The sequence below is a fragment of the Haliotis cracherodii genome, unplaced genomic scaffold (assembly GCF_022045235.1).
Source record: "Haliotis cracherodii isolate W230 unplaced genomic scaffold, xgHalCrac1.p SCAF_24, whole genome shotgun sequence".
NCBI classification, from domain to species: domain Eukaryota; kingdom Metazoa; phylum Mollusca; class Gastropoda; order Lepetellida; family Haliotidae; genus Haliotis; species Haliotis cracherodii.
In genome coordinates, this window is record NW_027266280.1 from 5,135,223 (window position 1) to 5,207,311 (window position 72,089).

The window sequence follows — 72,089 nt, forward strand, 5'->3', positions numbered from 1 at the left end:
GAGCCGCAAGAGATTGCAAACCTGGACAAAAGAAAATAGCGCTGTATGGATGACACAAAGCATATACAACAAACATTGTTTACAGACAAAGTAAACAAAAGCATGAAAATGACTGTTTTACGTTTTATAGCTGATGTACTCGAGCAGTATTTAAAAAAGATGTTAGGAGAGTAGCGCTACTTTGCAGGGTATGATCCTTTGCAGTTGCATGAGGTGAGGTGATATTGGGTTTAACGTCGAGTCTAAGATTATTGCACTTATATAGCGACGTGCATGCATGTGTGTGTGTGTGTGTGTGTTTGTGTGTGTGTGTGTGTCTGCTTGTACTATTCCGGACTAATGCCGATTTATAGTGCTAGCTCACTGAGATACCATGCCACAGTTTAACATGGATACCCCACTCAGACACAGTATACTGACTCTGAGCCAACCAGTTGTTTTAGCCCCTTAATGTCGAGCGTCAGACAGGGTAACAACAAGTACCATCTTTTAACTTCTTTTGGGGTAGCTTGACGCGCCGAAGACCCGGGTTCGATTCCCCACATTGGTATTATGTGAAAAGGCTTTTCTGGTGTCCCCCCACCGTGATAGAGCTGCAATATTGCTAAAAAGCGGCGAAAACATCGCTCACTCAACCATTTATAAACTGCACTCGTTAACTATAATTACAGACTAATATAACATCTTCTGGCTCGCGAGCCATGCTCATTTACGCGAGTCGGCTCAGTCGTGCCGATACTGCCAGACGCCATGTTTGTTTATGTTACGAGTATGCAAATTAGCTATGACGTATGATGACAACGTGATTGATAATGGCCCGTGTTTAGGAAAAATGAGGGTATTTACAAATTATAGAGGTATTCACTTCGCCTGGTAACATTATTTATAATAATTCTAAACCTTTTGCTATTGCGAATAATAATATACCATTATTGAAAAAAGACTGCTGGTGACGACAAAATGATATCATCTTGTTCTAAAGTGGTGATATTGTTACAAACCATGAGTAGCATGTAATGTTGTGCAGAGTTACCTTCCTTGGTCGTACCAGGATTAGGTTTCTAGGTTTGTCAGCATTAAACTCATGCTACTGTTCTTCATCCAAGTGGTAAAAGTGTGAGACCTGCATTACTTCAGGATTTCATCCTGCATTAAGCTGACACACATGCCACTGAAACACTGTTCAAATCGGCGTTCAACCAAACTCACTCCCTCACAAGATGTAGTAACCAAACTCTTACCTCCGAATGAACCGCCTCCAACTAAGAACAAATAGAAACAATTTTCCAATTACACGTTTCCTGAATTTAAAACAGGTGTCATACATAATTTGTTACAGAAGTCAAGAAACGTGGCCAACTGGGAGATATGTTGTATTAATACAGTGTTATATTTTAATGAATACAAATAAGTTCATGCCATATTCGACGGTATTGGGGATCTGACAAATAGCTACTTGTAGAAACTATATCACTTACCGTATGAGGAACCGCCGCCAGCTAAAAGTAAAGCCAAAAAAACAACAGTTTTAATACGAATTATCCGACTGCCACTGGCAATGAAACAATATATTTGCCCAATCAGAATTTTCGGCCAGAATCAACTGTTTTCAAGCATCATTTGTCACGGATCACCTATTCGCATGTGTTTAAATACGGAAATATATCTGTTTCCCGAAAGCCACGTGAAGTTTTCCCCATTATAATTAAAATAATTTTGGTCATCAGTTAGTCATTATTTGCTACGGGATTCACCTTTGGAAATGACATGGCGTAACGCATTACGTGTTGAGCCTCAATTCAGGACCAGAAAACGTGTAAACAATTATCAGTTTCCTCTCACATAATGACACAAAATATTCTTTACACAACTTCAACCTCAGCTGACTTGAGGATTGAGCACCAGTCAGCCTCAATCAATGACCACTGAGTCATCAGTCACAAAGAAATCTTAGTGTTAACTTTAGCAAAGTCGAAGTGCGAAAATCACTTTGTGGAGAGTCTAGTTGGCACAGGACGCCTAAGATGGTCATGCAATCATATAGTATTTAATGTTCTACAGCTGACGTCTAAGACGGTCATGTAATCATATAGTAGTTAATGTTCTACAGCTGACGTCTGAGAGGGTCATGTAATCATATAGTAGTTAATGGTCTACAGCTGATGTCTAAGAGGGTCATGCAATCATACAGTAGTTAATGTTCTACAGCTGACGTCTGAGAGGGTCATGTAATCATACAGTAGTTAATGTTCTACAGCTGACTTCTGAGAGGGTCATGTAATCATACAGTAGTTAATGTTCTACAGCTGACGTCTAAGACGGTCATGTAATCATATAGTAGTTAATGTTCTACAGCTGATGTCTAAGAGGGTCATGCAATCATACAGTAGTTAATGTTCTACAGCTGACTTCTGAGAGGGTCATGTAATCACATAGTAGTTAATGTTCTACAGCTGACGTCTGAGAGGGTCGTGCAATCATTACAGCTGATGTCTAAGCGGGTCATGCAATCATATAGTAGCTAATGTTCTACAGCTGACGTTTAAGAGGGTCATGCAATCATATAGTAGCTAATGTTCTACAGCTGACGTTTAAGAGGGTCATGCAATCATATAGTAGTTAGTGTTCTACAGCTGACGTTTAAGAGGGTCATGCAATCATATAGTAGCTAATGTTCTACAGCTGACGTCTAAGAGGGTCATGCAATCATATAGTAGTCAATGTTCTACAGCTGACGTCTAAGAGGGTCATGCAATCATATAGTAGTTAATGTTCTACAGCTGACTTCTAAGGGAGTCATGCAATTATATAGTAGTTACTGTTCTACAACTGACGTCAAAGAGGGTCATGCAATCATATAGTAGTTAATGTTCTACAGCTGACATCTAAGAGGGTCATGCAATCATAATAGTAGTTAATGTTCTACAGGTGACGTCTAAGAGGGTCATGCAATCATATAGTAGCTAATGTTCTACAGCTGACGTCTAAGACGGTCATGCAATCATATAGTAGTTTCTGTTCTACAGATGACGTCTAAGAGGGTCATGCAATCATACAGTAGTCAATGTTCTACAGCTGACGTCTAAGAGGGTCATGTAATCATATAGTAGTTACTGTTCTACAGCTGAGGTCTTGGAGGCCATGCAGCCATGAAGTGGCTAATAATCTGGAAGTAGGATGGTAAACGAATTCGTGTTTGTGCCTCTCGACATGCGTAGCCTTATATCACCACAAAGACAAAACTGTAATAAAAATCTAATCTTACTAATCAGGTACGGGTCGGGTCGGTCAGGCACATCCAAATTTTCAAGTTGAGCAAACGTTCGAATTCTTCCCCCAATCAGATGTCTGCTCTGATCCTCAACTGAAAGAAAAACGTCACATTACAGTGGAGAGCCCATGCTACAATAGATACCAAGAAACCTAAGCTGGGCGTTTGAGGGTTGACTTGGCTGGTTGCGCGTCAACATACCGCGGTGACATGGGTCGGTGTTAACAATATTAATCACAGAATTGTCTGGTCCAGACTCGATTATTTACAGGTTCCACTCATATAGTATATATAGAGAATCTCACAAGAGTGTCTTTTGATATCAAATATATCAACACTCGTTGATAAAAGTGGAAAAAATCCTCGGCAAGCCTCGGAGTTTTCCCACTTTTATCAACTCGTGATGATATATTTGATATCAAAAGACACGAAGGTGAGATTTTATTTATCATCCAACATCATTCTTCCAACTTTTTCAGTTTGTAGACAGTAATAAGCAGTGTCATAAGTGTTAAAAGTACTGCTAACAGCTTCAGCAGCAGAGCCATTAGTGATGTCATTTCATTGTGACGTCATGGTAACAATGACGTCACAATGGTCTGCAAAGCATTGTGATGCAATTTCATTGCAGCGATATCTACAGTGTAGATATCGTTTGATCTCACCCGAGCGATATCTCCTGTGGGAGACAGTTTTGGATGATAAATATTATTGCGGTTAAACAACAAAGAAACAAAGTCACGATACGTGTACAAGTAAACATTACTGTGACTGAAATTATATTCTAAACAATATATATTATTGAGGTACAATAGGTATTTAAACGAAGTAGCAATATCACCCCTTAGGTTATGATAAAGGATATCTTCTTTGTGTATTCTATAATATTAATCAGCAAATGTACTTAGCATATCGTACAGAATTGTTCTCTGTGTATGTACTTTGAGTGCCTAAGGTAAAGTTGGAACAGACGAAGACAGACATAATCAGTATACATGCACTGTAGCAAACTGCGTTACATCATAAAGGCAACGATTGCGCTATGGCTATACACTGTAGCAAACTGTGCTACATCATAAAGGCAACGATTGCACTATGGCTATACGTTGTAGCAAACTGTGCTACATCATAAAGGCAACGACTGCGCTATGGCTATTCACTGTAGCAAACTGTGTTACATCATAAAAGCAACGATTGCGCGATGGCTATACACTGTAGCAAACTGTGTTACATCATAAAAGCAACGATTGCGCTATGGCTATACACTGTAGCAAACTGTGCTACATCATAAAGGCAACGATTGCACTATGGCTATACGTTGTAGCAAACTGTGCTACATCATAAAGGCAACGACTGCGCTATGGCTATTCACTGTAGCAAACTGTGTTACATCATAAAAGCAACGATTGCGCGATGGCTATACACTGTAGCAAACTGTGTTACATCATAAAAGCAACGATTGCGCTATGGCTATACACTGTAGCAAACTGTGTTACATCATAAAGGTAACGGTTGCGCTATGGCCATACACTGTAGCAAACTGTGTTACATCATAAAGGCAACGACCTCGCTATGGCTATACACTGTAGCAAACTGTGTTACATCATAAAGGCAACGACCTCGCTATGGCTATACACTGTAGCAAACTGTGTTACATCATAAAGGCAACGACCTCGCTATGGCTATTCACTGTAGCAAACTGTGTTACATCATAAAGGCAACGACCTCGCTATGGCTATTCACTGTAGCAAACTGTGTTACATCATAAAGGCAACGACCTCGCTATGGCTATACACTGTAGCAAACTGTGTTACATCATAAAGGCAACGACCTCGCTATGGCTATTCACTGTAGCAAACTGTGTTACATCATAAAGGCAACGACCTCGCTATGGCTATACACTGTAGCAAACTGTGTTACATCATAAAGGCAACGACCTCGCTATGGCTATACACTGTAGCAAACTGTGTTACATCATAAAGGCAACGATTGCGCTATGGCTATACATTGTAGGAAACTGTGTTACACCATAAAGGCAACGATTGCGCTATGGCTATTCACTGTAGCAAACTGTGTTACATCATAAAGGCAATGACCTCGCTATGGCTATACACTGTAGCAAACTGTGTTACATCATAAAGGCAACGATTGCGCTATGGCTTCTATATACTGTAGCAAACTGTGCTACATCATAAAGGCAACGACTGCGCTATGGCTATTCACTGTAGCAAACTGTGTTACATCATAAAGGCAACGATTGCGCTATGGATATACACTGTAGCAAACTGTGTTACACCATAAAAGCAACGATTGCGCTATGGATATACACTGTAGCAAACTGTGTTACACCATAAAAGCAACGATTGCACTATGGCTATACACTGTAGCAAACTGTGTTACATCATAAAAGCAACGATTGTGCGATTGCTATACACTGTAGCAAACTGTGTTACATCATAAAGGCAACGATTGTGCTATGGCTATACATTGTAGCAAACTGTGTTACATCATAAAGGCAACGACCTCGCTATGGCTTCTATACACTGTAGCAAACTGTGTTACATCATAAAGGCAACGATTGCGCCATGGCTATACACTGTAGCAAACTGTGTTACATCATAAAGGCAACGATTGCGCCATGGCTATACACTGTAGCTCACTTTACTGACCTTGGTAGAGTCTTCCGGTTGGACTTTGGACAACTTGGCGGTAATCCGGGGCTGCAGTAGATAGGATTATGAAGGAATCGTGAGTATGCGTAGTAATTAGTCACAGCGTATAAATATTTTCGTGCTTATAGCATTATTTAGTCGAAGGTGAGACGCGTACTTGTCTGCAGACCTGCATGAGTTATGTCGTCAGCGATTCATTATATACAGCGCGAAAAAAGTTAAGCACCACTCCTTTATGGTCACAGATTTTTATACATTAAAGTACGGTTATAACGAACTCAAAGGGACTACTAATTTTAGTTCGTTTTAACCGTAGTTCGTTATAAGCATATATACAGCATAACTACAGCAAATAGTCGTGACCAAAAAAGTAGTTCGTTATATCAATCAGTTCGTTATAAGCGTGTTCGTTATAACCGTAGTTGACTGTATTCCTACATGTATTTCCCAACTTCCATGTAGCTTTGGGAAATATCTAAATATCTACGTCTGACATCATGAATGTCTAATATGCCACCGATTCCTGCTGAAACGTTCATATAAGAACACGGTATGTTCCTCAAGGTGATGTCACAAAATATGTCATTACATTATTGATTTCGGCTGCTGTATTTCAATATGATACGATTTAAGAAAATTATTATTGTATGGAAATATTTTGTTTGCTATTTTCCAGATAGATATTATTCGGCTGGATTATATGACCCTTCACTGGACGTGTTTCTTTCTGCATTCTGCAATCTTGGCGATTTTGCTTTCGTGGAAGCATATGACATTGTCCATTTTGGAATGGTGTCATACTTATTAAGGTGTGTTTTCTGTATTACTTACTGCCATCAGGAATAGTGAAAATACGAGTTCTTCCTAGGCCGGAGCTTCTACGACCGCCAAGGAGGCTGGACCCTTTTAAAAGTAAATATATAGTTTTACCTGCTGGAAAAGAACTTATTTAGAATACAAATGAAATTGTTTACACCTTCAGGAGCCAGATGGGAGGCCTTATATCTCCCTTTACTTTGATGAGTTATCCTGTCTGGCGCTCGGCATTAAGGGGCTGAAACAAGGACTTGTCGGCTCGGAGCCAGTATACTGTGTCTGGGTGGGGTATTCATGTTAAACTGCGGCATGGTATCTCAGTGAGCTAGCACTATAAATGGGCATCAGTCCGGACTAGTACAAGCAGCCACACAAACACACACGTACATGCACGTCGCTATATAAATGCAATAATCTTGGACGCGACGTTAAACCCCATTTCACCTCACCTCACCTTTACTTTGATGACGTTTTGACCGAGAAAAATCCTGAAATAGCGCAGGCGTTTAGGAGTATTCACCAGAACGAGATGGTAAACGAAATGGACAATCCGAGGAATCTCTCGTTGAACCAATCTCATTAAAATCAGATCTTTGTTTTGCTAGCGCTAAACAAGGATCTGAGGACATCCCATTAGGGGTCACGTCAGAACGACCTGTCATCCGACCAATCAGAGCGTCGCTTACCAGATCATGAAAGTGACAGTAGGAAGTGATTTCTAATCATGCAACCTCGAAGACTTTAACACGAGGTATTCCGAACAAGGTTACGGGTTTAACGACTGAATCCATACAGTCTAGACCATCTATTAGCCATTACAGAATGTTCTTTTGTTCAGGTTTCAAATTTTTAATCGAGAATTTGTCAAAATATGTTTCGGAGCGTAGCCGCTAATTTGAAATTAGTGCCGTAAAGCACGAGAAAGCTGCCTTCTGATTGGCTAATTCGACCCTTGTCAAAGTGGTCGGTCAAAGTTCGCGCAAAGTCGGTCTGACATGACCTGTGATGGGATGTCCTCAGATCTTTGTTTAGCGGAAGCGAGAACTAAGATCTAAATTTTAATGAGATTATCGTTGAACATGATTCCATCTTCGCCTGGCTCGAATGCGATCCTTAATGAAATGACTGGTCGTCAATACATGACGGATATGTACACAATGCTTCCCTCTATCACCCGTGCATACGTACTACTGACTGTAGTGTAGTCTCGCAATCTTGAGTCAATAAACCAAGATACGACCAGGTTCGAGCTAGAGTGAAACTATGGCGTTCTTACACCAATGAGCTCAATGACTTGGTTGATTGCACGTCTTCTTACCCCGACGGCGTGTATCATTTCTCACAACATCGATCACTAGATTGTGTTACTCGATTGCTAAAGGTCGCTTTTAAGAACATACAAACGCAACAAAAATCATAAACTGAACAAAAGCCTACCTCTGTTGTACATCCCGCTGGTGAGGCATGGCAACAGACATAAGGTGATCACAAGGGCTGTCCGCATGATGAACAATCTGAATAGGAAACATGCATATAAGTTCTCCTTATTTCGGTATTAGCCCAGTAGAGACAATAGTTCCAGTAAGCTTTACAGCCGAAAGTTAGGTATTTGTAGCACATAGAAAAACATGTTGTTTTTTTTAATTTTGTTAGAGTTTGTCGGTGTACACGTGAGCATGTGTTTAGTATAGTTATTACATAAAACATAAGAGTCAGCCAACCCTTGCTGCCAGGTGACGTTTTCAGGTTTTTTTCCCACGGGTTGACAGCAATTGTTATAATATAACGTTGCAGCCAAGACTTAAAAGTTAATTGTCTTGTGTGGAGTCTTAGAGGTCGTGACCTGATCAACCGCGATAAGCATCCCACTAAGAATTTCAGATATAGAGTTGGACGGATGAGTGTGAGAAAGAAGGCAGAGAGTTTTAAGATATGAAAGACATGTTTCTAAGAAACTGTAAACATATTGTTTTAAGGGACATGCGTTTTTTAATCTCTCCAAGTTACTGTCTAAGTTACTATCCTGCAACTTTCCTGCAATCGTCTTGCAACTGTGCTGCAACTGTGTTGCAACTGTGGTACAACTGTGCTGCAACTGTTCATTACGACTTATTCTTAGAGTGTATAACATATTATTCAATCATTGTGTGGATTTTCACTGAATTTATGGAAATATGTTACATGGAATTGGCGAGTGAGTGAGCATGGTTTTACGCCGCTTTTAGCAATATTCCAGCAATATCACGGCGGGGACACCAGAAATGGGCTTCACACATTGTACCCATGTCGGGAAGCGAACCCGGGTCTTCGGCGTGACGAGCGAACGCTTTGACACCAAAGACATCATTAAAGTGTTGGATTGAGTTGAAATTTTGATATCCTCTATCTCCAATAATTAGAAATGTTAAGAGTTCACAACCTTCACTGTTTAATACTATGCCGACTGATCGTTAGCAAATATTGAGGTTCAACAGCATTCTGCGCATTTTGTTCTTTGTTATATCTGAGTTTAACATGAAACTCAATGCAAGCTAAGCTAACAGGCTAGGCATAGCCACATAAAGGCGCACTAATTATATTGACAGAAATATTCGTCAAAGATTTAAGCGATATCATCTTTCCAGTAAGTCGATTAAGGCAAACCAAAACTTTATTATAAATGTTGAATGAGCAAATACCCCTTGAAATATCTCATAACCATTTATCTTGTCAGTCTAGAGAACCTCCTCTATAATCGTTCTCAAAGTAGCAACAGGAGAGGGCTAAGACGACAGCTAGTGACATATTTCACCAACCATTAACATATTATATAAAACCCGTGTCCATTCCGGGTTAGAATAGGTTCCTAGCAAACTCTGCTTGCAGTAAGAGGCAGCCTGCACAGATGAGGTGGCCACACTCAGAACTGGTTGATTGCGTGCCAAAGTACCCCCAGAAGGTTGCTCATGATATCAGTTATCATCTTGTCTGGCCCTATAATTGGCTATCTGACTCTATAATTTACGGGTAGCCGTCTTATATAAATATAATTGTACTGAGGGTGGCTGTAAACAATAAACAAACATTTAGACTTAGAGAATATCTGACATCAGGGATATGGAAAGATATTATGTTTCAACAAATATATAATCCCACGGGTAAAGTAACCCATTGCTTGTAACAGCAAGTAAACTTTTCCAAGAATTTAAAAAAATCACGCTGCTGTGAAATAATTAGGGACACGCTCAGAATACATGATGGCACAGTGCGTACATGATAATCAACACATGTGACCATCTCAACAAGCAACAGAAAGAAATCAATTTGAAGTAATAGGGTCATCTCATATCTGTATATTTATACGAAACTGAACAAGCCAAAATACAGTTCCCATAGCCTTAGACATATGTAGAGTTACACGTTTAAAAATATATATCGGGAAAAACATCGCGATGCAAATCGAAACAAGAATACAATCATGCATCACATTACGTAAAGTAATATGTTCGTTTGTCCAACTTCGTTCTAAGTTGGATATGTTAAAACACGAGATATCAGCGCCAACAGTTACATGACACATAATCCAATATTGCATGTACAAAAGATGGTACAAAAGAGAATTTTGTTTCAATATCAAAATGTATCTCAATACCTTACCTGGTGAAGTATGAAATGCAAATAGAATGGTCAGATTTAAAGCGTGTTTCCTTATATAGTGACAGATTGTCAGGCAATAAAAACTTTAACACGGACGTACCTGTAACGGTAAGTACACGATATGTCACGGTGATTGACGGAGAATGATTAGAGACATCCCAAAGTCAACAGTGATCACTTGTTACACTGTCATATGTTATTTGTTCTTATTTATCCCATCATGACAATTATATACCATGTTATTATTAACGATCGATTGTAAGGTTATACCTCTTGACATGCTGCCGTTGTCTGTCTTTTTCTCATATTTCAAAGGATTGAGTTCTTTTATAGACAAGTTTTACAAACAGGGAAGGTGAAGGCATTTGTAGCTTGACAGGCAGTCTTACCTTGAGACATCACGCTGATCGTTTACAAATGCCTTGTGTATGAAGTGTGTTACAAGGTGATTTCCAATTGAAAGGCAAAGGGTAACCTAGAAATCGGTTTTACAGAACTAAATTGTGAAACCCGTTAATGACCAAACTAGATCAATGAATATTCAACGGATTGTTTTGAAACACTAAGTTTTCGGTTCTCAGTCACAAAGGCTGCAATGGATCAAATCAGCAGCGGTAGTAAGAGGCCTTAGGATTAATGTAAGTGCACTCACGAAAGTTCAACATTTTGTCACTGTCGAATGTCTTGAAAAAGTCTCCGTTCATAAATCCAGAACAGTATTGGAAGCTTGCAGGAATTCGATACTTCCAAATAGGTATCAAGACTGCACCTTGCAGTAGGCCTCGAATCGCCCTCTTGTCGACGTTATGTAAATAAAAGCGACAGAATTCTTTCCATATTCAATAGAAATTGTGCCAAAAGCATAGGTCGAATGTACGATGCCGACTATATCACGAGCATGTGTTTATGAATCACGATAATATATAGTGATGATACCAGGTGTTCCATCATAAACCCAATTCAAGTTTAGCTGTTCATCTGAAACACGGGAACATATGGTTCAAGTCAAAATAGGTTATTGCATCGGACATACTTTTTGTCACTGATGCGTCAGATTTGGAAATGTCGTCCACATGTCTACCATAAAACCTATTGAAAGCTTTTCTAAGGCCTTGAATGTTATAACCTTGATCAAACAACTTCTAAGTCGTATGCCCTCTTTGAAATCTTGGTAGAAAGTGTATGCTCGATTGTATCTGAAAAAAATGTGAAATGTAAACACCAACGGCTGAACTGCTGGACTGCTGGACTATTGTTCGACATAGAGGGAAAGTTGACTATTGAAAACCTGAAGTCATCCCTCTTGTCAAACAATCTCATAAAGATGTTTTGTCACTCTGAATCTTTACGCATAGATCTAAATATGAACCAGATGAGGCGGTCTAACTAGTCTCCTTTATTTCCTGTTCATGTGCGTACATCAGTGGAAGGGAATTGGCTGTTGGATGGTTATTGAACGATATCAGATCATCGATATCAGATCATCAGCACAGCCAGCCCTTCCAGCAACTGCCCCTCCCAACACTGCTCGAATGATGAAGCTTGGCATGTTCATGCAAACGTCCAGAGGCATATTACCTCGCAGCCACCGAGTGCTGTTCAAATCTGGATGCTTGATCTTTTACTGGCAGTTTCAATCTTTACTGCCATTGCTAATTACATCAAATATATTTACAACAGGCTCTACAACCACCCATAGCACTTAATGAACACATTATATTGAAACACAGTTTTAGTTTCACAAACACAAAAGCCAATACGTGTATACATTGAATCCCCAAAAAAACAACGTCAAGTTATTGGGCCTACAATATATGAATGCGTCAATGTTGAAAGTCTCGAAATTCGGTATGTTCTTAAAGAAACCCAAACCGCACTTGTCAAGTAGATAACACGCAAGTCAGTTCTTGAATCACCCTTATCTCGCTCTTATATAGGAAAATACGGCCTAGAAACTCTTACATCCCGAAATTTCTCGAACGATCAAAATCTGTTTCGGCGGTTTCTCGATACTTTTTTCATGCAACCTGTGTGCATCGCGGATGGAGTTGCTGCCGGTAGGGCAAGATATGCTTAACCTTTTTCGCGAGCACCTGGTGTCATCACTGATTTGCAGTGATCCATTCATATAATTTTGACCCCTGTTTCCGAGATAATCGGGACTGGTTATTTTCTAGCGTTAGGTTTTTCCTTCAGATGCCTATCCAACTATTATTATATAATATTGTTTGTTTGTTTATTTGTTGTTGCAATCAGCAATATTCCAGTTATACGGCGGCGGTCTGTAAATAATCGAGTCTGGACCCGACCATCCAGTGATTGACATCATGAGCATCGATCCACGAAATTGGGAAACGATGTCAGGCATCAACCAAGTCAGCGAGCCTGACCATCCGAACCCGTTATTGTATACTAAGAAAGTAACTGTGCTTCATATAAAGTGGTATAATTGTTATATCATTTAAAATGAAAACACATTATTTGATCATTCGTCTGGTCTATGTTTTATCCTAACAAATATATTGACTGGAGACAGAGGGACACGCCCTAAAAGCGGGATAGTGTAACAACTCATTTAACAATGTCAATATCGGGTGTGACGACCATTTGCCTTGATACAGGCGAGGCAGCGGTGGTGCATTGAAGACCCAAGATGATTGAAACAGCCCAGGTGATGTCGTTCCAAATGTCATTAAAGATTTGCCCAACTGAGTACCGGCTGGTTCTGGTCCTAACGTAGGCGTCACTCCATCTCATCCCAGGCATGTTCGAGGTGGCGAGAGACGACCTGAGACGACCGGCCCCTGGGAATTAATGACTGTTGCCCCTGTAGATGACGCCTCCAAAGAGATGATATTGTGTTTCGATGAACATTAAAATGTCTGTCAACTTCGTTTTGCGTCATTCCTGTTTGCAGCATACCCACGACGCATATACGTTGACTTTTAGCGTTGCGTAAGCGTTATATTATTCACAGTTAAACAAAATCATTTGTATGAGCACCTGAAAGCGAAGTTATCATTGTGTGCTGTTCACGTTAAAAAACCACGTGTGTGAGTATCATGCTCCCAAGAAACACGGAAACATCCAAATTTTGCGCAGTGCATTAACATGGACGTGCAAATTGTGAAACACGACCTTAAAGTCGAGTAGATGTATTGAACAATGTATTATTTGATTTAAGATTTAATGTATTTTATTGAACCAGTTTTCCGTTAATAAATGTACGGGAAGACTATTGCTCGTGTTTTATGTCAACATGATGCGCGAGTCTAATACATACTTTGACTTTTACAGAGAGATCCTCAACTCCTTACTCCTTGGCGCTTTGATTGATAGGGTGATCACACTTGATGTCTTTGTTGACGTGGATCATTGCTCAGGATACTGATCACTGCTGAAAATTAATCACAATGACGACGAATCTATGAGTCGAACCGACCTCTGCTAATATTACATTTTACACGAAGCGTTATTGCTTATAGTTAGGTTAAAGGTTGCACACAATACACATTTTTTACACATCAAAAAATTATATCAATGATTGTGTTACTTGGGGGAACATATAGAATTAAGCCTCCAATATGTTAATCTTTTGACACTGTCCCCTACTTATTTCAATCAATATGCTACTCATGCTGTACAAGGAGCGGTCGGGTAGCCTAGTGGTTAAAGCGTACGCGTTCACTCGTCACGCCGAAGACCCGGGTTCGATTCCCGACATAGGTACAATGTGTGAAGCCCATTTCTGGTGTCACCCGCTGAGATATTGCTGGAATATTGCTTAAAGCGGCGTAAAACCATACTCACTCACTCATTTTGTACAAGAGTATTCAACCACTGTTTCCTTCACAAATGCTGTTACATTTCGCTTCTTGCTGAGATGTTATTATGTCCGCCACCGATGAAATCTGGTAAAAACTAAACTGACACTTGTAACATTGCACTCGTGTGGCATATTACTGAAATTACAAAACCTACAATTCCTGGTAACAATACATCGTGTGGTATTTTACTGGCATTACTAACCATACACACTCGGGTAACATTACTTGTGTGGTATATTATTTACCTTACTAAATATACAAAAACTGGTAAAATAACTGGTAACATTATACCGTGTGGTGTATTACTGACATTACAAAACCTACAATAACTGGTAACATTGTAACGTGTGGTGTATTACTGACATTACAAAACCTACAATAACTGGTAATATTGTAACGTGTGGTGTATTACTGACATTACAAAACCTACAATAACTGGTAACATTGTAACGTGTGGTGTATTACTGACATTACAAAACCTACAATAACTGGTAACATTGTAACGTGTGGTGTATTACTGACATTACAAAACCTACAATAACTGGTAACATTGTAACGTGTGGTGTATTACTGACATTACAAAACCTACAATAACTGGTAACATTGTAACGTGTGGTGTATTACTGACATTACAAAACCTACAATAACTGGTAACATTGTAACGTGTGGTGTATTACTGACATTACAAAACCTACAATAACTGGTAACATTGTAACGTGTGGTGTATTACTGACATTACAAAACCTACAATAACTGGTAACATTGTAACGTGTGGTGTATTACTGACATTACACAACCCACACTAACTGGTAACATTGTAACGTGTGGTGTATTACTGACATTACAAAACATAAAATAACTGGTAACATTATATCGTGAGGTGTATTACTGACATTACAAAACCCACAATAACTGGTAACATTATATCGTGTGGTGTATTACTGACATTACAAAACCTACAATAACTGGTAACATTATATCGTGAGGTGTATTACTGACATTACACAACCCACACTAACTGGTAACATTGTAACGTGTGGTGTATTATTGACATTACAAAACATAAAATAACTGGTAACATTATATCGTGTGGTGTATTACTGACATTACACAACCCACACTAACTGGTAACATTGTAACGTGTGGTGTATTACTGACATTACAAAACCTACAATAACTGGTAACATTATATCGTGTGGTGTATTACTGACATTACAAAACCTACAATAACTGGTAACATAATAACGTGTGGTGTATTACTGACATTACAAAACCTACAATAACTGGTAACATTATACCGTGTGGTGTATTACTGACATTACAAAACCTACAATAACTGGTAACATTGTAACGTGTGGTGTATTACTGACATTACAAAACCTACAATAACTGGTAACATTGTAACGTGTGGTGTATTACTGACATTACACAACCCACACTAACTGGTAACATTGTAACGTGTGGTGTATTATTGACATTACCAAACATAGAATAACTGGTAACATTGTACCGTGTGGTCTATTACTGACATTACAAAACATAAAATAACTGGTAACATTATACCGTGTTGTATATTACTGACATTACTAAATGTACACTCCCTGGTAACATTACACAATACTACAATCTCTGAACCTCTGCAATTAATGCTATAAAAAAGACCAGGACAATTTGTCACAATATCAATTAGTCAAAGGTCACATATATTGATGGACCCCTTCTAGAAATTTTAACAATCATCAAATATAAGTCACCCTAAGGAGAGGTTGTCCTTAATCTGATTGATGAAAGACATGAAAGACATATGTTGTAGACAGTAGCAGACAACGTGGCACCTACGCTGCTGCCAGCACCACATGACTCCAAGTGGCAGAGCATACAAACACCTTCAAATGACAGTGATAGTTTTGACACAACAGCTGACGTAACTTGAGGACTAATTACAAACCTCCAAACCATCACATGGCAGTCCTTGTATAATATAACGTTAACGTCATAGGCGTAACTTGTCTCGATGATCAACAGAAACATGATATTGGGCGGAAAAGGCAAAACAGCGTGATGACACCAGGTCCCTCCCTACCGGTAGCACCCGCCAATGCCCTTTGTCTGACTCCGTATTTCTGTTCCCCTGCCATGCGACGGGGGCCTGTACCCAAACCAAACAATCAAGTGATGGACACGACTTCCCATTGATTGACTGTTGATTCCAAAAACGATATGTTAAATTTTCAATTCTTCTGTTATGTCAAGGCGCAGATTATGCTGCATAATAAGTAACATAATAGCTACGCGATAAATCGCAAAGAACCATGAAGAACGAAGCGTGGTTTGTTTCAAGATAAAACATTGTTCTGTCATGATGTCATTTCTGGAGATTCGAATATGCGCTCGCAACTTGATAACGTCATATATTGGACGACGTTATTTTTGAGAGGGAAGTGTTTAGTAAGTTGTTCGCCATACATCTAGCTAGCACATTAACGCAGTGGCCGAACGGTCGCATCCAAAGGCGGGAGAGACATAATATATGCGGGAAATACAAAACTTAACCCACCTGTCAATACAATGGACTTCTCCGACATTTCCGAGGTCGGATTATATTCAGGGAGTCATCATTATTAATATTTGGTTAAATATGTGCATGTATATTTTGCCAACATCCTTAAAGAGGCTGTACATAATGTTGATATCTCATGTAAAAAATACACGACTCGTGGTCGTTTAGTTCTTAAAAAATGGTACAGTTACGAGAACAAAGGTCGAGGCGAAGCATATGATATCATATCGCGCATTCGTCACTTTTCTCTTTCCTTCCAAGACCCACGAACTAACGGCACGGTGTCTTTGTAATTCATTAATAATGCACTGACAAGTGCATTATTGTCACATAATTATACTACACGTTGCTCGACTGACGAACGCCCAACAGATCAGAGCCTTTAGCTGTGCTCTAAAGATGCCATGAATCCACTCTCACTCACTCACTCACCCACCCACCCACCCACCCACCCGACCACTCACTAACTCACTCACTCACTCACTCACTCACCCACCCACCCACCCATCCACCCGACCACTCACTCACTCACTCACTCACTCACTCACTCACTCACTCACTCACCCACCCGACCACTCACTCACTCACTCACTCACGCACTCACGCACTCACTCACTCACTCACTCACTTTTCAGTGTGGGTCAACCAATCCGTTGTTTGACGTTCTCGTAGATTTAAAGCAGCACCCTGGTCACACCATAGCTGAACATTCACGTCCAGTTTTAAAAGGGTACACATCTGAATATATCAAAGTGTTCTTGGTATAAAATTATTGTGTTTGCGCATGACAATTGTAACACAGGAATGTCAGTTAAAATGACTGACGTCACAACGTCATAACAGGGCGTTACATGACGTAACTCTGTGAAACTGTATATTCCTGTAGCGGCCAAGGCAGCATTCGACACTGATCGCGATTACGAATATTTTAAATCCAGTCACTATGACGCTTTAGTTCGATTCCCAAACTTGTTGCTATTCCGATCGAACAGATCGCGATTACCCAAGATTATGAAATGACCAGGTCGCGATTATGATTCGAAGTTTTTCCGATCTTGTTGCTATTCCGATCAAACTATCCTCGATTGTACAGGATCCTTATACAACCAGGTCGCGGTTTCGAACGTGGCGGTAGGGTAGCTTAGTAGTTAAAGCGTTCGCCCGGGTTCTATTCCCTACGTAGGTACACTTCAATCCCTTCAAATCTTTCAGCGGTATTATTAGGTGGGTTTGATAAGACAGGGTCTGGTGAATACGTGTGGTCGGTAGCGTAATGGTTAAAGCGTTCACTCGTCACGCCGAAGACCCGGGTTCGATTCCCGAAATCGGTACAATGTGTGAAGCCCATTTCTGAGCCCTGACATATTGCTGAACTATTGCTTAAAGCGGCGTTAAACATACTCACTCTCCATGATTCAAACACTGAGGTAATGATGCGCTCCTATCGCTGATCACTGCACTGTCAAGTCATTTCAGTAACGGAAATAGATACGGTATGTGTACAAGTATAGATGTTGATTCGTTCTCTTCTTTAATTACGTATGTTATGCTCTAGATGGTAACTGATCGTAGTTGATATAAATACGGTCATGTCATCTGTAAATATATCCATCTGTAGCAACAGTCTGCGAATAGGGATGTACTGAGGTCCCGAACCAATCATTTACAATTCCCTGTCAGGGCTTCAAGACAAACACTTTTGTTCTCGAAAAAGATCCAAACTCGTTTCGAAACGCACAACACATTACTTTTCAAACATGCAACATGTCCAGTGAACTATGCATTTTATTTGGTAAAACCTCTGGATGAATAAGGTTTTTTCGTGTCAAGGCTTCAAGAGAAACACTTTTGTTCTCGAAAAGGATTCAAACTTGTTTGGGTACGCACAACACATTACTTTTCAAATCATGCAACATGTCCAGTGAACTCTGTATTTTATTTGGTAAAACCTCTGGATAAGTAAATTTTTTATCCGCATTTTCGGAGACATACAATTTTGAAATGAAATCTCGCGCTACCGCGAAGAGTGAATACATGTCAGTGTAAGTGGATTAAGACAGTGGGTGGCGGCATGTGGGGTCAGAGAGTGTGTGGTGGCACAGACAGGACCACGCTCCTTTTGACTCTCTTTATCCCGGTGTTTCCTCAGGGTATATCTGTGTATATCCCCAGTGTATATATGCGTATATCCAGGCTCACTATAGATAATGCAAGTCGTTAACGCACCGTTAACATCATGATGGATGGCTGTAGATGTGTGAACGTAACAGGGAGTGGTTGTGGTGGTTTGGACTGAGTATGACGCGGAGAGGTCAGTGACAGCAGCCATGTTCGATTGCCACAAAGGTGGACACGATTTAGGTTATAGATACACATAATTAATCACGATTTAATACCAGTGGATGTCAAAGTAGTCAGACACCTTTTCGATTATTTCTAGTTAAAGCATGTGACGGTGTCATACCAAACGACAAGATGCATACAGCAGAAAAACAAGCCCCGGTCTGCTCGGAAACTGTCTAGTGTGTAGGGATATCCATGCTATCCTAGTAGACTGACACTATTAAGCAGGCATTGCTCCGAGCTAGTACAAGCAACGACACACTGTATACGTATTTCATATATGAGTCAAATAAACTTGAGCGACGTTAAACCCATTTCACCTCACCTCTGGGAGTCGTGCTTTCTTGCTTTACTTGTCATGGGCAGTGTGAAAAAAAATAACAAAAAACAACTTGACTTAAACATATTTATCTCCTCTATTATCTGATGTAAATAATCATGTCATTAACATTCATATGTGGTTCAGACCGCCTCCGTGGTCTAGTGGTAGAGCGTCCGCCCGGAGAGCGGAAGGTCCGGGGTTCGATCCCCGGCCGCGTCATACCAAAAGACGTTAAAAGATGGTTCTTGTTGTTACCCTGTCTGGCGCTCGGCCGGCATTAAGGGGATAAAACAAGGACTGGTCGGCTCGGAGTCAGTATACTGTGTCTGAGTGGGGTATTCATGTTAAACTGCGGCATGGTATCTCAGTAGGCTAGCACTATAAATCGGCATCAGTCCGGTCTAGTACAAGCAGCCACACACACACACACACACACACACACACATGCACGTCGCTATATAAGTGCAATAATATTAGACGCGACGTTAAACCCAATTTCACCTCACCTCATATGTGGTTCAACAGATATCCGCTTCCACACACATACAGACACGACTATATTTATTGGGTCTAGTGAGGCTAACTCAAAGGGATAATGCATTATAAGTACCGGTTTCGTTAATGCCTCTTAACATTTCAGAATTGGTTGTAAGTTTTAGACCCGTGCCAAGATCAAGAAAGGAAATGCGGCTATAATATATGTAGTGGAAAATGATATCCGTTTGTAAGTCTTTATCCACACCTAATGCTCACATTGGGTCATACTATAGAATATTAACAGAAAGCTTTCTGCTAACCTTATTTGACACATTGTAGAATTCACTGTATATTTGGTGTTGTTTTTTAATCCTCTCCGTGCAATCACTAACATTTGTCACGAATTCCCCGTTCATGTGAACACTTGTGACAACTTTCACACAAAATTAAACATGTTTGTCTCACGGGTTTTTTAAGTAGGACACATGAATCCCACAGATGACATCATTACCGTGTAGCTTGGTGTCGGAGTTAACCACTTTGGTCATGTGGACAAGGCGTCCGACCTCGTATCAGAAGGTCCATGATTTGAAACCCTCAATGGAACCGAGCACGACCATTTGAGCCAGACCGCCTCCGTGGTTAGTGGTAGAGCGTTCGCCCGGAGAGCGGAAGGTCCGGGTTTCGATCCCCGGCCTCGTCATACCAACAGAGGCGTTAAAAGATGGTACTTGTTGTTACCCTGTCTGGAGCTAGGCATTAATGGCTGAAGTCAGTATACTGTGTCTGAGTGGGGTATTCATGTTAAACTATGGCATGGTATCTCAGTACGGACTAGTACAAGCAGCGCCACACACACACACACACACACACACACACACACACACACACACACACACGTGCATGTACGTCGCTATATAAGTGCTATTATATTGGACGTGACGTTAAACCCAATGTCCGTGGAGTTTCCTCCGTTGGTAGTAGATTACACCACGGAGACACCCAACAGGGGCATCCTTACCGTGTCATGCTGACAGATCAACCCCTTTGGTTTAGTGGAAAAGGCGACCATGTGACCTCTGGCCTTGGCTCCCTGGTTCGAATCAGGGCCCATTCTCACAAAGCGATCTCAGCGCTGTGACTATCGTAAGCTTTTGTTAAAGTATGTTACGATCATCCTAGCGCTAAGAACGTTTAGTGCATGTCATCACAGGTGATTTTCACAGCCGCTACATTTAGTTTATGCAACACAAATGTGCGAGAATCCCACTTATTCATTCCCGTCCCTCCAACTACAAAAGCGCTACTCATACGGTATCAGAGGATGAGCTATAGCTGTCGCTGAAACAAGGACATCAACAAAAAATTGAAAAATAAATCCTGCATCCTCTCAGATTCCCTTTGTTTCAAATGCATTATCGCTTATATTGTTAATGCACAGAAACCCAATCTGAAAGCCTTTCTGGGTAAATACATAATTTGGTTTGTGCTTGGCGCAGGTGGCACAGTTGTCAGAGGGGCAGGAATGACACTGGCTGTGCGTAGACGTGTCCCCCGGCGTGCCTGAAACCGATCATGCTTTTAAGAGAGCGCTTGATCCTTATATGGATGGCAATAAACCCGAAATTTTTTAACAGTAAATCCCTAACCCAACTAAGAACAAAGGCCGAACGAGACAATTATCACCATACGCATATCATGGTGTATGATATTTTACGTGTGCTTCAGAAATCCGCTTTCAAAAACCAAGTTTTACCTCCCTTGTATTACTCGTCGGTCTCCCGTTGAGCCCGATTCCAGGACTAAAACTCATTCGTCACCACTCGCCCCTTTCCGTAACCTGCAAGCTTTTCCCAGAATAACACGAGTTGGTCACGAATGGACTAAAACTGTCTGCAAGGGCTGGGACGAGTCCAAATTTACTACCCGGGTACCGTCCCCCTATTACCCGACCCTACCCGGGTACCCACTGTAGGTCTCAGGAGATACAAAATGTCCGATTCGGATTTTTTTACCACAGCACTTGCAAAATGTATTTAGATACATGTATTTAAAAATCTGGTCATGCATACACTGAAGTTGACTTAAGTGATATCTTTATTCAACCATATGAAAAGCCAGAAGGAATGGGTGCATAGTCAGAAAGAAATGTCAACATTAGTGACTTGTAGTGTAACCACTGAGTTCTAGATAATTTTTGTCATTAAACAATATATCACGTGACTAACCACGGGTCCGGGAAGTCCTGTGGATAACCGGGTCCTCCTCAGCACCCACCCGACCCGCGTACCCGAGTTACCCGTCCCAGGCCTTCTGTTTACCTGCTGAACGAGGTCGCGTGTGGTAATGGTACTATATGTCAGATGCATCTATGTGTGGCGTCATATAACAATAATAAAACTCCAACTCTGATTCATTCGTGAGTGAGTGAGTTAGTTTGGTCGACGTCGCTTTCAACAGTTTTATATCACGTTACAGTATTGCTCAAATCTCCATACACGCACATCTGTTGACATAAAACATTAAATACAGATGTGTGTGAGTGTGGACCTGCGCATAAGAGACTTGGACCAGACACTGGAGTGAGTGAGTCTGGTTCAACGCCGCTTTGAACAGCATTACAGTATTCCAGTTATATCACGGCCTTCAGCTTAATGTGGGAGGAAAGCCCGAAGTGATGCAGGTCTCAGACGTTTACCTCTTCGGTGAAACCCACGAGCACCGGTATGGTGCTGACAAACCTAGAAACATAATCGGGGCGAACCGGGATTCGAACCCACAATCATAGGTTTCTGGCGTGCCAAATGGACGCAACTCTGCACAACGAATAACGGCGCCTTAGACGACTGGGCCACCCGTTCCCCCGGCGCATTTAAAATATGCACATTATTATTATCTCAATACGTTGGGCCCCGGGGTGTGAACGGCAGTTCTATCACGACGTACTGCCTTAATGACAGTATGACGCAAGCACGATGTTTGCCACGTGGGTGAGGTGAGACAGACAGACAGACAGACAGATAGACAGACAGACATTCTTTTAAAACCTCCAATAAATATAGAAAACGCCGTGTTCATGATTTACGCTGGGGGCCTGTATGGCCCAGTCGTCTAAAGCCCCACAATAAGGTTGGGCACGCTATAAACCTATCATTGGTTCGCGCAGATTATGTTTCTGAGTTTGACAGCACCATACCCCTGCTCGTGGGTTTCACCAAACTGGTAAACATCTGAGACCTGCATCACTTTGGGCTTTCCTTCAAAATTAAGTTTATATGTTAGTGAGTGAGTTAGTCAGGTGGTTTACGACGCTTTGAACAGCATTCTAGACATATATCACGGCATACTACCAGGTAGTGGCAAACGTCTGGGTTCACAGAGGCATATTTCGAACACAGTCTCTTGCCTAAGAAGATCCCACACGTATAAAATGTGTTTCAGTGCGGAGCAGTACCGAAACACGAGCAACTGTCCGGAGACCATCTTGCCACGCTGGTCACCCATCCACGCATTTCAATAACCAACATTTTCTTTAGAATGTATACATTAACATGAGTATAACCAAGTTCGTAACACGGCGAGAATTAAGTGAGTGAGTGAGTTGGGTTTAACGCCGCTTTTAAAAGTATTCCAGTTATATCGCGGCGTGTCAGCTTAATGTGGGAGGAAAGCCCGAAGTGATGCAGGCCTCAGACGTTTACCACTTTGGTGTAACCCGCGAGCACGGGTATGGTGCTGACAAACCTAGAAACATATTCGGGGCGAACCGGAATTCGAACCCCCAATCATAGGTTTCTGGCGTGCCCAAGGGACGAAAATCTGCACAGCGAATAACGGCTCCTTAGACGACTGGGCAAACCATGCCCACGAGTTAGTGAGTGAGTTAGTGAGGTGGTTTACGACGCTTTGAACAGCATTCTAGATATATATCACGGCATGTCAACTAATCGGGGCGAACCGGGATTCGAACCCACAATCATAGGTTTCTGCCCAAGGGACGCAACTCTGCACAGCGAATCCCGGCGCCTTAGACGACTGGGCCACCCGTGCCCCAGCTAGAATTAAGTCAGATTTGTTATTATTTATTTGAATGTTTTTAAAAGCAAGCTTTTCCGATTTAGTTTCATCGTACAAACTGAGGACATTTTTTTCCAGAAACAGATGTTCTTTTCAAAATACCTGTCCGCGCTTATTATTCACCTTGTGGTAAGTAGTCTCCCAGCTAGAGTCGAGCAGATGTGATAACGTGGTCAGGCCCGGCGACGTCGCTAACTGCCTGTCATCGTGCACCGTTGGCGTGAATCGTTGATAGCACCTTCAGGCAATAGTTTGCCTGGCCCAGACTGGAAGCCTCACATTCCATCGCCGTATAACTTCATCACACGTTACGGCGGTGTTAAACAATTCCCTCTCTTTCTGACAGACTTTGTTAACGGATGTTCGAGACAGGTCTGGTTTCGATGAGGCGGTTCGAAAAGGCTGATATGCGAACGATCATTTTACATTGCTATAAAAATGATATTGTGTGGTTTAATCCCTCCAAGTTGTATATGTCTTGTATAATGGTTGTGGTGTGGTGCTGGCAGGTCAAGGCTCCCAACTGGGTTAAATCTGGGAATCAATCCCACAACAGGAGCATGGGTGGCCTTGTTGTCTAAGGCGTCGTAATTCGCTGTTGGAGTTGGGCCCCATGAACACTCCGGAAACATATGCTTAAGCTGACACGCCGTGATATAAGTGGAATACTGTTCACAGCAGCGTTAAACCCACTATTACACTCACTCACAACCAGATGATCTTGTGAATCGCAACTCGGCACATCGCTCCATTTACGGTATGACGAATGATACATAAGAGTCAACAATTTCAATAAATAATAATACCATTATTAATGGTTTGCTTCAGTAAATGTGAACAAAGCTTTTACTTTCTAAAGTTATTACGAGATGCGTTTACATATCATTGTGCCAAAAAGTTAGGACCAAAGCATTTGCAACATTTTTATTGAAAGTGTAAAACCGATAGACCTGTCCACCGGTAGTCATGAACATTCTACGACGACAACACAAGTGGACGTATCGTGTGATATTGTGAATCCTTATCAAACGTGATGCAACTGACTCAAAAAAAGTTAAATGTCTTTAGCTACACCCGCAACATGGTGTTGGAGATGAAAATAAAACGAATTCCGTGAAGCATACCTGGTTTGAGATGCGTGACAGACTTTGTCCACTGCACCGTACGTGACACACTGTCAACAATGTTTGGGCGGACACATGGTATAAGATCCCCCATCAGTGCTCGCTATCCTCCCCCCTCTCCCAGACATGAACATCAGCTTAGGTGCCTGCATGTCATCACCTTCCGTTGTTTTCCTTAACATTTGCATTTTATTGCCCATTAAAGAAACACAGGTGGAACGTGTTGGATACTATTTTCTTCACAACCATTATATGTTAAAGGCAGTTTGGAAAGGTAGGTCGTACTTCTGTCCACGTTTTTTCTTCCGTTCCATCTTTTTATTCGTAGGATGGTTTCGTTACTCAAAGAATTGATTACTATGTGTTACTGAAATGTATGACATGCTGGCGCTGTCGTTGCTGACGTTGCTTGATGCATTTGCAGATAAACATGCCAAGGATCCGAAGTTTGACTCATTTGCATATTTGACGTACTCTATTTCACTTGCTGGTTTATGTCGCCGACATATGCGTTATTGGTGTGTTGGTTTGCAACCAAAACTGATCACTGCATTGGAATTGTATGGTGGGGCTCTCATCCAGGTCTTTGCGGCGATAATATACATATCACCAAGATGTTTTACTTGCTTTGTAGGTTTTCGTGTCAACATTTGTGTATGTAAAATATAAAAGTTGCTAGTTGCATCTAATTATGAAAATAATTATGAAACATATTTTTGAAAACATTCATATCAGCAATTTATTATACTAAACATGTTTGTCTTATTCGGGACAATCATCAGAAGGAGTCTCGCTCTGTCCTAATCCGATTTGCCAGGCCTAGAACGCTTGCAGTCCTAGTATCCGCTAGGAGGCGAAAGACAGAGTACCAATCTAGCTCTATCCCCATACAGCATTTCTCTGCGGAGAAACGTTGACCCAATTCCGTGTAGCGGGTATGCCTGTCGAGAGAGACGTGGACAGGCCGTCAGCACATCGCTATACGAGACACGTTGACCCAGTTTCGTACATCGAGAATATCAGTACTTTTGAACAGCGCGAATATTAGGAGTAAACAATACGAATTAATGTTAGATAGGTAATTCTGACGTACATTCTGTAGAAGTATGGCTAAAATACGCACGAGGAGGTTTCAGTTTTAACAATATCTGCACGTATCCACTGATCTCGTTCACTATCAAATAGTAATACAACAATGTAAGTATTACTTTGAAAAAATAAAATGTTGAAGACATATCAATGTCAACAGTATCATATATACTATGATTGTAGGAACTTAATACCCAGTGTTCCTTGAAAACAATAGCAAATGTTTCAGTAAGTGATTGTTGTGAAGGGGCGGTCGGGTAGCCTAGTGGTTAAAGCGTTCGCTCGTCACGCCGAAGACCCAGGTTCGATTCCCAACATGGGTACAATGTGTGAAGCCCATTTCTGGTTTCCCCCGCCGTGATATTACTGGAATATTGCTAAAGGCGGCGTAAAACCATACTCACTCACTCATTGTTGTGAAAACATGTTACCAGCCCGTTTTCATAATACGTTTGTTTTCTATTTTTACATTACATAAATATCTCAACTGAAATGTGTTCTATTCTCATTCCTGATTCTGAGGGTATTACATGGAGTTGTTTCTTCTTGGTTACACATGTGAGCTTTATGAAAGTAGAGGGACTTGTATCAATAGGTAGGTGTGCTCCACAATTTCGTTGCGACGTGTTGATCCTCTGGTTCAAATCTCTCCTGTATTCTACATATATTAGACAAACCATTGGCCCCCTGTAGCTGTATAGGTGCAATACAATTTTAGCGTTGTCATTTCATCATCATAACATTTTGTGGACCATTAAGCCACGTGTTCGACCACAACCAATCGAATGCGAGGATAAGAGGAAACAGTCATATTCTATTTTTTACCAAATATTCATTTAGTAGTTATTTAGTATTTTATTTATTAGAGTAAATGCTTGGATCGGGGACCTGAGGCCTATTGCACTGTAATAGTAAACTATACACGTCCGTGCTGATCGTAAACGTACAATAAGTCACACATCATTAAGTGATCTACTCCTGGGTCCTGTGTCCTGTGTTTAGGGACACTGTAGAAGGGGATGTGACGTTTATGAAGGCGGAAATCCTCGTGATGTATTCAGCTGTCCTTCATCTCAAGTGGCAGCTGACCCCGGGGCACAAACATGCATACCGTCCAGATCAAGTACGGCGTATTATTGACAACGAGGTCTTCATACGCTCGTATCATAGATGACGTGTGTCAAATGTTGATTGTGCTGTGGCAGTTTGAATTCACCGATTTCTTTAGAAAAAGATCAGCATTAATTACTCTGGTATCTGCTATTTCGCATTATTTGCTGCTGCCTAAGACCTTCCAACTTTGATGTTTGTTTGTTTGTTTGTTGTTTAACAAGTGAGTGAGTGAGTTGGGGTTAACGCTGCTTTAAACAGTATTCCAGTTATATCAGAGCGTGTGAGCTTAATGTCGGAGGTAACCCAGGTCTCAGGCGTTTACCACTTTGGTGAAACCCACGAGCACGGGTATGGTGCTGACAAGAGTGATTCGAACCCACAATCATAGGTTTCTGGCGTGCCCAAGGGACGCAACTCTGCACAGCAAATCGCGGCGCCTTACACGACTGGGCCACCCGTGCCCCCCTCGGTACTCAGCAATGTTCCAGCTATATGACGGCGGTCTGGAAATAATCGAGTCTGGACCAGACAAACCAGTGATTGACATCATGAGCATCGATCCACGCATATGATGACATGCATCAACCAAGTCAGCGAACCTAACCACCCGATCCCGTTGGTCGCCTCTTACGACAAGCATGGGATGCTGAAGACCTCTTATTACCCTGATATTCACGGGTCTTCTGATAAGAATATAGATCCCCAGTGACCTATACTGGTCATAAGAGGGGACTAAATGGATCGGATGGTCCGGCTCGGCGGCTTGGTTGATTGTATGTCATCCCTTCCCAACTGCGTGGATCGTTCGTTTGCCTATGCTTTCAATCAGTCACTGGGTTGTATGGTTCAGATTCGACAATTTACAGGCCGCCATGATAAAACTGTAATGTGGCTGATTGTGGCGTTAAAACACACTTAATCACTCACTCCATCCCTCCCTCAACAGTGCAACACTTGAACTACTCTACCCCAGATCTTTACGGGTTTGCTACTTCGATGAAACCTAAGAGCATGGGTATGGTGGTAACAGTGTTTTGTCAATGTTATGGCTCTAATAGATAGCATTGCATAATCATTTAAACGAACACGGGAGTCTGAGATTATATTTATCACAGGACACTATGTGCTAGTGAGTAAGTAAATGAGTTGGCTTTCCAGGTATCGACGATATATCAAGGCATGCCAGCTAATGTTGTTGTCAATTTTATATACCCCGCTGTCATAAGCCGACTTCTTTCCATGCAATGCGAATACAATTTTATGGTTATATTGTAGCAAAACTGATCACCTATTAAACTCAGTTTCATTCACTTAACCGCGTGGCGATCGTGCTTCGCTACCTGTTAATGGTATGCGAATGACAATGGCGTCGCTGCAGAAGCGCTTGGGGCTGGGGTAGTCTGTGTTAGCTTTTCACACTGACACTCCATGGCCAGTGAGCGAATTGTAAGAATGATGTTCTGAGTAATTACTTAAATCTACATTCACCTGTCTGGTGCTCGGCATTAGGGGGCTAAAACAGGGACTGGTCGGCTCGGAGTCAGTATACTGTGTCTGAGTGGAGTATTCATGTTAAACTGCGACATGGTATCTCAGTGAGCTAGCACTATAAATCGGCATCAGTCCGGACCAGTACAAGCAGCCACACAAATACACACACGTAAATGCACGTCGCTATATAAGTGCTATAATCGTGGACGCGACGTTAAACCCCATTTCACCTCCCCTCCACTTGTGATAAAGTCTAAATCCATACATCTAATTTTTCTTGGTGATCATGGGTTTTAGTGAGATTGTTATTGTTTTCTTTCGTGTTATGTCCATCCATCAAAAAACATCTTTCTTGCCATGCACCCATCTGCAAACATCTTGAAATCGTTTGCATAATCAAAAATGGATCTTTAAATCCAATAATTGGACAAAGTCCTCGATTCAAGATTTGCAAAGTGAACAAAAAACAATCTGGAATGTCTAATAGATGGCGTAGAGTGTACGGTAGTACTTCCCACGGGAAAGTCTCTTCCGTTCAAATGTTTATCCCGTTGAAACGAAAGACAGACGCTGATTTGGACCGATTCAGTCGTACAGCCCGTAACTGTCACTCAGAATACCACGTGTCAACTTTTTCGAGGTTTCATGATAAGAAAATACATTCCGACTGTCTAGGTCGTTCCGAGGTGACCCGTCCTGGCGTTGGCAAATCTGATCTGTTACGGGATGGGATCTGTTATGGGATGAGGTGTCCTCAGAACTTCGTATAGCGGAAGCAAAACCTAAGATCTGGTTTTAAAGATATTGCACACTAACAAGGTTGGGTGCGCCCTTATGTTTTACCTATTTACTATTTTTTTATCTAGACTTACGTTAGATAATCCGGTTTTGTCATCCGTGTCCTCTTCGTTTGTCATCCGTGTCCTCTTCGAAGTGTGTTCGTTCATTGATGAAACTACACGGCTGCACGACCAGATCACGGTCACAACCAAATATCCGCGGGAGTGTGCCCGACTTTTGATCTTGTGGCCCAAAATATCCCAAATGTGAACAATAACATTCCCTATTGATCTTTAACATAAAACGCTGAGTAGATCACGGTTGTCTTTTCTTATTTCGATAGTGACCTTGCCCTTCTTTCGTAGATGTTACTGACATGCAAACAGACTTGAGTTTGTTGATCTGGTTGTTCTCTGGCGATGACGTTTTATATTTCATATTTATATGTCTGTGTACTAAAGTGTGAATTTTGTGTAATGGTTCATAAGTGTGCCTCGTTCAAAAGCACACTCTCTACCTTCTCTATCTGTGGAGATATCATCTTGCCGGGACCAGGGAGTTAACTCCCTTGGCTAGATCGTAGGGCCACCTGTGCTATTACGAGTCCCTTCTATCTCCCCTGTTAGTTGCACCTCTCATATCCCTTGCACTTGCCTCAAATAAAATGGCGGTGCCCACTTAAGACGATCTGATCCAGATAATCGAAGAAAGGTTTTCACATTCCCTGCCTCCCAGACACACAGTGCATGTTGTTTGCAGCACAACACTTGAGCATGTTGATTAAGATTTGTAAAATACCTGTCGACTCCCACGATCTGCAATCGACCGAAAGATGGTCCCATGTTGATTACCAACAGGATGTCGATTCCGTAACGCAATTTTGATTGGACTATGCATAGACTCGTTAGTCCAGCCCAAATATAATTCAGAGATTCCAGCCTAGTTCGACGAGGGTAGAAACTGGACTTTTATAATCAGTTAACTACCTTGTCTCGGGAAGATGGGAAGATTAAACATTCAGATTTTAAAAATACCTGTTTTAGAAAACGTCACATAGATGTGAATACCGACATCCTTAAAGACATTGTGTCATAACATTGCTCATCTGGTTATAAAAGTAAGTTAAAAGATGCGTCTTTAAATGTTGATCATTCCAACAAGGGGTGATTATTAATACTTTTCATAAATCATCCTGACCAAAATGGCTTCAACTATTTTACAACTTCCTCACGATCTAAGAGATAGATTAACGAAGCAGACATCTACTCGTATATTCCAGCAGCTGCTCATTAAACAACACTTGACAACTCGTGGCACAAACATAATCCTCTTATAAAGTTATAGTTCCGTTTAACACGTAAAGACACGCCTAAACAAGCAAAGAGTGAAAACGTTTTACCTGGTGTAAATACTTTCAATTGTATGCCTCTTCTCCTTTCTTCAACCGTTGTTCTGCTCATGTGTTGTTCATTTTATACGTGTATAGGTATTTTGCTTAATGCTTTTGCACGTAAGATAAGCATGTATTTTTTGTTCTGAATGGCATAAGGTGTCTCAATATGTTTTCACCGTCATTGCTTTGCTATAACAAAGCTAACGCAAAACAGATAAAAGTGCATTGTCCGTGAGCATTGGCTGACAAACTTAAAATGAATTTTGACAGAAACCTGTGACTTCTGCTTAATTGAAATTCTGAGTTTGATACGTGTGTCGGCGTATTGCTCTACATAGCATTATCTGTTTTTCTAGCTGTATGGATAATTTATAAAGTATAAAGATAATTAATGTGCATCTGTTTTGTTCACTGTTCTTGTTCCTTAAAGCAAACACATTAGACAATATAGCGAACAAATCATGTACAAAACGTCCAGAGATAGGGCACGGTTGGCCCAGTCGTCTAAGGCGCCGCGATTCGCTGTGCAGAGTTGCGTCCCTTGGGCACGCCAGAAACCTATGATTGTGGGTTCGAATCCCGGTTCACCCCGATTATGTTTCTAGGTTTGTCAGCACCATACCCGTGCTCGTGGATTTCACCAAAGTGGTAAACATCTGAGACCTGCATCACTTCGGGCTTTCCTCCCACATTTAGCTGACACGCCGTGATATAACTGGAATACTGGTAAAAGTGGCGTAAAACCCAACTTACTCACTCACTCACTCACTCACACATACGAGAGTGAAGTATAATTATTAAAAAAAACAATGTTTGACCATGTACACCACCAGTTGTTGTAAAGTGGCTACTATCGGTGTTTCCTTCAGATCGACAACACTTTCAAAACTTTGGACCCAACCCGTGACACAATATTCCATATCGTGGCTAACACCAAAGATTTCGCGTTTCATTTTGTCATGGTAGAATTGAGATAAATCTACAGTGCTTTCAATGTCAATCTTGGTTACCTGTATATTAAGACGCGCTAAATTGAAAATTTGAAATTCAATTTAGCGCGGTCAAATCTTGCAGTAACCCAACTCTACATAGAAAACACAGTTTGTTTAGCTTCTAATTCATGTTATATTGCCTCTAAGGAGAACAATTTGCGGCATGATAAGCGAACAGTTTATTCATAGGAAACTCAACCACTCCTACTAATACTAAAAGTTGCGGCTTGATTAGTGAATGTTAAATGTAGGATATAGAAATGATGTATTTTCTTATTTGTGGGGTGTTATTGAGTCTTTGATACCCGGAAAGTGCATTTGAACAGATGACGTGGATACAATAGATGGTGGCTAATGCTTCCGTTTAACAGAACAAAGCAAGTACAGTAAACTACAGATATAACGAACTCAAAGGGACCACTAATTATAGTTCGTTACAACCGTAGTTCGTTATAAGCATATATACAGCATAACTACAGCAAATAGTCGGGACAAAAAAGTAAGTTCGCTATATCCATCAGTACGTTATAAGCGTGCTCGTTATAAACGTAGTTTACTGTATATCGAAGTTGTTCCGATGAATAGTAACAATTCATATTACTGTCCAGGTGTGAGGTACACACATCGCAAAGCTAAATTGTATGTTTCATCAACTTTATGAGTGAGTTAGCATGGGCGGATACAGCTTTTTTGAAAAAGGGTGTGTGTGCACAATTAAGATCTATTTATTGTCTTCGGTGGTAATTTATACAGAAATTAAAGATTTTTTTCGAAATAAAAAAAAAAAGGGGGGGGGGGGGTGCACACCCCCTCACCCCCCTTCTCTATCCGCCCAGGTGAGTATAGGGTGTCATACATTGTACCCATGAAGGGAATCGAACCCAGGTCTTTGGCGTGACGAGTGAACGCTTTATGCACTAGACAGGCTAACCGACCGTCAGAGGCGTTGAGGACTGAAAGATACGCATCAAGAATAACAATCAACTACCACAATGTTCTCGAAGAAGCAAGGCTGTAATTTCTGCATTCTGTCATTCACAAAGAAATTTATATACTGATTTCCTATGTAATACCGTGAAGTCAGCTATCTATATGTCTGTCTGACAGAGTATGTCAAGCGCTTGTCAGTTCAAACTACATACCGAGTCGACTGGACAAGAGCGAAAGTACGACAAATGAGACGGGGAGTTATCAATCATGACTTTACTTCAGGCAACATGAAATACTTTCTTGACATAAACAGGGTGAATGCGATGTATCAACGGGGAAACAAAGATGAAACAGTTCTGAGACAGATAATGAACGGAACCCACACCTTAACTGGGCAGCGACACTGAAACAAAGTACGGATGACATTTACAACATGGCAGTATTACATCTACATCATTATCACATTAAACCCGAACAATCAATCATTCGTTCTCCTTATCCCGGCTTAATAAGCTATCGAATATATGATATTCTACATGTCTATTGTTGATATTTTTGAAAAAAATATTTTTGTTCCAAAAATTCTTTAACATAATGTTATCTCATGTTTTGCATTCGAACATAATGGTATACTTGTCAGGCTGGATGGAGTGAAAAACACTTTATTGTGGAAGAAACATAGTTCAGCTTTTCCTTTTAGTGAACAAGGGGGGACAGGTCGCCCAGTCGCCTAGGGCGCCGCGATTCGCTGTGCAGAGTTGCGTTCCTTGGGCACGCCAGAAACCTATGATTGTAGCTTCGAATCCCGGCGTTAGGGGGCTGCCGGGTAGCCTAGTGGTTAAAGCGTTCGCTCGTCACGCCGAAGCTCCGGGTTCGATTCCCGACATGGGTACAATGTGTGAAGCCTATTTCTGGTGTCCCCCGCCGTGATATTGCTGGAAACGGCTTAAAACCATAGTCACGAATCCCGGCGTTGTGCTTGTGGTCCTTCACATGAACATAGCACGATATTAGGCTTAATCATTGTCAATACTCATTTGGATGCCATCCGTTTATGATGTTTTAAAATTGCTTTAGGGGACATAGCATATTATCTTTCTATCTCGAAAACAAGTGTTGAAATTTAACTGAATGCGACAGAAACATTTGCATAGCCATCAGAAACCTCTACTTAATGCAGAGTCCATTTACATTTCACCAGTTAAAGAAACGGACACTTAAATGAACGTTCCCAATATTTATCAAAGTCTGTCCATGGAATGTATTCTCATTATGAAATATTATCTAATCATAATATATCAAAAGTCATGGTTTTGTTTCCTTTACTCACCTAAATTCCTTTAGATGAAACAGACATAGTCCAGGTCCCTCATATGAGTTGAAATGAGGTCATCGGAGAATATTCCGAATAACCAGCTGAACGCTCAGAATTTGAAAGAAACTGCTGGCTGTCGTGAGGAGACATCTGTCTTTCTTTTGAGACACCGAAATGGAGAAGCAAGGGGTTTATATTCACCATATTTTGTGACATTTCCTGTCCTTCTGATTCTCCTTGGTCACCATCATGGTAACGCGAATCCCGTTGATAGAACTCCGGTGCCCCCACGATCTTTTGATGGGCAGCTTTGGAAATAGGTTGTCCATTAAAACTGACACTGTCCAAACCCTGATTAAACTTAGGTGCCCCTGTGCTGGTCCGCTCATATGTTTCTGTCGCCGCCATCGCCGCTGTTAATGGACCAGCTCCATCACTCGACTGAACATCCTTTTGGGTTGTGAATATATCGGATGGTATTCTATTAGCCACTGATGCTATCAAAGACGTCCTGTCGAAAAACGTTGTTCCTGCATTGGTGTTCTTTAGGGGCCGGGAGGTGTATGCATTTATTGGAATAGTGTTCATTTCAGATGTCATTGCATTAGTTCCACCGGAGTGTTGATTCGGATCCATCTGTGCTCCACCAACGTCTTGGGAGTTGAAAGAAATGGAAGTTGTTCCTGCTGCGGCTGAGCTTTCCTGCTGAGATGAATCGTGAGAAATTCCGTCTGTGTTGACATTCGACTGTAGTTCTGATGCTTTTGTATCGTGGCCCTCACTTGCTGGTGTACCCGCTTGGGTGTTACTCGTCCCTCGTTGCAACGTCTTTATCCCATCAAGGGTCATGAATCGCTGTTGGTGAGAATGTCCTTGAGCTGACGGTCTTGATTGTGTAGTGCCCCCGCCGCTCATACTTACAAATCCAGCATCAACTGTAGACAAATGCGACGCAGTGTTTTGTCCTGAATTAACCGTTGGATCAAGAGATCCTGAAGTAACTGTTTCTGTAGAGCCCCTTTTACTAAGCGTTCCCTCTTGGCTCCTCAAAGCATTCGGTTGTTTGCGTTGGTCGTGTATTCCCATCGTTACATCAAAAACCACGTCGTTTGAATTATGAATAGCTTCGTTGGCCAAATTCGGCCTTGTGTTATCATTGACAGCCGCAGCAGGCCCAGGAGGTCCATATGTTTGTGGGTTTACCCCTGGCTGACTTGACGGCGGAGAATCTGCTGTGTGCGGAATGTGTACGTCAATGGAAAGTGCAGATCTCGTGGGTAGTTGAAATTGCTTAGATCCAGGTGTTGTTGACATGTCTAGAGGAAGTGTATTGGATTGGGAGTGGGTCGGGGTCTTCATGACATTACCCATCGTGGTACCTGTGCCTCTGTTTGGACCTTGGGATTGGGAACTAGCCGAGTTGGAAGTGTGTGGAACAGGACTGTCTAAAGCTTGATTTAACTCATTTTGTAGATATGAATCTGAAATAGACACAAGCACAATATCACGACTAGCGTTTAACACGATCTCAGTATATTTATCGTAATGATTTTAAAAAAATTAGATAGTGAATATTGAACGGTATGTCTGAGTGGTGGTGAACTTTTAACTATTTTCATGGCATGTTAATATAATGTGGGATAAAAAAAAAGTAATTAAGACTGCAAATGGTTAAACTCTTGGTGAAACCCAGAGGAGTGTGTATGTTGCTGATGGACAAAGAAGCATAATCAGGATAAACATGGACTTCTGTATAGAGAGTTCCACTAGTTTACACATATTGGGCCCAGGTATGTCCCGCTGGTAACTCCATTTGGTTGCAAGTGTTTTGAGGGAAGGATATCCTTTTCGTGACGATCTGGTGTCATCACTGATCAGTGATCCATTCATATAATTTGCCCGCTATTTTGCCCCTAATAGAATCTGTTTCGGCTGATAATCGAGACTGGTTATTGTCTGGCATTGAGATTTTGGCTTTAATTTTTATATGATCAAACATTCCAAACCTAGACCAAATGACCGTATTCACGTCCAACTGAAACCCCCTTCACGCGAACATTATAAAGCGGTTACAGTACAATATTCTTGATAATATCTCTCAACTTAAATTCAAGGATTCATCGACTCAGAGGACCAACGCTATGTATTAAGACTGCATATACACAATGGTAGCGTTGTCTGAGTCACTGGTGGTTCTTTCACTTACATCTCTGAACAAGGATGTAGTGTCATCGGTAATTTCGTTTTCTATGTTGAACGTTTTAGCTATTACAAACAAATAACATTTGACAACAGTATTGAGACTAAGCACATGCTTGTAATTTTAATTTTATATTTATAAGATAGTGTAAACTATAAACTACCAGTACAAAAATACACCATGTCAAGTATGGATGGAATAAGGCACACGTTGACCCGTTTATGCTTAAAATGGTTGCCATAAAGCATTATGTAATAGACCTGGTTAATGTTATTGATATAGATGTTAACGAAGCCGTAGAAATATGGGTCAGTTGTATACTTGAATCATCAGAATGTTCAGAAAGTTGACATTAATACCGTAAAGTCTGATTAAGTTTGATCGTAATGTCAGGCAACAAAGGTGGAAGGCAAGAGTATTTTAATACACTTAAAAACTTGCAAGAGTTCTTCAAGCAGAATACAACATTATAAGTTGAGGAACAAATACAAGAGTACTTGTAGATACTGCAAACAAGCACCAACGGAAAATAGGGAAAGTTTAAATGAAGTTATAACAAATTCAGCAGCTTTTATGAAGAGTTAAGACGTATTTCACATACAAGAACAAATTCTAATAATATTTAAAAACGATACTTGGTTTGATCATTTCAATATTATTCTCCTTATTTTTCTTATTACATTAGAAATAGAAAATGAATCCAAAAGGCCTATACATATATTTGAGTTTGAAGAGCTTGTATCAGAATCTAACACAGTTGAAGAAATACAGATAGCTATTACATATATAATGGAAAATCACCTGGAATTAATAATGTGCTCCTTCTAATGATTAAATCTTCAGAACCACTTTCTGCCTTCTTTGTTTACCATGATATTTAACAGTGGCTGTTTTCAGACTAATGGACTACGTCAGGTAATATCTCGTTGCATAAAAAGGGTGATATAAATAATACCGATAATTACAGTGGAATATCTTGACTGAGTGTAAACAGGTGTATTTAAAGACTTCCAAAATGTGCCGGTGTTCTGAGTAAAGTTTATGAAAATCACCCACACTTTGGTCAACTTTATTCGACTATTGATAATAATTTTATCTTATGTGCAATTGTAGAAAAATGTTTAGGTAAAAAGAAGAAGAAATTGTATGTTGCTTTAATTGATTAAAGAAATGCTTTTGATAACGTCAGTCGAGATTTGGGCATTTATTGTCTTACTATGGCTTATATGGTAAAGTGTTGAGGGCTAACAAAGTGTTAACAGATCAGTTAAAGTATGCGTTTGATGTATTTAGAGATTTAACATATTATTTGGATTTTGCATTGGGTTTAAGACAAGGCTGATGTAATTCTGCTTTCTGATACTGTTTGTGGCTTAAAGTTTCACCTACATATTCTAGAGTAGGGGATGACTGTTAACTTGCAAAATATTAGAGGTAGGTGGCACGAAATCGATATATCCGTAAGAAACTGTCCTTTATGTGATTGAGGTATAGAAAATCAATACCATTTTTTACTTGTACGTGCTTCCCTTGAGGCTATTAATATTAAACATCTTCACATGTATCACTAATGTAAATATAAATTTATTTAAATACGATATATGCCACACACGTCCCTGAACAAATAAAATCAGGACGATTGTATATTTATCATGCTTATGAAAGATGTAAGTATTTGTTAAATAATATTGGAAATATGTATATGTCATTACCATACTTTATTATTTGTATAAGGGCCTATGACCTTCATACTGAATAAAGTATTGATTGATCTGTTGAGAAGGGTAAACTTACACCAGTAAGCTGTATATCTTTCATATCATAACATTAGCTGGATCCTTTTCAAAGTTAAGTGGCTAATTACCATTCAATAAAAATGCATGCATTTATATAACAATGACATTCTTAGGTTAGATGGGGTGAAATGGGGTTAACCTCTCGTTCAAGATTATTGCACTTATACATATCGACGTGCATGCACATGCCGAATTTATAGTGCTAGCCCACTGAGATACCATGCCGCAGTTTAATATGAATACCCCACCTCTGACACAGTACACTCCGAGCCGACCAGTCCTTGTTTAAACAACTTAATGCCGAGCCGCAGGTATGGTAACAACAAGTACCATCTGTTAACGTCTTTAAGAATTGTGATCGAATGCCCGACCTACCGCTAGACCAAGAAGGCGGCCAGTGATATTAAGAGAACTATGTTTCCTACTATACATTAAACGTTCTTTTAGATATTATGTCATGTTATCTAAGGGGATACTAACCTAAGCTGTTAAATCCTTGTGTTGACAAGAACTCCAGTAGATCATTAGTGATTGGTCCATAGTTCGTCGAACCTGAATACCCTCCACCTGAAATAAATGCATATATGTATACTTTATGTTCGTATTGACTGACCAACGGTCAAATGGTTCAAATCTAGATGATAATGTGGCAAGAGAAATTGCTTTCACTGTATGAACGTTGACAAAGTTAGCTTTTCTCATCAATCATGATATACTGAATAATATTTGATTTAACATAATGTACAAATGAGTATAATACAAGAAGCATAAAATATATAAGTATATTGAATGGCGAAAAGCAATTATCACCGGCTTTGTTTAGACCATCTGCATGTATATTGCCTTAAGAATATCCTCAAGCGTCTCTGAAGGTATGAACACGTCTATCTGGATATTCTGTGACCTTACTGAACGAACTTCATGAAACCTATTGCATTATCAAACACATAAATGTTGTCATTTCTCGACTTGCATGAATTTCTGTGCAACATAGTTTTTACGTAAAGCCCATCATGGCCATACTGGAACCACAACGCATGTCTCACTGTTTATTAATCGAATTGTTTAAAGGCATTACTTAGACACAATTTATGGATAACAACTTCTTTAATACTGTAAAGGCGACGTTTCGGTATACATCCGGTCTACTTTCTTTATTAATCCGCTTAAAATTGGTTGTTAAAATGAGACTATTTGCTACACGCCCAGTGTATTGACTATGAAACTAGCCTAGTTGACGATAACATGTAGAGTGTCATTCCCACGGTTCGAAGTGCTATATATTCTGAGATACACATGTATATTTTGTCAAAGGAGATGGTTCTTCACGGCTGTTGGCAGCACAACTATTTGTATTTGTTCGTCCAGTTTAGTCACTCTTAATCCAATTCCGTTTGCCATATGCCCATACCTTGTCCATTTTGAACCGTGTAATCGAACATACCTGGAAATAAAAAAAGGACAAAGAGTGTTAAGTTACATTTAGGCAACTACACTTATATGTAAATAGTCTATATATTGTGTGTTACATGTTCAAGCAAACATAACCATGAGATACGTTCAACTATAAGTAATATATCACATTTGACCACTGTAACTTTGGTAATATCAGATCGCCCAGCGTTCATCATTACTGTCCATGTGGTTGCCATACTCAACATAAGGGACCTGACAAATAGAACCAATACATTCAGAACATTGTGACAACATCTTAGGAATTAAAGACGTTTGACAAAGACGAAACTAAAACCTGTGGAAGGTTTAATGTTGTATTGAAAACATAATTTATATTCACATACCTTAAGGGTGATGCCAGCACCATACTTTATAAAGGTACAAACCTGGTGAGATTGGGGATTTATCCCCTCTACTAAGGGTGGGAGGGTTTGTCAAGGGAGGGGATGGAGGTGCAGGGGAAGTGGCATCAGTGCTAGTCGAAAGATGTTGGTCTGTTCGGCTTGAGTGTGATACGGCTTGAATGCTTTTTTCACCACCCCCAACTAACCTCCCGTTTTGAATTTGCTTTCCTCGCAGAAGGGCAGTTAAATCCACCGCCTTGTTGATCCCAGATAAAGATGGCTTGTTATGCAAAGTGTCATGGCTTGTGAAACCTTGATATGGTGGACTTGAAATACCATTTGCTGAATGTACTCCCATCTCGGTACTACCTGCTGTGAAATGAAGTTCAGATTCAGTTGTGCCTGCCTCAACTTCGTGGCTCACTCCAGTTCCAGTTCCATTTGAAATGTTGCTTCCCCTTTGCAATGTTCCTACCTGGCTAGAGAAATGTTCCATCAGTGTTTCAAATGCATTCGCGAAGGTCATGAAACGATCGGTAGGACTCAACCCAGACGCATGTGTGGTCCTATTACTTGAAAGGTTAGCTTCTACTTCAGTTCCACTCTGATGTAGCTTATTTGTTTGTCCCCTATATGTTCCCTTTGCTTGTTTCATTTGCGAAAGCCTTGACGAAGAAGCCTCACGTGGCTGTTGTGGCACATGGTTCACAATATTGAACCGAGAATCTCTTGTGTTTTGTATATTTACGGAGGGAGCAGATCCTGTGTCTAAATTTCCATAGAATTCAGACTGTGTATCGGATGCAGTAGGCTTACGGGACATCTTTCCGATTGGAGTTGGCCCAACTTTCCTTGATAAGTATGCACTAAGCAACGAATCACTTATCTCCGTATTAATACAGTTCATAGTTTTGTTGCAGTTTGATCTTGAACTGGAACCGAAGGGTTGTATTAACCTTTTAATTACATGTTGGAAGGTTTGTGGTTTGGACTGTTTTCTACCATGGAGAGCAGACGCTTCGCCATGAGAGTTTCCAATAGTGACTGCATTCATCGAAACCATGGGTTCTCTGTCCCGTTGGGCGTAGTGCTGTATTGTATGCTCTGGCATGTTGACCTCACTATTGGGACTCAGGGGCGTATTGGCTGTATTCACATGATGTGTCTGTGGCTTGTGGTTTTGTCTGGAAGGCTTTGCACTGGGTGAGTGTTGGTGATGGGGAATGTTTGTGGCATTAATTACGCTTTGAGGGGCACTGACCTGGTTAATGATAGTCTTTGCTAACGTAGCTGATTGACCCTCTGCAGGCTTGGGAGAGTATGTGTAAGACTGTGGGGGAGTGAACGTATTTCCTTTGACGGATGATTGTTCATGAAAGATGTGTGTTGAGTGAGGAGATGTATGGAATGATGGTACTGGTTTAGAATTCATGTTACTTGTTATTGTGGATGTTTCATTGTCAGTCATATTTGTGTTCAGCGTTGCAATTGGGACCTGTTGATTGATACAGTTTGGAGTGTGACATCGAGAAGAAGTTGAAGGAATATTGACAAATTTCTGTGTAGGTTGTTTATTCTTTCCCTGGATGATTCTACGGCTACTACTAACTAAATGTGAATGTAAAATGCCTGCATTCTTTAGCGAAGTGACGGAACTTCCTATCGAAGTTGATGCACTGTTTGAATGGCTTTCAAAACTGATATCTGTCGGTAATGGCTGTCTGTCCGATTGTAGGTTCCCCATGGCGCTTTGCAATGTATTCTGTGTCGAATAGGATTGGCGTTTATTACTGATCATTTTGGCTATGCATGCTCCTGTGGTGCAGTTTGCCGAAGTCGCTGACTGTGTCGGAATATCACCCGTACCAGTTGCAGTGTCTAATGTGTTGGTGTTCTGAGTGTGATGTGATTGCGTTTGGCTTTGGACCCTCATGTGGTTGTGGACGTCTTTCATTGTTGCAATTCTATATTGACCTTGAGAAACAACTGCTTTGGTGAAAAAGGTGTTAATATGTTGTGTTTCACCACTAGATGTTCCTTCCCATAGTAGCTTCCCTATGCCTTTCGGTGACGCATTGTTGTCAAAATATGACTGAACTTTTGCAGCACTTATTTGTTTATCTATGCAGATCTGGGTAGTGCATTTTGCTTTTGGAACTTGCCCTGATCGAGTTAAATGCTTTGCAGGAGTTACCCGATGTGATGTACCACCATCAATATCTAAGGATGACTGGATGTTTCCCGGAACATGAGCCACAATGGGCTCTATTTGAAAAATTGAAGCAATATTTGACTGAACACTATTTGGGGTATTACTATCTGTCTGTGCTTGCCTCAGAGACTCTTCCACAGAGGTTGTTATCTTATCGTTGCCATGGTTTCCTGCTGTATGTGTGATACCAATTGCAGAATGCTGTGTGGGTAAACGAGGAGCAATGGTAGAGGCATATGTTAGTTTTTCAATGCTGGTCGTATGTGCCTTAACAATTTCAAGTAACGAGTTACTGGCACTTTCAGTTTTTGTTGGCGTTGGATATGTGGGCATATTAGAGGTACCTCCACGTTTTGTGTTTGTTGCCGCGGAAAGATTATGTTCTTTGAAAATTGAAGAACCCGTGTTTAAATGCAAAATACCAGTTCCGGTGTTTGTTGGCTTGTGTGTAGGCTGTGATGGAATATTAGGAGAACCCTTGTGTGTGTGTATACCAGCAGCTCCAGTATTCATTGGCGCGAATGTAGGATCAGTTTGGAAATTCGATGAACGTGTGCTTGAATGTGTGCTACTAGTTTCAGTGTTTGTAGGTGGATAAGTAGCATGTGTTGAAATATCCACAAAGCCTGTTCTTGAATGTGTTCCAGCAGATCCTGTGTTTATTGGCGTGTATGTATATTGTGTAGGAATATTGGAAGAGTCTGTGTTTGAATTTGCAGTAGCATGTCCAGTGTTTGCAGACAGGTCAGTAGAATGTGTTGGAATATATAACCCACCAGTGCTTGAACGTAAACCTGCAGTTCCAGTGTTTGTTTGCGCGTATGTAGGATGTGTTGGAACATTGGCCGAATCTGTGTATGGATATGTGCCATCAGTTCCAATTGTTGTTGGCGGATACATAGGGAGTGTTGGAATAGTAGACGAACCTGTGTTTGAATATGTGTTATCAGTTCCAATTGTTGTTGGCGGATACATAGGGAGTGTTGGACTATTAGACGAACCTGTGTTTGAATATGTGTCATCAGTTCCAATTGTTGTTGGCGGATACATAGGGAGTGTTGGAATAGTAGACGAACCTGTGTTTGAATATGTGTCATCAGTTCCAATTGTTGTTGGCGGATACATAGGGAGTGTTGGAATAGTAGACGAACCTGTGTTTGAATATGTGTCATCAGTTCCAATTGTTGTTGGCGGATACATAGGGAGTGTTGGAATAGTAGACGAACCAGTGTTTGAATATGTGTCATCAGTTCCAATTGTTGTTGGCGGATATGTAGGGAGTGTTGGAATAGTAGACGAACCAGTGTTTGAATATGTGTCATCAGTTCCAATTGTTTTGGGCGGGTACGTTGGGAGTTTTGGACTATTAGACGAACCTGTGCTTGAATGTGTAATAGCACTGTTAGTCTGACTTGACAGGTTTGTAGGATGTGTTGGAATGTGATAAGAACCTGTGTTCATAGATACACTAGAACTTCCCGTTGTTAATTTCGGATGTGTAGGATGCGTTGGAATAGAACCCGAGTTGCTTGGAATCGGATCTATCATGTGCAAGGTTTTAGTGTTGTATTGAACTGAATTGAGTGATGATGTGAACGCACTTATATTTGAAGTGGATACTTCATTCTTAATTGAGTCGGTATGGGTATTTGTAGGGATGGAGGGTGGTGCGTCTAATTGTATATTCCCTATAGCCTTAGCTGAAGAATTAGTTCTCAAATATGCATTGAGTTTTGCTTCACTGATTTCTTTGTCTATGCAGATTTGTGTAATGCATTTTGAAGCTTTAAGTGTCTGATTAGGACTTTGATTTGAATGTTGTGAGTGTTTTTCCAAAAGGACGTTGTTTGAAGTACTTCTGGTAGTGTCTAATGGTTCTTGAAATATATTGGTATCGTGGGTACGTCCAGATTGTGATTGATTATGGAATGTTTTGTGACTGGAACTATCTGGTGCTGTTGGAAAGTCATGGGTTCGGTTTTGTGAATCGTTGCTTTTGGATATCTTGGATTTTGTTCCCGTGATATCTTCAATTGTTTTGGGAAGTGTACTTGTAGGACCAGTCTTTGTTGACGGTGAAGTGAGGTATGTTAGCATATGTGAAGTTAGTACAGTAGAATGTTTACCAGAGAACGATGTGTTCAGTTGTGTGTTAGATACATGTATCTGGGACTGAGAAGAACCCGGATGTGTACTGGTTGGTTCACTATTCGTTGGTTTGTATGTTGGTTTTGTTGGAATATCAGTGGTCATAGTTGAATGTTTACCAGACGAGCCTGTGTATAATGTCACATACATTGGATTTGTCGGAATATTAGAAGAAGCAGTATCTGAATTTGAACTATCAGTTCCTGTTTTTGTTTGCACGTTAGTTGGATGAGAAGGACTTGCGATAGTATGTGGACCCACAGTTTCAGTTTTCGTTGATGCGTGTATATTATGTGTTGGAATATTAGAAAATGAACCTGAGTTTGAAAGTGTTCCATCAGTCCCAGTGTTTGTTGGTGAGTATGTAGGATGTGTTTGGATATTAGAAGACCCGGTGGTTGTATGTGTACTAGCAGTTGCAGGGTCTGTTGGTGGGTTTGTAGGATGTGTTTGAATTTTCAAGGAATCTGTGTTTGGACGTGTACCAGTAGTTCCAATGTTTGTTGACAGGTGTGTAGGATGTGTTGGAACATAGGCCGAATCTGTGTGTGAATGCAAGCTTACAGTGCCAATGTTTGCAGGCGGATTTGTAGGATGTGCTGGAACATATGAAGAACCTGTGTTTGAATATGTGTCATCAGTTCCAATTGTTGTTGGCGGATACGTAGGGAGTGTTGGACTATTAGACGAACCTGTGTTTGAATATGTGTCATCAGTTCCAATTGTTGTTGGCAGATATGTAGGTAGTGTTGGAATAGTAGACGAACCAGTGTTTGAATATGTGTCATCAGTTCCAATTGTTTTGGGCGGGTACGTAGGGAGTTTTGGACTATTAGACGAACCTGTGCTTGAATGTGTAATAGCACTGTTAGTCTGACTTGACAGGTTTGTAGGATGTGTTGGAATGTGATAAGAACCTGTGTTCGTAGATACACTAGAACTTCCCGTTGTTAATTTCGGATGTGTAGGATGCGTTGGAATAGAACCCGAGTTGCTTGGAATCGGATCTATCATGTGCAAGGTTTTAGTGTTGTATTGAACTGAATTGAGTGATGATGTGAACGCACTTATATTTGAAGTGGATACTTCATTCTTAATTGAGTCGGTATGGGTATTTGTAGGGATGGAGGGTGGTGCGTCTAATTGCATATTCCCTATAGCCTTAGCTGAAGAATTAGTTCTCAAATATGCATTGAGTTTTGCTTCACTGACTTCTTTGTTTATACAGATTTGTGTCATGCATTTGGAAGCTTTAAGTGTCTTATTAGAACTTTGATTTGAATGTTGTGAGTGGTTTTCCAAAAGGACGTGGTTTGAAGTACTTCTGGTAGTGTCTAATGGTTCTTGAAATATATTGGTATCGTGGGTACGTCCAGATTGTGATTGATTATGGAATGTTTTGTGACTGGAACTATCTGGTGCTGTTGGAAAGTCATGGGTTCGGTTTTGTGAATCGTTGCTTTTGGATATCTTGGATTTTGTTCCCGTGATATCTTCAATTGTTTTGGGAAGTGTACTTGTAGGACCAGTCTTTGTTGACGGTGAAGTGAGGTATGTTAGCATATGTGAAGTTAGTACAGTAGAATGTTTACCAGAGAACGGTGTGTTCAGTTGTGTGTTAGATACATGTATCTGGGACTGAGAAGAACCCGGATGTGTACTGGTTGGTTCACTATTCGTTGGTTTGTATGTTGGTTTTGTTGGAATATCAGTGGTCATAGTTGAATGTTTACCAGACGAGCCTGTGTATAATGTCACATACATTGGATTTGTCGGAATATTAGAAGAAGCTGTATCTGAATGTGAACTATCAGTTCCTGTTTTTGTTTGCACGTTAGCTGGATGAGAAGGACTTGCGATAGTATGTGGACCCACAGTTTCAGTTTTCGTTGATGCGTGTATATTATGTGTTGGAATATTAGAAAATGAACCTGAGTTTGAAAGTGTTCCATCAGTCCCAGTGTTTGTTGGTGAGTATGTAGGATGTGTTTGGATATTAGAAGACCCGGTGGTTGTATGTGTACTAGCAGTTGCAGGGTCTGTTGGTGGCTTTGTAGGATGTGTTTGAATTTTCAAGGAATCTGTGTTTGGACGTGTACCAGTAGTTCCAATGTTTGTTGACAGGTGTGTAGGATGTGTTGGAACATAGGCCAAATCTGTGTGTGAATGCAAGCTTACAGTGCCAATGTTTGCAGGCGGATTTGTAGGATGTGCTGGAACATAGGAAGAATCTGTGTTTGAATATGTGTCATCAGTTCCAATTGTTGTTGGCAGATATGTAGGTAGTGTTGGAATAGTAGACGAACCTGTGTTTGAATATGTGTCATCAGTTCCAATTGTTGTTGGCAGATACGTAGGGAGTGTTGGACTATTAGACGAACCTGTGTTTGAATATGTGTCATCAGTTCCAATTGTTGTTGGCAGATATGTAGGTAGTGTTGGAATAGTAGACGAACCAGTGTTTGAATATGTGTCATCAGTTCCAATTGTTTTGGGCGGGTACGTTGGGAGTTTTGGACTATTAGACGAACCTGTGCTTGAATGTGTAATAGCACTGTTAGTCTGACTTGACAGGTTTGTAGGATGTGTTGGAATGTGATAAGAACCTGTGTTCATAGATACACTAGAACTTCCCGTTGTTAATTTCGGATGTGTAGGATGCGTTGGAATAGAACCCGAGTTGCTTGGAATCGGATCTATCATGTGCAAGGTTTTAGTGTTGTATTGAACTGAATTGAGTGATGATGTGAACGCACTTATATTTGAAGTGGATACTTCATTCTTAATTGAGTCGGTATGGGTATTTGTAGGGATGGAGGGTGGGGCGTCTAATTGCATATTCCCTATAGCCTTAGGTAAAGCATTGTTTGCCAAATATGCCTTGAGGTTTGCTTCACTGACTTCTTTGTCTATGCAGATTTGCGTCATGCATTTGGAAGCTTTAAGTGTCTGTTTTGATTGTTTGGAACGGTGTTCAAGAAGTGCTTGGTATGACGTATTACCAGTACTGTCTAAAGGTGATTCAGAGGTATTGGTATCGTGGGTACGTCCAGATTGTGCTTGAGTGGGGAGATTGAAATTACCTGGTTTTGGTGAAATGTCATTTGTTTTTCTGGGGGTAATGTTTGACCAAGAATACTCATGCACAGTTCTGTCTACTGATGTAGGGTTAATACCCGTGGGTACTTCAGGGATGAGGGTCTCCTTGCTACGGGAAGGTTTATGAGTTTGTTGGGCGCCAACACCACGTACTACACTTTCTGTGGAAGAGGAGGGACGCATACCATCACCTTGGGTCCATGGAACAACTATAGGATGAAAATTGACGTTGTCCTGGATTGCCTTTTGGGATGATGAACTAACACTGTTTCTGAATGCTTTGTTCGAAATAAAATTAATGTTTGTATTTGTGCTGGAATATGGTTGAACTTCTAAATGTAAATTCCCTATTGCCTTTGGCGAAGCATTCTTTTTCAAATATTCTTTGATCTTTTGTGCACTGACGTGTTTTTCTATGCAGATTTCAATAGCGCATTTGGAAGGTGTTGGAATTTCATTTGCTAATTTAGATTTGTTTTCCATAATTATATGGTTCGCTGTAGTTCCAGCATTGTGATTGAATGTGGATTGTTTTGTATGAGATTGTGTTTTATTGAGTGATAATAGGGGTGTAGTTTGTGTGTTTGTTTCAAGCGGGGCAGTGTCTATTCGAGGTTTAACAGTTTGGGAATGTAGAGGGTTTGAATTGTGCGAACTGACCTCATTGATAATTGCATTGCCATTCAATACTCCTGAAGGAGTGTTGGGATCTGTGTTGTATCGTGCAGTATGTGTGTTTGACTGAAAAGGTGTATCAACTACAGACATAATTGTGGAGGATTTACCTTCAGGAAAGCTGAGGAACTGCCGATCCCCCAATGCAAAAACAGGAACTGTCTCTGAGATAACACTTGGAACACTTGGCTTCTGTTGAGATCCAGCTCCGTACCCGATTGGTGCAAACACATTGAAACTTTTAAGCGGTGCAAATGTGTCGCTTTGATTGGGGGATGACTTCTGAGGTGATGTAGACTTACTTGTTCTGACAGCCAGCCTGGCTCTGACTGTTGCAGATGCATTTTTGTCTTTATCTGTACTATTTTCCATGCCTTTTGGAGGAGTGTCCATCATTTTCATGGCTGTGGCTGGTGCTATCTTAATATTCATTGGACGATTACCAACACGTATAGCAGCCTTCTGTTCACTAGAAATAAAACTTTGTTCATAATTAGAACCGGATGCAGTTTTAGTGATGGGTTTTACAGAAAGGTGAGGGTTAGAGGGAATGGAGTTTGCGTTTTTGTTAATTGAAAATCCACTACGGGTATTGTCAATAATAGTCATTTTGGAACCTTGCTCAATAGCATTAAATGTGTTAGTACTTTTCAGAGCGGGATTTCTCTGTGGTACGTGAATGGCATAATACGTGTTCGTTGATTGTGAATCCTGGCTTTTACCTTTCAATAACAAATTCATAAATTCTTTCTCGGGGCCTGTAGCCGTGCTACCTAGTTGGTTATGTGTTCCAGTAGAACCTTGTCCAGTCACCGCTGCTTGTTCCCACTGATTATTGATGGCATTCCCATTAGAGTCCTGTGTAGAAAACCCAGATCCAGCACTGTGTATTATGTTTGTAGGTTCGACTGTTGTCATTGTTGCAGTATAAGGACCTTGCTTACGAGACATCTCAACACGATTACTGGCTGAATCTACGTGTGCCTGCTGGCCACTTGTAGCTGACAGTCCTTGACTCCCTGACAAATCAGGATGACTATACTGATTACCAGTTGATGGCATATCTAGTGATACAGACTGACCAATAGATGATACCATTCCTGGGTTTGATGACATGTCTAGAGCACCATGCTGTTTATGAATATTCGGTATGTCTGAAGGTCCATTCAAGTTACTGTATCCTTGTCCTGTTAATCCAGACTGTACGTTGTTATAGAAGGCATCCTGCCCTTCACCAGCTGCACCATTCATTCCAAATACAAAGTTATTTACACCAGCAATAGTTGGCACAAGGCCTAGCCCTTCAACCAAATCCACGTGTTTCAAATGTTGAACATCTACTGCGCCTAATTGATCGGCAACACCTGAAGCCTTAGTACCTACTCCAAAATATTGATTCAGGTTTGTTTGGTCCTGGATATGTTGAGGTGTTCTCACTAAAAGGGAACTGGTTTCTGATCTATGTCCCAGTGATTGTTTAACTGTTTCTTCTTTGATCGTATGCATCTTATGTGCAGAATTCTGTTGTGTTGGTCCGTTTGTAGATATTCCTTTGTCGAAGGATCGTCCATGGTTTGTTGTGCTCTGTGTGAGGTCATGTAACGCCTGTGTTCCACCAGAAGCAGTGACATCTGTAGCCCCATATTGAGTATTGGATGATGTGACTCCTTGATTAAATGTCAGGTCCCGTGTTAATTGCTGTCCACCAGATGTTGGCATATCGATATTTCCGTACTGACCACTGGTTGATGTAAGTCCTTGATCAAATATCATATCCTGTGTGAGTTGCTGTCCAACAGATGTTAACGAATCTACAGTTCCGTACTGTCCATTTGTTGATGCAGCTTGATTTGATGCTACTGGCTGTCCACCAGATGTTAGCGTATCGAAATTTCCGTACTGTCCAGTGGTTGATGCAGCTTGATTGGATGCTAGTTGTTGTCCACCAGATGTTAGCGTATCGAAATTTTCGTACTGTCCAGTGGTTGATGCAGCTTGATTAGACGCTAGTTGTTGTCCACCAGATGTTAGGGTATCGAAATTTCCGTACTGTCCACTAGTTGACACAGCTTGATTGGATGCTAGTTGTTGTCCACCAGATGTTGGCATATCGAAATTTCCGTACTGCCCAGTGGTTGATGTAGCTTGATTGGATGCTAGTTGTTGTCCACCAGATGTTGGCATGTCGATATATCCGTACTGCCCAGTGGTTGATGTGACTCCTTGATCAAATGTCACATCCTGTGTGAGTTGCTGTCCACCAGATGTTGGCAAGTCTACAGTTCCATACTGTCCATTTGTTGACGCAGCTTGATTGGATGCTAGTTCCTGCCCACCAGATGTTGACGAATCTACAGTTCCGTACTGTCCAGTGGTTGATCCAGCTTGATTGGATGCTAGTTGTTGTCCACCAGATGTTGGCATATCGATATATCCGTACTGTCCACTGGTTGATCCAGCTTGATTGGATGCTAGTTGTTGTCCATCAGATGTTGGCATATCGATATATCCGTACTGTCCACTGGCTGATGTGACTCCTTGATCAAATGACACATCCTGTGTGAGTTGCTGTCCACCAGATGTTGGCAAGTCAACTGTTCCATACTGTCCATTTGTTGATGCAATTTGATTGGATGCTAGTTTTTGTCCACCAGATGTTAGCATATCGAAATTTCCGTACTGTCCACTGGTTGATACAGCTTGATTGGATGCTAGTTGTTGTCCACCAGATGTTGGCATATCGATATATCCGTACTGTCCACTGGTTGATGTGACTCCTTGATCAAATGGCACATCCTGTGTGAGTTGTTGTCCACCAGATGCTGACGAATCTACATTTCCGTACTGTCTAGTGGTTGATACAGCTTGATTGGATGCTAGTTGTTGTCCACCAGATGTTGGCATATCGATATATCCGTACTGTCCACTGGTTGATGTGACTCCTTGATCAAATGTCACATCCTGTGTGAGTTGTTGTCCACCAGATGTTGGCAAGTCTACAGTTCCATACTGTCCATTCGATGATCCAGCTTGATTGGATGCTAGTTGCTGTCCACCGGATGTTGCCATATCGAAATTTCCGTACTGTCCAGTGGTTGATACAGCTTGATTGGATGCTACTGGCTGTCCACCGGATGTTATCATATCGAAATTTCCGTACTGTCCACTGGTTGATGCAGCTTGATTGGATGCTAGTTGTTGTTCACCAGATGTTGGCATATCGATATATCCGTGCTGTCCACTGGTTGATGTGACTCCTTGGTCAAATGTCACATCCTGTGTGAGTTGCTGTCCACCAGATGTTGGCAAGTCTACAGTTCCATACTGTCCATTCGATGATCCAGCTTGATTGGATGCTAGTTGCTGTCCACCGGATGTTGCCATATCGAAATTTCCGTGCTGTCCAGTGGTTGATGCAGCTTGATTGGATGCTAGTTGTTGTCCACCAGATGTTAGCGTATCGAAATTTCCGTACTGTCCAGTGGTTGATGCAGCTTGATTGGATGCTAGTTGTTGTCCACCAGATGTTGGCGTATCGAAATTTCCGTACTGTCCAGTGGTTGATGCAGCTTGATTGGATGCTAGTTGTTGTCCACCAGATGTTAGCATATCGAAATTTCCGTACTGTCCACTGGTTGATGCAGCTTGATTGGATGCTAGTTGTTGTCCACCAGATGTTGGCATATCGATATATCCGTGCTGTCCACTGGTTGATTTGACTCCTTGATCAAATATCACATCCTGTGTGAGTTGCTGTCCACCAGATGTTTGCAAGTCTACAGTTCCGTACTGTCCATTTGTTGATGCAGCTTGATTTGATGCTACTGGTTGTCCACCGGATGTTGGCATATCGAAATTTCCGTACTGTCCAGTGGTTGATGCAGCTTGATTGGATGCTAGTTGTTGTCCACCAGATGTTGGCATATCGAAATTTCCGTACTGTCCAGTGGTTGATGCAGCTTGATTGGATGCTAGTTGTTGTCCACCAGATGTTGACGAATCTACATTTCCGTACTGTCCAGTGGTTGATACAGCTTGATTGGATGCTAGTTTTTGCCCACCAGATGTTGGCATATCGAAATTTCCGTACTGTCCACTGGTTGATACAGCTTGATTAGACGCTAGTTGTTGTCCACCAGATGTTGGCATATCGAAATTTCTGTACTGTCCAGTGGTTGATGTGACTCCTTGATCAAATGTCACATCCTGTGTGAGTTGCTGTCCACCAGATGTTGGCAAGTCAACTGTTCCATACTGTCCATTTGTTGTTGCAGCTTGATTGGATGCTAGTTGTTGTCCACCAGATGTTAGCATATCGAAATTTCCGTACTGTCCACTGGTTGATACAGCTTGATTGGATGCTAGTTGTTGTCCACCAGATGTTAGCATATCGAAATTTCCGTACTGTCCAGTGGTTGATGCAGCTTGATTGGATGCTAGTTGTTGTCCACTAGATGTTGACGAATCTACATTTCCGTACTGTCCACTGGTTGATGCAGCTTGATTTGATGCTACTGGCTGTCCACCGGATGTTGGCATATCGATATATCCGTACTGTCCACTGGTTGATGTGACTCCTTGATCAAATGTCACATCCTGTGTGAGTTGCTGTCCACCAGATGTTGGCATATCGAAATTTCCGTACTGCACAGTGGTTGATGCAGCTTGATTGGATGCTAGTTGTTGTCCACCAGATGTTGGCATATCGAGATTTCCGAACTGCCCAGTGGTTGATGCAGCGTGATTAGACGCTAGTTGCTGTCCACCAGATGTTGGCATATCGACATTTCCGTACTGTGCACTTGTTGATGCAGCTTGATTGGATGCTAGTGGCTGTCCACCGGATGTTAGCGTATCTAAATGTCCGTACTGTCCACTGGTTGATGTGACTCCTTGATCAAATGTCACATCCTTTGTGAGTTGCTGTCCAATAGATGTTGACGAATCTACAGTTCCGTACTGTCCACTCGTTGATGCAGCTTGATTAGACGCTAGTTGTTGTCCACCAGAAGTTGGCATATCGATATATCCGTACTGTCCACTGGTTGATCCAGCTTGATCGGATGCTAGTTGTTGTCCACCAGATGTTAGCATATCGAAATTTCCGTACTGCCCAGTGGTTGATGTGACTCCTTGATCAAATGTCACATCCTGTGTGTGTTGCTGTCCACCGGATGTTAGCAAGTCTACAGTTCCGTACTGTCCACTGGCTGATGTGACTCCTTGGTTAGATGCCAGTTGCTGTCCACCAGATGTTGACATGTCTACAGTTCCATACTGTCCACTGGTTGATGTGACTCCTTGGGTATATGCCCGTTGCTGTCCACCAGATGTTGACATGTCTACAGTTCCGTACTGTCCACTGGTTGATGTGACTCCTTGGGTATATGCCCGTTGCTGTTCACCAGGTGTTGACATGTCTACAGTTCCGTACTGTCCACTGGTTGATGTGACTCCTTGGGTATATGCCCGTTGCTGTTCACCAGGTGTTGACATGTCTACAGCTGTGTTCTGCCCATTTGTGGATGCTGCTCCGTGATTCGACGCTCCGTCCTGTGTCAGTTGTCGTCCACTAGATGGTGTCACCTCTGTAGTTCCTGACTTTCCAATAAACGCCCTTTGCATCGTGTGTTGTGTGCCTGACAACTGAGTATCAAGTGTTGTTTGACTGTGATTGATCTTCGCAGGTCCCGATGTGAGAACATTTGCTTGTTCTGCACCGAGTGACATGCTCGGAGATCCAACATCTGTCTTGATTTGATTCCGTGTTAACATCCTATCTTGTATTGTATTCGTCCGATCACTTGATGTTACTCCCTCAAAGAATGACGAATGCTTGGATGCTCCCAACGTATCAATGACTTGCATATCCTTAGAACTAATTTTCATAATATTTTTACCAGCGGAATCTCCTACAGGCTGTGCATCAAAAGCTCCAATTTTATTATCAAGTATGACATTTACTTGGTGGGATGATTGTGTCTGTGTTTTAGTGTTTGCCGCTGTTGGGTATGCATCACTTACAGTAAGAGGGCGGGGATCCTGGACTACAGTTGCAGCTGGGCTGATAGTATTGGCTGAACCAGCTGTGCCAGAGGTATACTGACTGTACGTTCCTTGTCCTTGATGTGAATATGTTTTCTGTGTTGGTTGATACGTATGTTGGTCATTGACGGAGACACTACCTTGCTTTGGGGGAGAATTTCCCTGCATAGACTCGTAAATGTTTGGCTTGGAAGATGTTAGCATAGGTTCTTTGTAGCTTTGGCCTACCTGTGAAGTCATAGAGTGGATAACTCCCTCCATCATTGGCCGATGAATACTTTGTTGCTTTGACCCTTGGAAAAAGTTGTTGGTACCATTACCACCACTCGTATCAGTGCTATATTGCGGTTTAGTTGATGTCTGAACGGGTCGTGTTGAAGGCGATGCTCTCTGAGATTGAACGTTTGACTGAATCAGTAGACTTTGTTCAGATCTGTGATTTGGTTGCTGTTGCTTTAGATAACTAGTTGCACGTGGGTTATCCAATTGTGAACCCCGTGTCAGTAAAACGGTTTCTATCACATTGGCAATGGTTCGTTGTTGGGCATCGTTATTTGCTTGGCCGCTTCCTTTATCCTGATACAGATTCGATGGACCAGGATTGACATTTGGACCTTGTGGCCTTGCTCCTACAGCTAGGTTTTCCTGGACAGAAATCCCTGCATTAGCGCCAGGAGTATATTCCGAGGGTACAGCATTTTTACCATGCTTCATTACTTGTGGGGCTTGACCATTTTGTGAGCTTTGTTTTGAGCTTACAATACCTTCGACCGTCATACTCACAGGGAAGCCATTAACTAAAGATTCTCCAGGAGTCTGCATTCCAACACCAATTGGTTTTACAACAAAACTGACTGGCATATCCAGACTTCCTTTGACGGGCCCACTGGGAATACGAATCTGTCTGTTGAATGCAAATTTGGGTGTCGACAGAAGTGGTGCCGCTAATGTAACTGGAGCGCTGTCATAATTGGATGACACTGTATTGGAAGCTACAGCAATTTTCTGTCTTGGATAATCGAAACTCCCTTTGGCTGTAGCTGTAATCGGGACAGCTGAAAAACAACATATAATAGTAAGGTGTAGGAACAGGTATATACATTGTAATATATTGTACTTTGTATAGGCCCCACCTACCCTGCCAATACAAGACCCTCTACATACATGTGTATATCCAAAATGACATTTGTCCGTGACTATTATTTGTAAATATTGACGATATTTCTGGTAGCAACGGTTCGCCCCGGTTATGTTTCTAGGTTTGCCAGCACCATATGCATGCTCGTGGGTTTCACCAAGGTGGTAAAGGTCTTGCATCACATTCACATTAAGCTTAAACGCCGTGATATAACTATGATACTGTTAAAAGCGGCGTTTAACACAGCTCACTCTGAGAACTGTACCATCAGGTACGGCTTCATGCCTACATATACAGCAAATGCATTTCCATTTCCAGCGCCTTTCCATTTCTTGTTATTCACATGAGAAACTTAACCCTAATTATTTCCTACAGTTGCGAAGGGGCTGGAGGTGGGGCATAATGTTGCAAGTGTCACGTTCATTCCTGTTAACTAATGAACATGTATTTGTTGTGTGTGTGTGGGACACGGGTGGCCCAGTCGTCTAAGGCGCCGCGATTCGCTGTGCAGAAACCAGAAACCTATGATTATGGGTTCGAATCCCGGTTCGCCCCGATTATGTTTCTAGGTTTGTCAGCACCATACCCGTGCTGGTGGGGTTCACCGAAGTGGTAAACGTCTGAGGCCTGCATCACTTCGGGCTTTCCTCCCACGTTAAGCTGACACGCCGCGATATAACTGGAACATTGTTAAAAGCGGCGTTAAACCCAACTCACTCACTCACTCACTCACTCACTCACTCACACTAAATGTGTAAGTTGAAGCGACAAAGCCCTTTCCATAATCATTAAATAAAATACAGAAATGCCATCGCAAGAGAATACCCAGTCTCGATTGCATGACAAAAGAGATTAAAGTGGGAGAAAAGGCAAAATAGCCGTGATAAGTCTATGAATGGATCAGTGAATATCAGTGATGACACCAGGTGTTCGTGAAAGGTAAGCATGTCCTCCCTACCGGTAGCAAACGCCACCCACCCAACTTGTATAAAAACATGTGTCCGTTCCCTGGTAAGGGTAAGGATAAATCTGTTAAAGGCGTGGTTTGACCCTTTCGACGCAATAGACATATACTCATGCAGTGTTTCTTATACAGTTTATAAAGCTCACTTATGTATCAATTAACACTTCGCTGTGGGTTGTTGTGAAAGTTGAGAGTACTAAAAAAAGTTATTGATGATAAGCTTTTATATTCGGGAAAAGGCAATGTCTAAGCTTTCCCCAGTGCGGTAGGAAGAGTTCGTGGTCAACACCTTGCCCCTAAGCCCAAGGGCCTAAAGTAAATGAAAAAAACCCCTGTTTTTTCGATCTCAGATTTTAAATAAATGCAGTTGATATACAAAATATTTAAATAATCAAACAACTCAATTAGCACAAATACAGCGTATCAAAGGTTTTTATGTCTTTTTACACGTAAAAGTGTTTAAAAATATGGCCAAAAAACTATTGTGAAACTGAGCATAACCAGGTGTTAGTAGATCAAGGTGAATGTCCATGACCTATGACACCTTGACGACAGGTGAAAACAGGTGCTTGAAACCCACGTGCATGTGATTTGTCAGTGGTTAGTGATTTGTGAGTGGCATTGTGGGATATTGAATCATCGTAAAAATATCACAACGTAAAAGTATCATATTCCCTTCTCAAACAACAACTAACATGTCATTATTATTATGTACATAAACATAGCTGTTATTTTCATCGATGTTTTGATAACTTTTTTTCCAGGTTAATTTGCATAATGCCTATAGCCTGTTTCTGCCATGTCAATGTGGACTTAGTTTTATTTTTGAATGTTGAAAGTGCCTACAAATTACCTCCTGTAAAGTACATTAGCACTGAGATAAATCTCGCAAATCCAGTCTAGTACTTTTCCAGTTGTTTTGGTATTTCGTATTTACATCTACGTAATGCTTTGTGTCGATTATTAAATCCAGCAAAGCATTTTTTTTCATTTCCATCAGTACTTTATGTTGACACCACATATGGCCTTCACACATTGTACCCTCGAGGGGAATCGAACCTAGGTCTTCGGTGTGACGAGCGAACGTTTTAACTGCTAGGCTACCCTACCTCCCCCTTCTACTATAGATAAAACTAGATATCCCACTCTTCAAAGGCCAGACGCACGTTAACCGATGTCTCACAAAGAACTGGCGAACTAGCGATTGTGGCTACATTAATACTGTCAACTTCATACATGAGTGCAAATAGATCAAAGTTAAAAGGAATGACATGAAACGTCAACCGCCATAGACGTCAGAAGAATAAGACGATTGCAAAATATAGTTGTCATCCGATGTACATACCAAGTTGTTCTGAAGTACATGTTAACCACACAATGTCATTGCTGATGAATTAGAATGTCTCTACCTGACAAATTACCTGTACCTCAAAACACAAGCAATATATTTACATTTTATAACCTACCATGATAGACATGTGTCATATATAAGACATATTAGCATAAGTTAACGTTGAACATATGAAAATGTTCTGCTGATATATGTTGGTTGGTTGTTTAACGCCGCACTCAGCAATATTCCAGCTATGTGGTGGCGGTCTGTAAATAATCGAGTCTAGACCAGACAATCCAGTGATTGACATCGATGACCACCCGATCCCGTTAGTCGCCTTTTACGGCAAGCATGAGTTGCTGAAGATCTATTCTATCTTCACGGGTCTCTGCTGATACAAATCATGTGCAGTTTTGTATTGATCCCATAGCTGCCACTCGCCAAAGAATCTAAATAAACATCTCAGGTTAAACACGCGAATGAGCCTTGGTATTGAACCTCCATACTTCAGGGTTAGACACAGCCACTAGTCCGTTAGTCCGAGACGAGTGAAAATCTGGACGGACTACTTATTTCTCCCCAAATCTAGTTAGTTTTCGTAAAACAAAATCAACATATACTGCTAAATGAATTAAGGAACACCGATGCTTTCATATTACTAAAGCTAATGTCAGTGCATGGCAGATGAACTATGGTGTAATGAAAGAATCAAGTGGCTCTTACTTTTTTTAAGTTGTAAAAGTTGTTGATTATTTGCCTATGACCAAAACTGTTAACCTACAACGCGTATTTCAGAGAAGTCGTAAACATTAATGTATGAGCAGGGATAGTTTATGTTCAGTAAGTGTTTTTATCGCTTTTATTTTAACTGTTCACTGTTCTGTCCTCTCGCAGTGAAAGCCTGAATTTTGTTAAGCGCACAAGCTCTGTTAAAACAATATTCAGTGTTTGGTAAGGTGTGGGTACCTCAAAGGTTATTTCTGGATTAGAAATCGGAACAAGCTGATCCTGACAACAGGTGTAAATCACCTTCTATCTCGATCCCCGAGTCGATATTCCATTGCCAGTGTCAGGTCGTTGGCGCAACTCCATTTGTTGGTTAATAAGTTAATTTACACAGAAGGACCGCTAAAAAGCGACCTAAATGCACACACGGTAGGCTTATGGTACTAGTCCGGACTATATCATATAAAAGCTGGTTGATTCGTTCGAATAATAGTCTAATAATATAAACACCAATAAAAAATCATAGCATCCAGAAAACCCACAAAATATATTTTCAAATTTGATTTCAATTAACACACAAATATATACTTGTAGAACTATATGTCCCCTGCACTGTATATACCACGTGCTACTTCACACTGCAGTCAACAGCTGGAATATTGCTGATTCAGCGATATATTCCAACCAACCAAACCAAAAAGTAATTAATCATTTTAATATTTCACGTTTTTGTCACATTCCATAATACCTACAAACGCTTGTCTCGACACAACAACTTATACTTACAGCGAATTAGATTAAAAACCAGTGAATAATTAAAACCCAGTAAATAATTAAAAAAACAGTGAATAATTAAAAACCAGTGATTAATTAAAAACCAGTGAATAATTAAAAACTAGTGAATAATTAAAAAAACAGTGAATAATTAAAAAACAGTGAATAATTAAAAAAACAGTGAATAATTGTGCGTGGAAATTACAGGCTCCATTAGAACATATAATTGTAGGTTGGGGAGAGGGGAGTGTTAAATACAGTTCCATTATTCGAAAGTGTGTAAAATAAGACACACGTCCATGACAGTCGGAATCGTACCTTGGGCTCTGCTTTTGGCTTTATTTTAACTTAAAATAACGTCTAGTGTGTGACAAAGTGAGTACTCTTTACTCACAGTTGTCGCCGAATCAATAATAATGTCCGATTGCAGATGATGTCTTTCCTTACCTGGCAGAGCTATGTTACTGATCTCTGGGGCCCGGTTCATAGTCCGTGGGTGGAACTGTGGCGGCTGTGAGGTCCATGGAGGCTGGAGAGGTTGTACTGGGATGTTGTACAATGGCATGTTCGGTCTGGGTAATATCAAAGGCATAATGGGTAGGCGCCCCTCAAACGGGCCCCTGTAGAGTCGTGCTATTGGACGAAAGGGCGATACAGTGAAGGAGGGAGCTGAAACAGAAACGAAGGACGTTGCTTCAGGACGCTTTGTCAACGTTGATGTGTGTTAGACGTGTATGAAGCATGTAACGCTGATGTGCGTAGGACGTATATGATGCATGTAACGTTGATGTGTGTTAGACGTGTATGATGCATGTAACGTTGATGTGCGTAAGACGTATATGATGCATGTAGCATTGATGTGTGTTAGACGTATATGACGCATGTAGCGTTGGTGTGTGTTAGACGTGTATGATGCATGTAGCGTTGGTGTGTGTTAGACGTGTATGATGCATGTAGCGTTGATGTGTGTTAGACGTATATGATGCATGTAGCATTGATGTGTGTTAGACGTGTATGATGCATGTAGCGTTGATGTGTGTTAGACGTATATGATGCATGTAGCGTTGGTGTGTGTTAGACGTATATGATGCATGTAACGCTGATGTGCGTAAGACGTATATGATGCATGTAGCGTTGATGTGTGTCAGACGTGTATGATGCATGTAGCGTTGGTGTGTGTTAGACGTGTATGATGCATGTAACGTTGATGTGTGTTAGACGCATATGATGCATGTAACGCCGATGTGTGTTAGACGCATATGATGCATGTAGCGTTGATGTGTGTTAGACGTGCCTGGAACATCATGCATGTAACGCTGATGTGTGTTAGATGCATATGATGCATGTAACATTGATGTGTGTTAGACGTATATGATGCATGTAACGCTGATGTGTGTTAGACGCATATGATGCATGTAGCGTTGATGTGTGTTAGACGTGCCTGGAACATGATGCATGTAAAGTTGATGTGTGTTAGACGTGTATGATGCATATAACGTTGATGTGTGTTAGACGTATATGATGCATGTAACGTTGATGTGTGTTAGACGCATATGATGCATGTAACGTTGATGTGTGTTAGACGTGCCTGGAACATGATGCATGTAAAGTTGATGTGTGTTAGACGTGTATGATGCATATAACGTTGATGAGTGTTAGACGTATATGATGCATGTAACGTTGATGTGCGTAAGACGTATATGATGCATGTAGCGTTGATGTGTGTTAGACGTATATGACGCATGTAACGCTGATGTGTGTTAGACGTGTATGATGCATGTAACGCTGATGTGTGTTAGACGCATATGATGCACGTAACGTTGATGTGTGTTAGACGTGTATGATGCATGTAACGCTGATGTGTGTTAGACGCATATGATGCATGTAGCGTTGATATGTGTTAGACGTGCCTGGAACATCATGCATGTAACGTTGATGTGTGATAGACGCATATGATGCATGTAGCGTTGATATGTGTTAGACGTATATGATGTATGTAACGTTGATGTGTGTTAGACGTGCCTGGAACATCATGCATGTAACGTTGATGTGTGTTAGACGCATATGATGCATGTAGCGTTGATGTGTGTTAGACGCATATGATGCATGTAGCGTTGATATGTGTTAGACGTGCCTGGAACATCATGCATGTAACGTTGATGTGTGTTAGACGTATATGATGCATGTAGCGATGATGTGTGTTAGACGTATATGATGCATGTAAAGTTGATGTGTGTTAGACGTATATGATGCATGTAAAGTTGATGTGTGTTAGACGCATATGATGCATGTAAAGTTGATGTGTGTTAGACGTATATGATGCATGTAAAGTTGATGTGTGTTAGACGCATATGATGCATGTAGCGTTGATGTGTGTTAGACGTATATGATGCATGTAACGTTGATGTGTGTTAGACGTGTATGATGCATGTAACGTTGATGTGTGTTAGACGTATATGATGCATGTAACGCTGATGTGTGTTAGACACATATGATGCATGTAACGTTGATGTATGGGTAACGTGCCTGGAATATGATGCATGTAAAGTTGATGTGTGTTAGACGTATATGATGCATATAACGCTGATGTGTGTTAGACGTATATGATGCATGTAACGCTGATGTGTGTTAGACGTATATGATGCATGTAGCGTTGATGTGTGTTAGACGTATATGATGCATGTAACGTTGATGTGTGTTAGACGTATATGATGCATGTAAAGTTGATGTGTGTTAGACGTATATGATGCATGTAAAGTTGATGTGTGTTAGACGCATATGATGCATGTAAAGTTGATGTGTGTTAGACGTATATGATGCATGTAAAGTTGATGTGTGTTAGACGCATATGATGCATGTAGCGTTGATATGTGTTAGACGTATATGATGCATGTAACGTTGATGTGTGTTAGACGTGTATGATGCATGTAGCGTTGATGTGTGTTAGACGTGTATGATGCATGTAACGTTGATGTGTGTTAGACGTGTATTATGCATGTAACGTTGATGTATGGGTAACGTGCCTGGAATATGATGCATATAACGTTGATGTATATCAGACGTGTATGGTCCATGTAACGTTGATGTCTGTTACGATAAAACATCAATGTGTTTGTTAGATAGAGGGACATGCTGGTCTATCTCATATATCTCTTCTACGGCCTTAAGATGAAAAATGGAATTTGGAAACAAACCATAAACTGGATAGAAAATAAAATCGGTAAAACGTCAAACTCATCTTCGCTGAACTAAACCTTATCATAGCAATATAATGAAATATAACATATTGAAGATAGGACATATTACTTGCAGTATGGCATCTTACTTGTCAAGAACTGATCAATACATACCACATGATATATCCCCCCGTCGTCTCTTGTAGAGGTGAAATGGTGTTTAACGTCGTTTTCATATATAAATATTTATAACGCTGTGTGGATGCACAAACGCGCGTGTGTGTCTTTGTGTCTATGTGTCTGTGTATGTCTGCTTGTGTGTCTATGTGTGTGTGTGACTTGAATATTGCTCAGAACACACACACGCACTTATTTTTATCTAATATCAATATACACATAGTATTAGAAGCGACAACTGTGCAACATATTTCATACACACCAGTTATTTATTTATGAACAATGTTCCTGATCAAGAAAGGTAAAAAAGACAAAATAAGGTTGAATACTCACGTGGGGATGGTGAAAGCCGCAGAGGAATATATGTACCACATGCTACCCGTGTTAAACAGGCCAACACGAATGTATACACAAGCATATCCATTGCGCTCCTTTCTGGAAAGAACACAAATATGTTTTTTTTAAAACAACATACATTTATATATACAAATACATTCACAATATGGGCCAGCATTGGGTAATGTTGCCATAAGATTAATATAACATTATGAAATTCCAAAGATATCTAATAATTAACAATTTTCATAATATGTTAAACCGCATCAGTGAAAAGCAAGCATCGCAGTCCAATCCTGGTGTCGGTATGCACAATGCACCTATGACGGAACACGAACACGTGAAAGTAATTTTTTAACTTTGTCATATGATTTATCTCAGAAATGTAGATATGTGCTCAAGGCAGAGGATTACAAACACCCCTGCAATGACAGTTACAAAATACCCGCCAATCAAGACGCTTTGAAAGAACAGTGTTTGATTCCCGTGTGACTGTGTGGATGGAATAAGAGCACATTATTTCTATTTTCCGAGTTGGTTTTTACATTTAAGTTGGATACACAATGGATTTGTCTAATTCCTGTGGCGACAGCTTCAGCTGCAGGAGATTATGGATAAAGTTATAAACTGTTGACTGTCTTTTATCATAGATCCTAGGTATAAGTTTATGCATCAATGCCAATACAAGAATCATTTATCAAATAAGCCATGTTTGCGTGCTATACAATTGAAATGAATTCATGGAAAGTTGCATAGGGGATTTTACCTAATAATTATTATTTATCATGAAGAAATGTCTGACATATAGATACTGTCAACCTCAACCAATCTAACAGCTTCAGTAGCAGAGCCATTTGTGATGTCATTTGATTGTGACGTCACTGGTAACACTGACGTCACAATTGTCTGCAAAGCATTGGGATGCAATTGCATTGCAGCGATATCTACAATGTAGATATCGCTTGATCTCAACTAAGCGATATCTCCTGTGGGGGCCAGTTTGGGATGATAAATTATGTTTTTGGTATAGATGGAACAGAGTGTGCCGGAATGCCATTGGTTGATTTTTTTTTAGTTTGAAGTTTATTTGGTATTCTTGAATACAGACAAGCAATGGAGACGGTAAGGTCATACAGGCTTTATAACATTCCAAAGTATCTTTAACTAAGCCATGTGAGGGCAGTTAAAAGAAAGAAACCTTCTATGGCTAGACTATACAACATTGTCATGAAGATACTACTTTTCTATGTATGTTTCTATTATTTCAAATAATACCTGCAAGTCTACAAATAACTTTACGGAATCTCAATGGAATCTGCTTCGGAGGATTGTCGACACTGGTTATTCTCTGGCGTTGACATTCATATTTTTGTCCTGTTGGTAAATTGATCAGTTTACAAGTTTCTAACATTTGCTAACATTTTATACAGTCTGTACTACGTAACTGTTATCGTACCCTGAATTTTTCTGAGGAAGAGAATTTATGGATGTCAACTTTTTTTATTATTAATAACACAACGTTTCAGAGAATAAACTTACTTCTTGATCAGGTTCGTATATACTCCGAAACGTTGTGTTGAGCATAATAAAGAAGTTGACATCCATAAATTCTCTTCCTTGTATGTATCACTTCTAAATAGATTCTGATTGGTTAATCAGATGTGTCAAATCACAATAACAACATTTGATTGAAATATCGATTTGCGTATGTTCACTGCATACGCAGTTGCAAACGACGATATTAACGACTTGAACTTACAACATAGAGGGTTGCTGTTCCTTCCTACAATATTCAAAGTCTGAGTGAAACTACGGAAACACTGAGCACATCGAGTCGTCTGGAGAGCGGTAGGTCGGAAGGTTGTTGGTTGGATTCCCTAGCCGCGTCACACCAAAAGTTGGCAGCTGTTATACTGCGTTAAGGTGATCAAGCAAGGACAGGCCTGTTCGCTGCCAGCAAAAGGGTGAGTGAATGGGTTTAACGCCGCTTTTAACACTATTCCAGTTATATCACGGCGTGTCAGGTTAATGTGGGAGGAAGGCCCGAAGTGATGCGTCTCAGACGTTTACCACTTCGGTGAAACCCACGAGCACGGGTATGGTGCTGACAAACCTAGAAACATAATCGGGGCGAACCGGGATTCGAACCCACAATCATAGGTTCCTGGCGTGCCCAGTGGACGCAAATCTGCAAGGCGGATCGCGGCGCCTTAGACGACTGGGCCATCCGTACCCCCCCGCCAGTATAAGGTGTCTAAAAGGGTGTAACTGCGGCAGGGTATCTGTTTGGCTAGCACTATAAGTCCGGTGTAAGTCCGGACGAGTACAAGCAGCCACTCCATTTCACCTCACCTCACCTTTTGACGTTTAGCTGCGAGGGTCCTTCGTTCTGAGTTATTGTGTGGCGGTACATATTTTTGCCGAAATCACGATCACAAACCGTCTACAAAAAGCGTATTTCAAATTTTAAACAGTTAGCTGATGTTGACTTCCTTTGCGTCAAATTCAGTGGTGTGACGTCATAATAGTGACGTGCAGTGTAGAACTAAAATTTGTAAGACTTGATTAATTGTCTTTAGACGGCATCCAAAAAATATAGAGTGAGTGAGTGTGTTTTACGCCGCGTTTGACAATATTCAAGCAATATCACAACGGGGGACACCAGAAATGGGCTTCACACATTGTACCCATGTCGGGAATCGAACCCGGGTCTTTGGCGTGACGAGCGAACGTTTTAGGCCGACCCGACCGCCCCCACTAATGTATGATAATTTAGTTAGAGAACAAACAGTACCATTAGAATACGATTCCAACCCGGGTATTCGGCGTGACGAGCAAACTAGGCTACCCATCCGCCCCCAAATTCAATATGCTCGCAAACACTGCACGTTCGGTTCCTAATTCCGTTCAGCGCGATTGAACTACGTTAAACCTGGCTCTATATTGCAAACATGCTGTAGAACCTCCCACAGCTATATCCCACTTATAGCGGTGAATCCATAAAGTAAAACTTAATTCGTCAAAGATACGATAGCATCGGATGTTCTTTAACTTCTTTTGAGTAATATATGTCAAACACAGAGGTAATCAATTCCTACTTTAGGTCATGGCGTGCATTGCTTCCGGCAGTTAAATTCAATTAAAGTTTGCGCCGTCACATTGACACATGTACAATAGCTCTTCACTGAGTTTCCTACTATCTTCAGCTTCTAGAACATACAGAAGAAGCAGACCTTGTATCATGACTGACAAACAGGAGAACATTCCATAGACTTAGATCCTTTATTCAAGAAACTATCTACTTAGAAACAACGACAATAATCCAGATTTCAGTCCAGTCTAAAGATTTCAATCCCTGACCAATTTGAGATTCATATGTCCGCATAACTTGATGCAGCTTAGAGCGGTTAAGATGGTGTCTGGGTTTCTTGTAGGAGTTGGGGGAGTGTGTGTGTTGGGTGGTACACAGCTTTTAGTATGCCTCCAGCTGTATCATTGCAGGAGACAAAGGAAATGAGCGTTACACATTGTGCACAGACCAGTTCTTATTTTTCAGCCTCTGTTAGAAATTCAGTATTCGTGTCATTTTGCTCTTTGTATCCCCTTCAAACCCCTTGGGATTCTGAATAAGATGTGTTTGTTTGTTGTTAAACGCCGCACTCAGCAATATTCCAGCTATAAGGCGGCGGTCTGTAAATAATCGAATCTGGACCAGACAATCCCGTGATTGATATCATTAGCATCGATCAACGCAATTGGGATCAATGACATGCTTCAACCAAGTCAGCAAGCCTGACCACGCGATCCCGTTAGTTGCCTCTTACGACAAGCACAGTCGCCTTTTACAACAAGCATGGGTTGCTGAAGACCTATTATTACCCGGATCTTCACGGGTCTCCTGGAATGGATCGGGTGGTCCGGCTCGGCGGCTTGGTTGATTGTATGTCATCACTTCCCAATTGCGTGGATCGTTCGTTTGCCTATGCTTTCAATCAGTCCCTGGATTGTATGGTTCAGATTCGACAATTTACAGGCCGCCATGATATAACTGTAATATGGCTGATTGTGGCGTTGAAAACATTTACTCATTCACTCCCTCCCTCCCTCCCTCCCTCAACAGACACACGCAGTCACTCTTGGCTCACATGCCATTTTATTATAAAGTGCAACACTTGAACAAGGGACAGATGTCAAACTTATCAAACGTACAACACACTTCCTTATTATGACAAACCTATAACAAACTAATGAGAAACTTATTATAACAGTTCATGTACAGCCTGTGGCACAAAACACTTCATTAAATAAAATTATTTTAATTCAAAAATCAATTAAACGCCCCGTATATAATTTCATAACAAGTGGCAAGTTCCCGTACAAAGCGAACCCTGACTCATTGACAAACATAGATAAACGTTACGAAACTTGTTACTTGTCACATAGCGTCATTAATCATATGGTCCCACTGAAAGAGAGGTGCTTACAAAGATTGATGATGAAGAAAGTCGTGACAGAGCCTGGTTTTATTATTATTTCCTCATGCAGTCAGTTTTAGTCATGGATACACATCAGTCTAAACATTATGAGAACAGCCTGTCAGTTGCTCGGCTAACCCCATCTCTTATTACAATCCCGACGACCGGGTAGAAAATTCAGGTGGACAACAGCGTTCCACCTGACAGCGGGTGAATGTCATCACACTCAGAAATGACCTGCGGAACGCCAGGATTCAGGATTCCAACGTAGCCTAACATGACAGCTATGGAGGGAGCTCAATCGTGATTTGCGTAGATCGATGCTCATGATATCAATTACTGAATTTTCTGGTGTCATTTAGCTGGAATATTGCTGATTGCGGCGTTAAACAACAAACAGACAAATTAAACTTAAACCTTAAATGGTGTAACCCTGTTCGTGTGACGTTCTATGAAATATTCGTGGAAATATTATGCACGATTGTACATCGAAAGTTGTAATCATCCTGTCTTGTGGATAGTTTTTATCAAAATTGATTCATGCACATCTTTAAATATGACACAGATGAGTTGGTATAATTATTGTAAGAAATGACATAAATATTTGAAACTGAGGCTGAACATTTTGGCTATTTGACCGTTCTTTGATTTAACTAAGCAGTCAAACATACCAATTCGAATGCAAAGAGAAACAAATCAGCTAGGAGACGGGTACAATAGTATCCATGGTGATACCTTTCACTTGACCAAATGTCCACACACGTCAACCAGCATCCCCAAGGGATGCATACTGTCAGTATCTGTATTCAGGTCTTTGAAAAGCATTTAGAAGTGATACACACAAGGAAGAGAATATATGGATGTCAACTTCGTTATTATGAGGAACACAACGTTTACTTCTTCATCGGGTGAATGAATGCCATGAGGCAGAGAGCATATATGTGTACATGCAAGGACAACAAAATTAATAAGATAACAATAGGTGGAAAATAACAAAGGTTAAAAGCTAACAAAGGAAGCCAACAGATGATTAATTAGCTCTGATAGGTGAAAGAATGGACAAAGCAAAGCGGCAAATTGAAGCGGTATCATTAATGCTTAATGTGGGAGGCTGTTATGGAAATGTTTGAATGTTTTGGTGACCTTGCCTGTGAAACATTTGTTTAAACTTTGGAAACTAACTATTTATTTAGTTCTGCGATTGGGAATTTATAGGAGTCTAAAGAAATCGAATTAGTAGATTGCTGCAAATATAATGATATAATGAATCAGTAAAATCCAAATGCAGATAAATTAACTACTTCGTTAATGTCATGTACCAACAAGATATCTCGTATCCTTTCATTGTTACATATCATGCTGTGTCATTACAAAATTCATCATCGTGAACCATGCAACCGCTTCTGTGTTGCTTAAATGATGTACCATGGCCCTGTGTCATGGAAAACTCCTATCCATAAGCCCAAGCCTCTTCGACGTTTATCCCTTTCAGTGAAACCAACGAACACGGGTTTGAACTCACGATCATATGAATTTGGTACGCCAAAGGGACGCAACTCTGCACTGATACATAAGACAATTGGGACACATATACCCATATCTCATTATAAAGTTGATATTAGTATAAATGTGTATTCCATCTGCATCGGAAGGGAATTTGATATTTGGTGTGAAACCATAAAAAGATAGACAAAAGTATGGACTGACTATAGAAGTGGAACGAATTAAATTTTGAAATAAATAATTAAACCTGTTCTTGCCCCTCACATCGATGTAGTCTTAAAACATTCATATAACAGGGGAATGCAGTCACTACTATATACTTGACACGGTAAGTAATAGATTCGAGTCATGTTAAGAAACGTGGATAGATAAAAACTCGGAATCACGAAACAGAATATAAGATTAACGAGAAACGAATACACAATGCCATTTAGAAAATGGTCAAATGTAACTAATGTTGTATTTGGGATAACACTTTCTAAGTAAAGTACAGATTCTAGTACTTTTTTGGGGTTGAGTCCCGTCCAAGAAACATTAATAAGCTTCCTTGTAAACAGACACATGTATAAACCGTCGAAACTGACCAAGACCTTTTACTTCTAATATTTAAACAAATATCATGGTTATTATAGTTTGAATATTCTTGAGTACTAAGAAGACCCCTTTTAAGGATGTAATAATTTGGCATATTAAGAATGCGAGTTCTTTCATAAAGCTGTGTTAAATTTAAATACATTTTACAACGCGTTTGGTTAAGTGTGATAGCAAAAATAGTAAATATGTGTTGAAAACAATGATCGCAAATAACAACCTGTATTAATGTTCCATTACAACTATTGACATATTTAATTCATAACGTTGGTTGTTATACTCTTCACACCATCTGCCCGAGGCAAGGGAGTTTACTGACAATTTCCTGGACTTGTAAGGTCAGTTAACGCCCTTGCCTCGGGAAGATGTCTTCACTCAGCAAGACGCCAAATAAACCAGTGGTTGATATTATGAGTAACGTGACACGCCGTCGGGACACGATGGAGACTGTTAACGAATGAGAATAATCAGTATCTGCCGAAACAGATTTCATTGGGCGTGAAAGGAAAATAATACATGATCAACTGAGGCACCCAGTCTGATCACTCAATTAAATTTTCTGACAAGTTCGGGGGCACGGGTGGCCCAGTCGTCTAAGGCGACGCGATTCGCTGTGCAGAGTTGAGTCCCTTGTGCACGCCAGAAACCTATGATTGTGGGTTCGAATCCCGGTTCGCCCCGATATGTTTCTAGGTTTGTCAGCACCATACCCTTACCTCGTGGGTTTCACCGAAGTGGTAAACGTCTGATACCTGCATCACTTCGGGCTTTCCTCCCACATTAAGCTGACACGCCGTGATATAACTGTAATACTGTTAAAAGCGGCATTAAACCCAACTCACTCACTCTGACAAGTTCTGACCAGGATGCATGCTCACAAATTGTCATATTTCTAATGTGTAGTGTGGATGGTCTGGTCCAGACTCCAGTGTGTAAAGGCAGAAGTATTGGAGGATGCGGAGTAAGGCTACACAAATATCTTGTACTTTAAGTTATGTGATCGGCGGGGGATACAGGCTGGCTGACTTGGTTGATGCATGTCGTCGATCCCAATAGCGTGGTTCGATGCTTATGATGTCAGTCATTGGATTGTCTGGTCCAGACTCGATTATTTACAGACCGCCGTCATATAGCTGGAATATTGCTGAGTGCGGCGTAAAACAACAAACCAACCAGCCATCCAGCCCCTAGAGCAAAAAAGGCTTACCCTTTTCGCGACCACCTGGTGTCATCACTGCTTTTCAGTGATCCAGTCTTATACATTTCATCACTATTTTGCCTTTTATGACCAATAAGAATATATTTCTGCAGATAATCGAGCGATATCTGGCTTTGACGTTTTGCATTCTCGCGATTTAAGTTTTTCTGTTGAACGAGTCTCGTCACATGAACGTGAAACGCATAAATAAGCTTATGGATGCCACGTTGTGACACGCGATAATCGGCTTCATGATCACCTTTATGCCCGTCATGAACTTGAAGCCTATGTATCACGACTGACTGTCACTGTCACTGAGGTAGTCACTGAGGTATTTTGTAAATGTAGCACGAACAGCTTACATAAGGACGATATTGTTCTAATCTATTTGTTGTAACCAAGTAACAATTAATATAATAAGACATTTACACGAATTTAACACACTTAAATGCCATATAAAGTTGGTTTGAAATTCCGTGCGACTCATAAATAAGGCTATAGTGGTGTGTTTCGTTCAAAGCGGCCTTAAAACAAAGCCGGTAACGCTATCACGTGATAGTCAGATGCTTGTGGTATCACAAATAAAACTCAAATGATAACCAACGCATGATTGCATTACAAACCATATATATTCCACAGCCTTAAATTAAACACAGTGATATGAGAATGGAAACTTCGACACAAATGGTTAACTAATAACCATAGATTATGATATTGAGTTCGAGAACCAGCCAGCAGGCACTTCGTCAAATCCGAAATAGGAGTTATTCGAATCCCATGTCAGGTGTTCGATACTTAAGTTCGTGTTAAAGAGGTTCGCTGTGCATTTCATTATTTTCTAATCACCGTTTGACAAACCACCCCTCAACAGTCTACTTGACTTTATCATAAACAAAATAAGAGTCATTTGTACGAATTCCGACTAGTTTATATCTATGTGCTAAGAATGCACTTTCATTTAGTGATGATACCAGATGACTACGAGCGTATTCTGTCCCACCGGTGACATCCGTCATAAACACATGCAAAGGCAAGTTTCAAACACGGGTACATAACTATGGTACAAGTCGAAATTGGGAATTGCATCTGACATCATTTTTGTCACTGATGCGACAAATTTGGAATCTTCTCCACAGATGTACCATCACGCTTTTTGAAAGCCTTACTAAGGACTTGAATGCTGTCACCCCGATTTAACAACTTTTGAGCAAGAGTTGTATGACGCTCTTTGACATCCTGGTAGAAAGAGCATGCTCGATTGTATCACAAAAGTTAATTGTTTTGTTTGCGTGGTGAATAACGTATTCAGCAATATTCCAGTTATATGACGGCGATCTGATGTCAATCCAGTGATCGACATCATGACCATCAATACGATAACATGTATCAACCAAGTCTGACCACCCGTAAGAGCCGTATGCAAACGTGAGACTGTAAAGTATATACAGGCATTTATATGTTAATTTATGCTTTTCATTAAGGTGAGGTGAAATTGG

At 40.9% G+C, this 72,089-nt stretch overlaps 2 protein-coding genes across 2 annotated transcripts in view; both read right to left on the reverse strand.

Moving 5' to 3' along the window:
• Positions 1-8,263, reverse strand: part of LOC139472289 (uncharacterized) — an 11,779-nt gene extending 3,516 nt beyond the window's left edge. Inside the window, exons 1-7 of the mRNA XM_071254722.1 lie at positions 8,197-8,263; positions 6,775-6,846; positions 5,941-5,991; positions 3,266-3,364; positions 1,479-1,499; positions 1,242-1,262; positions 1-21 (exon numbers count right to left, since the gene is read on the reverse strand). The exon at positions 1-21 is cut by the window's left edge and continues 15 nt beyond it. Coding sequence (XP_071110823.1) covers positions 1-21; positions 1,242-1,262; positions 1,479-1,499; positions 3,266-3,364; positions 5,941-5,991; positions 6,775-6,846; positions 8,197-8,263 — 352 coding nt within the window. The remainder of the gene's footprint in view (positions 22-1,241; positions 1,263-1,478; positions 1,500-3,265; positions 3,365-5,940; positions 5,992-6,774; positions 6,847-8,196) is intronic.
• Positions 8,264-34,282: 26,019 nt separating this feature from the next.
• Positions 34,283-59,702, reverse strand: LOC139472181 (hornerin-like). Its single transcript, XM_071254557.1, has 8 exons — positions 59,585-59,702; positions 54,967-55,257; positions 53,094-53,871; positions 52,323-52,928; positions 48,880-52,253; positions 39,636-39,668; positions 38,705-38,791; positions 34,283-35,709 (listed from the first exon to the last, which is right to left on the reverse strand). Exons 1-8 carry the CDS (start codon positions 59,700-59,702, stop codon positions 34,283-34,285), a joined length of 6,714 nt encoding a protein of 2,237 aa, XP_071110658.1.
• Between the last annotated feature and the right edge of the window lie 12,387 nt (positions 59,703-72,089).

Excerpts from the sequence above, each read along its gene's own strand:
- LOC139472181 (XM_071254557.1), bottom strand. The coding sequence starts at position 59,702 with ATGCCATTGTACAACATCCCAGTACAACCTCTCCAGCCTCCATGGACC. Across the intron at positions 55,258-59,584 it reads CAGTAACATAGCTCTGCCAG|CTGTCCCGATTACAGCTACA; the intron begins GTAAGGAAAGAC and ends GTTGTTTTTCAG. Across the intron at positions 52,254-52,322 it reads GTCACATCAACCACTGGACA|TGGACAGTACGGAAATTTCG; the intron begins GTACAGAAATTT and ends TGTATCAACCAG.